Source organism: Ammodytes marinus (genome assembly GCF_949987685.1).
Source record: "Ammodytes marinus genome assembly, chromosome: 5".
NCBI lineage: Eukaryota > Metazoa > Chordata > Actinopteri > Uranoscopiformes > Ammodytidae > Ammodytes > Ammodytes marinus.
This window is the reverse complement of record NC_137234.1, coordinates 26,096,887-26,168,010: the sequence shown is the minus strand read 5'-3', so window position 1 is coordinate 26,168,010 and position 71,124 is coordinate 26,096,887. Positions and strand designations below refer to the sequence as shown.

General features: G+C 41.4%; 5 protein-coding genes across 5 annotated transcripts in view; 1 reads left to right on the top strand and 4 right to left on the bottom strand.

Annotated features, from left to right (window-relative positions):
- Positions 1–6,201, top strand: part of ano10b (anoctamin 10b) — an 11,971-nt gene extending 5,770 nt beyond the window's left edge. The window contains exons 8-16 of the mRNA XM_080028133.1: positions 705–1,043; positions 1,510–1,692; positions 1,789–1,844; positions 1,943–2,017; positions 2,913–3,077; positions 3,506–3,697; positions 3,821–3,958; positions 4,159–4,275; positions 4,372–6,201. Of these exons, the coding sequence (XP_079884259.1) occupies positions 705–1,043; positions 1,510–1,692; positions 1,789–1,844; positions 1,943–2,017; positions 2,913–3,077; positions 3,506–3,697; positions 3,821–3,958; positions 4,159–4,275; positions 4,372–4,395 (1,289 nt within the window). The 3' untranslated portion in view covers positions 4,396–6,201. The remainder of the gene's footprint in view (positions 1–704; positions 1,044–1,509; positions 1,693–1,788; positions 1,845–1,942; positions 2,018–2,912; positions 3,078–3,505; positions 3,698–3,820; positions 3,959–4,158; positions 4,276–4,371) is intronic.
- Positions 6,202–7,164: 963 nt separating this feature from the next.
- snrkb (SNF related kinase b) lies at positions 7,165–20,901 on the bottom strand. The gene is made up of 5 exons (XM_080028258.1): positions 20,612–20,901; positions 19,054–19,472; positions 18,286–18,680; positions 11,712–11,853; positions 7,165–9,996 (listed from the first exon to the last, which is right to left on the bottom strand). Exons 2-5 carry the CDS (start codon positions 19,281–19,283, stop codon positions 8,946–8,948), a joined length of 1,818 nt encoding a protein of 605 aa, XP_079884384.1. The 5' UTR covers positions 19,284–19,472; positions 20,612–20,901; the 3' UTR covers positions 7,165–8,945.
- A 1,948-nt stretch (positions 20,902–22,849) lies between these two features.
- LOC307250249 (putative E3 ubiquitin-protein ligase HERC3) lies at positions 22,850–35,318 on the bottom strand. Its single transcript, XM_080027278.1, has 23 exons — positions 35,046–35,318; positions 34,229–34,349; positions 33,832–33,908; positions 33,283–33,504; positions 33,093–33,184; positions 32,244–32,374; positions 30,089–30,213; positions 28,871–28,947; positions 28,642–28,745; positions 28,475–28,534; positions 28,284–28,389; positions 27,953–28,148; positions 27,377–27,519; positions 26,714–26,830; positions 26,478–26,576; positions 25,199–25,366; positions 24,953–25,093; positions 24,603–24,766; positions 24,395–24,458; positions 24,218–24,288; positions 23,926–24,109; positions 23,705–23,807; positions 22,850–23,507 (listed from the first exon to the last, which is right to left on the bottom strand). The coding sequence occupies exons 1-23, from the start codon at positions 35,248–35,250 to the stop codon at positions 23,290–23,292; spliced, it is 2,988 nt and encodes a 995-aa protein (XP_079883404.1). The 5' UTR covers positions 35,251–35,318; the 3' UTR covers positions 22,850–23,289.
- A 6,291-nt stretch (positions 35,319–41,609) lies between these two features.
- Positions 41,610–50,958, bottom strand: LOC307250589 (putative E3 ubiquitin-protein ligase HERC3). The gene is made up of 22 exons (XM_080027705.1): positions 50,700–50,958; positions 50,440–50,560; positions 50,144–50,220; positions 49,597–49,818; positions 49,406–49,497; positions 48,854–48,984; positions 48,252–48,376; positions 47,717–47,793; positions 47,482–47,585; positions 47,257–47,316; positions 47,061–47,166; positions 46,414–46,583; positions 45,554–45,771; positions 45,301–45,425; positions 45,026–45,124; positions 44,487–44,621; positions 44,138–44,301; positions 43,955–44,012; positions 43,771–43,841; positions 43,475–43,658; positions 42,590–42,692; positions 41,610–42,064 (listed from the first exon to the last, which is right to left on the bottom strand). Exons 1-22 carry the CDS (start codon positions 50,902–50,904, stop codon positions 41,850–41,852), a joined length of 2,862 nt encoding a protein of 953 aa, XP_079883831.1. The 5' UTR covers positions 50,905–50,958; the 3' UTR covers positions 41,610–41,849.
- Positions 50,959–52,526: 1,568 nt separating this feature from the next.
- Positions 52,527–64,699, bottom strand: LOC307250588 (C-signal-like; the record flags this gene model as incomplete). The annotated part of the gene is made up of 7 exons (XM_080027704.1): positions 52,527–52,640; positions 53,471–53,581; positions 55,099–55,217; positions 56,580–56,637; positions 57,354–57,550; positions 62,206–62,260; positions 64,565–64,699. 7 exons carry the CDS (start codon positions 64,697–64,699, stop codon positions 52,527–52,529), a joined length of 789 nt encoding a protein of 262 aa, XP_079883830.1.
- Positions 64,700–71,124: the final 6,425 nt, after the last annotated feature.

Below are 71,124 nucleotides of genomic sequence, written 5' to 3'. Positions count from 1 at the left end.
CTTTATTTCTTTATGTATAGTATATATCAACTACAGTGTGTGGCATATGTGACATATAAATCACGCATAAATATCTCTTTACCATGAGAAAGTAGTGTCTGCACAAGAAGAGCGCCATCATCCAAAACCTGCTAGCATCTTAAATAATAAGTATTTTAAAGGCTGCACAACGCAGTTTCACATGTCAAAAGGTGAGGCAGCTGTTTGAATGACTACGTTCTTTGATTACAGTGAATTCCATTCAATATGAGATAAGAAAAGTTGATAAGCATAGCAATTACCTTTAACATTATCAGCATGTGAACTTGCCTATTGCTATGCTGTCAGTGCATTTACAAAATTGTTGGCTACTAAGATGATAGAATTAACTGACAGCCTTTAGCAAATTAGCATGTTATTAGCATGCTATTTATTTGAACAATTGTGGAATGGCACCAACAAGCTGACATGCTAAATGTTGGATGCAAATAGTTTTGCATGTTAACTGTGAGCAGGTAAAGTGTCAAAATGCTAACATCATTCGTCTCAGAGTGCAGCAGTTTCCGCTGGCTTCCACTTATTGAGGATGGGAGAGAGGCTCTGCCCCACTTTGTAATTTAGACTGATGCATTGTAGGTCCTTTGTCCAGTCAGTGCAATGACTGCAGCTATAAGTAGGAAAACAAGCTACCTGGACATGACGTTCCTCTTGCCCGTCCATCACAGGTGAGGTTCAGAAGGAGATGGATGAGTCTGTCTCTGGCTCAGGGCCCACAGGGGTAGAGGAGGACTCTGGCCTGGCTGTCAGCGGTCACATGGTCCAGGCTCTGTTCATCATGATCTGGTCCACGGTCTTTATGGAGATGTGGAAGCGTCGGAGCTCCTCCCTGTCCTACCGCTGGGGCACGCTGCACCTGGCCGAGCGCTTTGCAGAGCCCCGCCCCGCTTTCCACGGCGAGCTGGGGGTGAACCCTGTGACCGGCCGCATGGAGCCGCTCTTCCCCGAATGGCAACGGGACCTGCGCATGGCACTGGTGTCTATCCCCGTGGTGGGGCTGTTTCTAGGTAGGACTCACACAACATTTCAAGTGAATGAATGCATCAGTGCACGTCACCGATCTGAAAGGTCCCATGATATCCATTGGTTGCTTCATTCAGCACCTCAAGTAGTACAAGAGGTAGCCTCCACTATCTGTGACACTGGTCAGCTGAGCAATACAACTTAAAGGAGATTATGCAACTTTTTCAACATTAATATGGGTTTGACTAGACACTCTATCTTTCTGAAAACCTGTGTTCAAACACCCATTTAGATGTTTCCCCCCCATATGATGTCACAAGGGGAGAAACCACCATTAGCTCTAAAACAGACATGTTCAGAGATTCAACAATGGCACAGTTGAAAATTAGGACCCTTTTTTGACACTAACACCATGTAGAAACCCAAATTACATTTTTGAACCCAGAAAATTAGCATAATATGTGACCCGTAAAGCCCACTGACAATGCCCTGTCCCGTCCCCCGCTGCAGGGCTGGTGGTGCTGGGTATGCTTGGTTTCTACTGGGGCGAGGCCCAGGCCAAGCAGCTACACGCAGAGTGGGACACTATGCTGTCTCAGACTCTGCTCTACATGCCCTCGGTGCTTCACATCACCTACACAAACATGCTGGCCACCGTTTACAGGAAGGTGGCAACGTCTTTGACTGAATATGGTGAGTCCAAAAACATAGTCTTATCAGATAATCAGTTTATTCCATGTTCATAATCCTGATAAATAGCACAACAATGTACCTCACTGTTCCCCTCAGAGAACCACAGAGAAGAGTCTGCCTACGAGAACCATCTGACAACCAAAGTCCTGGTGGTTGGTATACCTCCTCCTCTGCTCTCCAACCATTGGCTCTTAAATCCTCTCAATCCCAGCAGGCTCTTTCACCGGCCTCTTTTCTCTCTTCCCCTCAGTTCACCTTCTTCAACTGCTTTGCAGTGCTCTTCCACATCGCCTTCTTCAAGCAGGACGTGCCTTTGCTTCGTAAGGTAAGGTTCAGGTTCAGGTTACTTTATTTGTACCCGTAGGTAAACTTGTGTTGCAGTTTAAAAGTGAGCTTCCGTTACACCGTTTAAGACATCACATACACACCAACACAAATGGGACAGTTACATACTGTAAGTAAAACAATTAAAGTGCCCCAGTGCTCATCCAAATTTGGACACTTAAAACTGACCAACGTAATTCAGATATAGTAAAAAACCAGATAAATTGATCTAAAAATCAACAACTAAATAAATAACACATACAAAATTAATGTTGTGCAAATGTGGCAGTTTCTACAGCTTGTTCATCAGCGTGATTGCAGCTGGAACAAAGCTGTCTGCTATGTCTCCATGAGAGAATTTGAGTGAGATAGAATGGCATACTTTATTATTTCAGAGGCCAAGCTATCCTGCTCTGTATGCCTAATGTCGGTCAACATTCAAAATATGCTTGATCCTGCAATTCCCATAATGCATTTTTTCACTTTCTGTTAAAAAATCGAAAGGTTCTTAAACATAGGCTGAGATATCCCCCTCCTGAGACAACAACCCTGGTTTTATGTCATTACTGTAAAGTCTACAGTGTTTTTGATTGAATTGTTTATCCAATCAGAAGAAACAGCACTGAACATTTAGATCACTAAACAACTCTGACATGTGGGCACAATTTAGAAGTGAAGTTACACGTCAGTTAACAGATATTCAAGAGTCAAATTGTCAGAATGTACCCTCTCAGAATGAAGAGGCTTCCGGAGAGACACTAACTTTAACACATTTTCTGTGTGTGTGTGTGTGTGTGTGTGTGTGTGTGTGTGTGTGTGTGTGTGTGTGTGTGTGTGTGTGTGTGTGTGTGTGTGTGTGTGTGTGTGTGTGTGTGTGTGTGTGTGTGTGTGTAAAGCGCCTGGCGTCTTTGCTGATAGTGTCCCAGCTGGTGAACCAGGTGACAGAGGTGGTGGTGCCTTTCCTGGTGGACCGCTTCATCAGCGCCCCCCACAGGCAGGAGAGTGAAGACCACCCAGAGGAGGACAAGTTCAGGAACCAGAGCAGCCTGCCTACCTTCCCTGTGAGTGTGCAGCATGCAGACAGACAGAGGAGCATTATCAAGACAGACCCTGCGTTCTGAATCGCATACTCTTTATTTTTTCTATTCTACATACTACATCTGACGATTAAAAGAATCTAGTTAGGATGCAGTAGGCATACTATTGGGACATACTTTTACTTATTTATTTCATCATAACATTGCGCCTTGATCTTGCCTCTTGCTTTTATATCCATAGGATGCTGTTTTCAACACAAAAAATCTTGGCCGGATGTAGTAGACATCCTGGTCTTTCTAACCATCCTAAATCTCCGCCACAAGAATCGGGACATACTAAATATTTTTTCTACCATACTATAAATAGTAGAAAGTATGCGATTCGGGAACGCAGGGAGAGATACACTCTGGCAGTGAATGATGCGGCTTCCTGTTTTTTTTTTGTCACACAGGGCTTGTTTGGGGAGTACATCGAGCTCCTGGTGCAGTTTGGGTATTTGAGTCTTTTCTCCTGCGTGTACCCTCTGACCGCTGTGCTGCTGCTCATCAACAACCTGACGGAGATCCGCTCGGACGCCTACAAGATCTGCAGGCTGTTCCGCAAACCCTTCACCCCCCCTGTGGCCAACATGGGCGTGTGGCGGGTCAGCACCAAGCAATAGAATGCACATTAACAAAATGGGACACAGTCAGTCAGTATGTCAGGTTAAGCTGGTTATGTATGTATACCCACCACAGTCATTCATGTTGTGGTTTTTTCGTTTCAGTTTGCCTTTGAGGTCCTGAGCTTCATCTCTGTGGTGTCCAACTGCTGGCTGCTGCTGCTGTCGCCACGGCTACAGGAGCTGGTTCAGGAGGGATGGATGAGCAACACAAACGTTCTGCTGTTGGCTGTTCTGATGGAGGTAAGAGAGCAAGGACATCAGTGACAGTCATATTCAAAGTCATTCCTTCTGTGTGTGTGTGTTTGTGTCCCCCTGACACCCTTCCCCTGTGTGTGTGTGTGTGTGTGTGTGTGTGTGTGTGTGTGTGTGTGTGTGTGTGTGTGTGTGTGTGTGTGTGTGCGTGTGCGTGTGTGTGTGTGTGCGTGCGTGTGTGTTTGCAGCATGTGCTGATCGGGGTGAAGGTGGTTTTGTCGTTGTTGATCCCCGATGAACCGGACTGGATCCGAAAGAAGAGGCAGCATATCGAGTACACTTCCTTGCAGGCCTTAAGGCAACAGGTTAACCATCCATCCCCTATGTGCTTTTTCTTTACATGGCATTGTGGTGTTCTCTCCTTCGTCTGTCTGACAACTTTTCTGTCTGTTTTTCCCCAGAGTCTGTCTTCTGAAGAGTCCTGAATGCGTTTCAAGGCGTCAAGCTGTTGCTTCATGCTGCCCCATGCTCAGTGATGTGTGGACCCAGACAGGAGAAAGAAGCTTTGGAATCTCCAACACTGCCACTGATACCCACCCCCAAAGAAGTGCTTATGCTGCTTTCACTTAATAACACGCTGCTTCTGCAGTATGCGCCCTTTAAAATGCAAACTCATATCCTATGAACACTGCAAGTGCAATTGAAACAGCAGCTAAGAACAGTTAAAGTATTGTTCCCCCCCCCCCCCCATTGTTAGACAGTAAAGGGAATGTATTGGTTATGCGTACAGGTGCTCTTGAAAAAAGGATTATGGTTAAGTATGTTTGCACAAGGTTTCTTCGGATTCATTTAGAGAACACTGAGGAACTTGTCAAATCCCTATGGCTACATGTTGTACAGTCAATATTCACAGTAGTTGGGCAGCGACAGGACAGAGGAGGTGATGTCAGTGGCTGAGCAACAGACTTGACAAGGTGAAGGAGTATAGTGTTTCAGGAGGGTTTTTTTTGTGCACAGTGCTTTCACCTAGTGTTAATCTACAGCTGGTGTTCATATTGTAATGATAATCACAAGATAAAAAGTAACACATTCAAATGAAAGTCAGGCTGCCATGCCTACAGTGCAGACAGTCAGAGGCTTTGAGCGCCCTTCAGCTCATTGTTTTGGTTTGCTGGCCTATTACTCTGAACGTTCTCACAAAGCTTTATTTAGCTGTTTAGCAAAAACATCCCCACTGTGCGCTCCCTGCTCGGCAGTAAACAGCAGAAAGACAAAGGAAACCTCTAGCTATCATTTCGCAAAGAGCCATAAAATGATCTCAGGTTGTGGATTTCATTTCAGGAGATGGTTAAACAGTGTATCCTGGTGACTTCAGTTCTCAGTCAATTGGCCCCCTGAAACAGTGAAATACTATTGATTTTATGAATTCATTTTCTGGATTCAAATTGGCTTCTGGTTGAGCCTTAAGTGAATTATGGTTGCACCTTGTTAACTTCCGTTGAAGATAACATCCGGTCCTTAGAATAATCCCAGTATGGCTTTTAGGGGCAATAGGACATTTGTAACACAAGATGAATGCAGTGAACTGGTATGCCGAGATTGGATTTGCAGTGAAAGTGACAGGGAGTTACCAAAGAACTGCAACGTACTTTGAGATGAAAAATTATTTATTTTTTATGTGTGGATTTCAGTCTTTACCCACTTAGCAATGGCTGTTTGAGCTCACTATATGCCGACCCTACCAATTCACCTTAATAGTCATACAGCTACGTTACAATCATGCTATGAGTGTTTATACTATTCACTCTTCACAGCTGGCAGATTTGACTTAATATAATGAATGTGCAGATTAATCCGCAGGGGAAAGTCCACCATTTCTATTGCTCTTCAAAGGTGTACTGTTCACTGTATAATAGTTGTTTTTGGAAGTTAGGATTCTTTCCAGCCACCAGGGCGCACTATACACTTTCCAATTCATTTCACATGAGCCCTAGTGGCTGCAGAAGGACCTGATTCAGTAAAGAAGCAGATAAATGGTGAGACTTCCTCAAGCGGCTGCAGCTGTACATGTGCATTACTGACACTTATCATAAACCTGCGTGTGTGTGTGTGTGTGTGTGTGTGTGTGTGTGTGTGTGTGTGTGTGTGTGTGTGTGTGTGTGTGTGTGTGTGTGTGTGTGTGTGTGTGTGTGTGTGTGTGTGTGCTCCATTCTGAAGTGATGATTGTGATGAGATAAACAGTGTGGCAACCTTTGCTGCTTGTCCTACATTAAAATGATGGAAGGAAACAGGTTTTTTGTCATGTCTATTCTTGATGAAAGTAAAAAGCAACAGTTCTGCATCTAAATATTTTCACTCCAGAACTGTATACTTACAAAATGTTCAGGTACTTCACTTAAGTTATTTGTATGCAACGTTTCTTAAGTAAAGCGTTTTTTTTTCACTCCACTTTATTCATTTGACAGCTTTGGTTTATTTTTACTAGAACTGGTCAATTAATCAATTAGCTGTTCAACAAAAAAATGAATCAGAAATGTTCCATTGTATGATGCCTGTGATGAAGGTATGGAAACCATCCAGAGAACTGCATGGAGTAAAACATATTGACTCCACTTTGACCAGCTACAATGCAAAATGCTGCTTATGTTAATAAATGTGCCCTTGTAATCCGGTTAGTATAAAATAATACATTATAGTGCGTGATACTTTGATAATAGTATGTGATAATAAAATGTGTATCGCTGCATAATAAACATAAATTGTAGTATATTTAGCAGTCATTAATGCTGTACTTTTAATTAAATGTGTGTTCTACATTGAGGTATTGCTTCTACTAAGGTGAAAAATAGGAATGCTTCTTCCACCACTGGCTACTTTGCTACTCTCTCTCCCACACTGCATAGGTGTGGGAGAGAGAAACGACACCTGGGTTGTCATAGCCTGAGGTAGTGTAGGCTCAGAAGCACGACCAGACAAAACTACTGCACCAGCGGGCTGCAGGGCAAAAGTTAAATGTGGGCCTTGATTACTGTACAACCCCCATTCACCCTACTCTCCGTGCTTTGTGAATATCTAGCATAGTTCTTCATTGGTGCAAATGTTCAAACATTTGTAATTTATTGACATAGCAGGCACTCCATGGTCGATTCTTATTAGTGCACGTGTGGGGAGGAAACGACAGTGAACAGTATCCAATAGTGAACAGTACATTATTAATGAAATAAGCAAACTGCACATTAATCCTGTTGATTTAATCCATTTTTAATAAATAAATACAGAAAAATAAGTTCCTGGCTCCATAGAGACGCTGTCCTAGTTACAATGCAGGTCAGTAGACACAGAGACACACCAAGGGGAGACAGGCTGCAATCACACAGGAACAAATAATGGGATTTTATACCCCTCGTCTGCACAGGTTTTATGCTTCTGTGGCTGATGGAATAAGAGCGATAATCAGATTTCACGTGCCATCCGTTCTTTATATAAGAAGGGGGCGTCCCATCACAGGTCTCAAGTCAGTTAAAAAAATCCAATTTGTTGTACCCATGAAGCTGCAGTGACTGTCGGGGAATAAGCTCTGTTTACTGAACTACTAGAGGAGGATAGCTTATAGAAGGACTTTGGCCATATTTAACTTTACACAATGTTACACGTCTTGTCCCAACTGCGAAAGAGGAAAAATACAGTGTGTGTGAGAAAATAGAGAAACACGTAAGAGAGGCATTATATGTTCAAATAATACCATACGAAAGGAGCTCCTCAGCTACACAATAACACACAACAAATCTATCCATCTAGTCCCTGCTTGTAGAAAGCTACCAGCTACAGTAGTCATATACTGTGTGCAATTCATCATTCAGTGGGCTACCGCAAGCGACTTACAGTTACACAAGAACAATGTCCTGTCAGATACAAGACACATGGAGGTATATTGTGATAAATAACAGTAAAGACATGCACAAAGTCACATATCTCTTCAGAGAATTCATATCTTTGTCACGTTTATAAAAAAATAAAAATAAAAAAATAAAAATACAGGAACTTGCTTTGGATGCGTCTGCACATCCAAAATAAAACAGTTATCGTCAAATATTATTAAACTGTTCAATATGATTAAAAAGAACACGTTTAAAATACGATGGAAGGCCTGCATCCCAACCAATGATCCTATCGATAGTATTATATAGTATGTTAGGAACGAAAAGTCATCATATTGTGACTTTAGGATTAAGAGAAGCAGAAATCATAGCATCATCTCCGTCTTAGGCGTATATTACACAGCATTGTATAGCATTTATCATAACAGTCTCAGTCTTTCTTCAATACATCTTATAGCAAGAGCTTTTCAAGCAGTGAGAGCAGCAGGTTGTGCAAAGGGAAGAGGAAAACAAGTGCTACCCTCTAGCAGAAAGCTGGTTTGTCCTAATTCATATATTATAAAATGTAAATCATGGATCTACTCAGTGCGAGACCATTCTGACTTTGACAGCTTTGTACAGTCAGAGCCAAAATGTCACATTGTCCATGTACAGTATGAAACCCATTTCATCCTTGTAGGCACCTTTTTAAAAACAAACAGAATAGACTATAGCTTATTCAATCAAAACTGTTGAAGTCCTTATGTGTATCTCTTTCTTCAGGCTCCCTCCTTCGTGTAGGTCCACTATTGTTTTCTAAGCTACGGATTGAGAAAATGGTCTAGGCATTGGAAATCTATGGCTGCTCCTGCGCACAGCAGCGAATGCATGAGGTTCTACTAAGTCGGGACTACTGTGCTGTACACGCCACGTCTAGCTGAACACAAAAGTCTAAATACACGAGCACAATGCCACGACCGAGTGTCTGTAGGTGTGAATCTATACACGTCTCATCCTGTACACTTGGGGAGTTTGCCTGCTGAAGGCCCCTTTGCTGTCATGCCCCAAGGTCTCTTGCAGCAGAAAGGGTTCAGCAGGGTTCTCAGCAGCTTTTGGACCACCTCACATAGTTAGTGCTCTGTGGCCCGCGTGTCACCCAACCCAGTTCTGCTCTGGCTTCACAGCACATGGCAGCAGTTGTACTGGGCCAGCGGCAGGATCTTGGGCTTGTTGTGCGCCGGCATGTTGAAGGCCAGGGCTTTCTCACACAGCGGGAACTGGAAGAGTCTCTCGCGCAGCTTAATGCTATGCCGTTTGCCCTGCTGCTGCTGCTCCGCCTTCGGGGGGACAGACTCGTCCGGCCGGGGCCCCGGTGCATTGTGGGCCTGAGATCTGTCCGTGGAGAGCTCTTCTCTTCCGCCCTCCTCTGTTTTCTCTTCCTCCTCTTTGGACTCTCTCTGCTCCTTCTCGCTCTGGTTCAGTGTGATGGAGGGTAGTTTGTTGGTGTTGTTGTTAGGCTCCGTCTCCTCCAGCTCTCCCTCCTCCGGGCTGGTGCAGTGTGGCTGGCCCTGGCAGCAGGAGAGACCAGGCAGAGACAACAGTGGGACTTCAGGTGTCTGACTGAGAGGCTTGTCTCCATGACTGACCGGCTGGTCCGATATCACACACCCGCCGTCTCCTTTCCCTGAGTCCATCTCCATCTCCTCCTCCTCCTCCTCCTCCTCCTCCATGATCTCAACTAGCTTTTTGAATTCTTTGAGCTCTTTTTGTTCCTCTTGATGGTTTGCTCCATCGGGCATCTCCTCAGCTTCTTTCTCCGGTTCTTCTTCTAACAAAGGAGTCAAAGCTTCACCCTGTTTACCCGAGCTGCCCTCCATCTCCTCCTCCTCCTCCTCCTCCTCCTCCTCACAGATCTGCTGTAGTGCAGGCAGGTTCTTGGTGACCGGAGGCTCTGGTTGGACAGTGGTTGGACGGAGTGTTAAGCTGAGGCTGGGCTGCCATGGTCCGGGAAAAGGCTGCTGGGCGGGCTGGGGCCGGGCGGCGAGCAGGTCCCCACACTCGGGTATCCCTAAGCGGGGAGAGCTGGGAGAGAGGGCCCCCGAGAGCCAGTGTGGAGGGGCCTCCGGGCTGAGCAGAGCGTTATCCAGCCCCTGAAGCCACTGGTGAGCCTGGATCTCCTCCAGCGAAGCACGGAGAGACGGATCCTTCTGGAGCATCCTGGAGATCAGGCTGACGGGGGGAGAAAGAAAGAGAGGTTTATTGTTTCAGGAAAAAGGACATTAGCTGCTGTGTGTTTGCAACTGAATTGACACAGAGAATAATTTTTTCTTCAAGATCTAATCCATTACATACTTAAAAGGTGCAGTGTGTTATAATGTGTGTTTTGGCGTCACCTAGTGGCGAAACTGCGAAAGTTATAGATTGTAACGCTCTGTTTCTACCACCCTCCTGTTCGGAGAAATTAAAGAAGCAAGGACAAGAAGCTAGTGACTAAAGATGGCGGCATCATCCACCACTGCCTCAAGACTTTCCACAACATCAAGTGATGAGGTGAAAATGTATTTAGTTACTTAATTCTATAGTACTTCATCTTGATCTTCCAACAGGTACATTTCCCCGGGACAAGGTGCAACATGGCGCCGCACGGCTCCTATGTAGATATAAAAAGCTCATTCAAAGATTACAATTTATTTTCTTTTTTTCCAAGCGATGATAGTCCAATTAAAAAAACATACTCATGAATACCATTTTCCTTTTTCTACCAAGTCTATTCTGAAAAAGGCCGATTCCCTTTACACACGGCACTTTTTAAAATTGCCATTATGAGTTTGTATTGTCCAGAAGGTTGTTCTGTTCTATTCTATGCTCCTCTTTTTTTAAATCAAATACACCATCATATGACAGATCCTGGGTCAGATGTGATCGGGATCTGTTTGCGGCTGCAGATGATCTAACAGACCACTTGGTTGAGGGGATTTACCCAATGCCGCCTGCCTGTCTGATTATCAGTGTACAAAGGAGTTCATTCAGGGAGCATTTAAAAAAAAAAAAATTACACATGATGCAACCTGTACCATCATCTAATGAAACTCCACTTAAATGCACTAAACACTATCCTATGCAATCGAATACAAAAGCTTCTTAGAAACTAACAGTCATGCTCAAAACAGGCAACTGAACATTTTTAAAGATTTAAAAGAAAAAAAGAGGGTAAGACTCCTAACGTACTGCAGATAGGCTGTGCCTGCATATGGGTTTTAGTAACAAATGTAAGAGGGGGCCGGTTCCTTTTGAATTTCTATTTTTGCATTTGATAAACCCCTGCCAACTGCCAACAACTTCGTCTTCTATGTATTCCTCTAAGTCAACAGTGAGCTTTTGAAATGATTGTGAAGACTGAAGACTGTGTATGGCATTTATATACAGTATGTCATGATTCAGCTAGATTGAGCTGAGGACAGTGTGTGTGTGTGTTATGCTCGGAGGTGCCAGGAGTGAAGGTGCAGTGAGAAGACACATGAGTGCATGTGAGTTGTATTTGTTTCCCCGGGGGTTGTGTCTGTGTGCCTCTACGCTCTAGAGGGTTTGGAGTACACAGATGTTTCTGTATTCAACAAAGTATTCACTGTTTTTAACAAGGACTGTATATTTGCACCAAGGATGACAAAAGCCTGACCCAACTAGGGCACTACATTTATTCAATGAATCGCAAACTAATGAGATGAATTCACGGTCAGCAGCTTCACCCCAGACAGTGTGATTCGTCACATCTATTCAACATCTAGAAACAAATCTCTGGGAGAGAGAATATGCCTTGAACTGAAGAACCAATTTAAAAGATAATAAAATCCTTGTATTAAACGGGAAAGCTGTGATCGGAGCGGCTCCTTTTTCATCTCACGAGGGGAGGCTATGTATAGGGTTGCTTTCAGCGGCAAACTCACTCTCTGCAGTCGTCCGAAACATGTTCGGGGACGCGGTAGCGACAGTCCAGAATCATGACCAGGGTCTCGCTGTCGTTGGTTTCCTGGAAGGGAGGGACTCCACACACCAACATGTACAGGATCACCCCCAGGGACCAGATATCTGTGACACACACACACAGAGAGAGAGAAAAGCACACAAATTAGTCTTGAATAGCAAATCATCTCAGGCCTTAAAATAGCCCCAAATCCCTCTGCTTTCAGAATAATGTGAGCCTCTTAGTCAATGAAGGCTGCTCGGAAGTATTTCTCCTTTAAAAAAAAAATCGGACTTGAAAATACCCAGCAGTTATTTCCGTCCTATTTTTTTATTCAATTTCCTCTGGCATCGTTCACATCCTGAGCAGAGATGTCAAGATGTCTCAGTGAGCAACAGAGTCCTATATAAGGTTGCATTATAGCGCTTTTCCACTACATGGTGCGGGCTCTTCTCAACTCTCACTTTTCTGAAGGTGGGTTTTCCATTACAAGATAGCACCCATGATACAGTAGTACCGCATCTGTGTAGCTGGTCGTCATAACGATTTTAGCGGCTTACGGTAGTGTCGATGTGTTGGTTGCTACTCAGTCTTTATCAAGGCCATTATTTGCACATTTTTCTTTTTGGATGAAGTAACTTCATCGAGTAGGTACCAGAAAAGCAGTTAGCAGGGACCAGGGATTTTTCTCATAATGGAACACATAAAAAGGCGAGTAGAGTAAAGCTGGTACTATGTAAATGCGCCATTTATTCTTTAATGAAGTGAAAAGGCACAGGAGGAGAGTAATGAGTAATGATGGGATGAATCTAATGTGTCTACAGACACGACTATGCTTGGTCTTGACCCCTGACTTAAACACACACACACACAATGCTGACAGCGCGTCCTTTTCCCTTCTCCTCCCTTCCCTTTCCTTCCCCTCGCCCGCCCCCCACCCCCTCTCCCTCTCATCCTCATGCAGATGCAGTGAGAGGAGGTCCATGCCACGCAAACTAAGAACACGCTGAACCAGAAGAGAACACAGTGGCCGGTTCAAGGACACACACACACACACACACACACACACACACACACACACAATAACACACACAATAACACACACAATAACACACACACACACAGAGGAAAGGGAGCAGAGGGCTGTAGGCCATAACAAACAGAGGGCTTGTTGTGGTGCTGGGCTATTCTGAGAACAATCTTGGCTTTCCTTGGTTTTTTGTCTGTCCCTCTCCTTCTGTTTCTTCCAAACACTGAACATGTGGAGAACACTGCAACACGTTGTGTGTTAACTGTGATGTAACACTAGAAATAGAAACCAAATCACTTATCTGATGAATGCTGCCTCTGCAAAATCACTTATCTGTTTTTATGAGTCAGAATAACTTCTTTTTGAACCCTGGTTATTTCTTTTGTCCGTTTTTTGGTTTTTCAATCAGATTCTATGCACAATTGGGCAAACCAGTCCCATCAGCAGCCACTGTCCCACATTATACTCATGATGGTCTGAAACAAGGGCCCCTCAGTCCTCGCCATACAAACTACACTCACGGGCACGCTCACGGGCACGCTCACGGGCACGCTCACGGGCGCGCTCAGTCCACTCCAGAGCCTGAAAGAGTTATGCAACAGGGAGGAGAAGCCACTGAGTGCTGGGAATGTACTTTTCCCTTCTCCCTGAGGAATATCACACAGTCTCATCATGCATTAGTGGCCTGCTGTGCTGCTGACTGCACTAACATGAACTACACACACGCACACACACACACACACACAGATTTGGTAAGCAGTTTAACCATAAAAAGTTGAGATACAAAAGCTTGTGTACAGTTTTTTTCAGCTGTCCAGCCAAGAGGAGCAGAGTTAATGGTCCATGTTCAATGGTTCCCTCCCCCCCCCCCCTTTTTGAAGTGCTCATATTAAGACCACGTTAAGTCATCAAGGGTCAACAATGCCGGGCCCCATCCAAACTCTCAGACAAAAATATGCAGCCATTTTTTTTGCCCACATTAGGAGTTCAAAAACCAGAATAGCCTAACATCCGTTCCATGGCAGTAACTTGTGAAATGCTGCTTTCAGGTCATCGGCCATTGAGGAATACATTCTCTGACATGAACTGGACCAATTATGAAGCCCTTTTTTGACACTTACTATTACAATTAATCTGATTATGATCCATCTATCTATGATTATAATTTATGATATATCTCCTATATCTTTTATATAGTGCTCCTGATCAAGCTGGGAGGCAGATGATTATACATTTATATTAGGCATTTGCCTTTGTTTTTTTATGACTGTGTAGTGACATTAGAGCGGCTCAGAGCTGGCTAACATTGCTTTGTATAGTCTTGTTAGACACTCCCTGCCTCTAAATACTTTTTCAAAGTCAAAGAACCAAGATTGTAAAGCTGGCGTATTAAAAAAAACAAAAAACAAAAAAAAAAACTTAGTGTTGATGACTGAGATGGTGATCTCTTGACTCACAAAAAAAGACATTGCATAATTTGTTTACACAGGCTGAATAGTACTCTCACGTAAACTGATCTTCTGATGCAAAATATGTGGACTAGCCACTTCATAAACTTGAAAAAAAACTAGTGTTATGCCATGGAAGCAGCGATGTGGTTTAACCTTTAAGTTTGTCATTCACACCCACACACACACACTAATTCACATGCTTGTTCCCACAGGACACAAGCCATGTGATGTGGTGTTTGGATTGTGTTGCTAAGGGTTACGTGTTATTCCCATCATGTGTGGTGCTGGTGGTGTGCTGGCTATATGGAAAAAAAGCCTTGTTGTTGATATAAACAGTCCAGCGGCCTTCACGCTGACATGAAAACACTGACAAGGAGTTTTTTGTCTGAAAACAAAACAAAAAAAACTCTGCGGTTATCCAACTATTCCTTGATCTAAAATGGGATGTCTATAGCTTCCCTTGTGCTGCTCCCTGCCAGCCCTGCACCCTGGAGGGAGTGGAGAATTTAGAGGTGTGTGTTTATGACTTGGCCGTCTGCCAGAGAGGAGGCGTCTGAAGACATTATTCTAAATGAAACTATCTTTGCTGCAGTTCAATAAATCACACTTTGAGGACACTACATTCAGAGAGCTCAAACCCACTTGCACTTTGAAGAATAGCATTAACAACCAAACATTAGGAATGGGAAATCTTTTTGGAATCCTACGATTCAATTCGATTACGATTCCTGGGGGTCACCATTCGATTAGAAAATTGATTCTCCATTCCAAACGATTCTCAACTCAAAATCTATTTCTGGATTCAGTTTTAAAGGATGATTTCAGGATAATACTCTGGTCCATTGTGCGCTAAAAGGCATTGTGCCAAATTATGGCATGAAAGCAAATTAAAGTCCATGTCCATGATCTATCTTCATTGTATGTCTATTTTAATGTGAATGCTTGTGTTTAAGGCAAGTCAACATCACCAGCGGCAACAAAATATATATAAAAAAAAAAATCTTTATAAATCGATTTTTGCAACTTATGAATCGATTGAAAATCTCAGAAGATAGGAACCGCGTTTACACGACAGGATTATTTTCATCACCCCTACCAAACATGCTAATTACCGCATTACCAGCAGCTTTTTCTCCCATCATTTCTAACTGCACTGTATAATGATACAGTGCCTGCCTGGACCAATTGTTCAAGTAAATTAATAGAATTCAGGGTTAATCTTTCTATTTGAACCACATGTCATAGTGACGTACTGTGACGTGTATGAAATGGGTTTCATACTCTACATGGCCACTGTGCCATTTTTGCTCTGGCTGTAAAATGCTCTTAAAGTCAGAGTGAGCTTGCATCTAGTGCATCCATGATTTATAATTTATTAAAAACAAAACCATCTTCAGCTACACTGGTTTCCTCTTCCCTTGGCCGACCTGTTTTAAGTATTGTTCATAACAGTGAGTAGCTGACGCCCAGGAAGGCTTACAATATTTGACAGTTGCATAAGTTCCTTCCACACAGAAAACGTGCCACCGATTTACATCTCCCTCCTTATCTGACATTTTCTGTAGCCTTTAATCTGGGTCTTTAACAAGTCAGGTTGACCTTCTTCTAACCACAAATGAAACAGGACAACACAAACCTTTGACATCAAGAGATTTCACAGACTTAAAAGCATTTTATAATTTTTCTCGTCTGTGAACCTACTTCACATGTATGTCCAGGCAGAGATTATGTAAGCGTGTTTATCTTTGTCAAAGACAAGAGGCCCTGTGGACCTTCCTGTCTCTCCTCCACATCATATGACTGTCATCAACACACGCACACCATGTCCTCAAACAGAGCACACATATACTGTGAAGACTGCCACAGAGTGAATTAAACAGCACTCTCTGTGTTTATAGAGAATAATCAAAGAGACAAAGACAGCAGCATGTGTGTGTGTAGGGACAGGTTTATGAGTCACCTTACTAAGCTGAGATCACTAAGGGACATCCCTTCCCCAGTGCAGCTCAGGATTATTATATCACACACACACACACACACACACACACACACTTACAGTTAAGTGTTGTGGCTAATGGAAATGTACACACAGTTCTATCTAAAGTGATGACGACATCATGGTGGTATCCACAGGTTGAGTGGTGCCACCGTAGAATATGGAACACCGTGTGGAGCACTGTAGTTAAAAGTGAAACGGAAGGGAAGCCTGGAGGATGTACTGTAATAATAAGCGCACGCCCTTCATGCACAGTATACACGCTTTGAGAAACAGGAACTAACATGAAGAAGCGGAACTAATGCAACTCATTAGTCAACCGTTAAGGTTTCTGCATCACCACTCCTTTTTTATACCTGGGTGTATAAAATGCCTGTGGTTAAATCAAGAAAAACAATGCCACCGCCGACTTTTACAAGCAGACACAACCTCGCAAGGTCGGGAGAGAGGGAGGGAGAGACAGAGAGAGAGAGAGAGAGAGAGAGAGAGAGAGAGAGAGAGAGAGAGAGAGAGAGACAGAGACAGAGACAGAGACAGAGACAGAGACAGAGACAGAGACAGACAGAGAGAGAGAGAACTGGAGAGTGTCAGTCTCTCAAGTCTTTCCAAAGTCTTTTAACAAATAGCGTTGACGTCCTTCCAACAGAAAAACAAGTTCCCTTAATGCGATCGGGACACATTTGTATTCAGCGCAGATGCATTTGTAGTCAGTCACAAGATTAAATAGGAGCCAAACCCCCTGCCAAAATCCAGCCTAGTCCAGTTTAGCAGATAAGACCACCACCAACCTCCCTGAAGCGGACATGCTGTGTGGTGCCCCCCCCCCCGCCACCCCCCCCCCCCCCCCCGGGAAACATGGGACCAAAGCCCTCTGTTTACCTTCTGTTCCTATAGTGTCAAATCCCACTATCTATTAGCCAGCCTCATGTCTAACGCCACACAAATCCCAGCAGTACACACCTACCTTTTGATATAGATAAACGGGGATGCATATAGGATGTAGTCTCTGTGCCATCTGTGTCTGTCTGTCTTTCTTTCTTTATACAGTTCTGGCACAAAATGAAGAGACCACTCCAAATGTTCAGTGTCTCTTGGTTTTACTCTTTAGAGGCATATGTTTGAGTGAAATGAACATTTAGATTTTATAATATAAACCACTGACAACATTTCTACCAAATTCACAATAGAAATATCGTCATTTAGAGCATTTTTAATAAGTAATGTAGAGGTAAAGATTTAAGAAAAATCCAGACTGGCCTCCTACAATTTTTTCCAGGGCTGTGTATTTCTCACACACACACACACACACGCACGCACGCACACACACTCATAAATGCTTGCTTTGCAGTGTGAAAGCCCAGTGGTTGAGCTGTAGTGTTTGGTTCCACTGCAGAAATGTGCCCAATTGGCACATGACTGCTGGCTGGATTGCTTAGACTGACCCAGATACACACATTAATCCTACAGACATACACAGATGCACGCACACACAAACCCGCACAAATATATTCACACACACTCACAGGTTGAAAAAAATACAGGCACACAAACACAGTATGTGAGGGGATATCAAGGCGTGTGGACTATTCGTCTTGTGAGCAGTTTGTTGCAGCTGTGCTAAACATGATCAGACACTTCATGTTGGCTGTAACTCATGTCTGTGCTTTGAATGTATGTGAGTGCGTTAAGTCAGCATCAGCAGCACACATAATGGATGGAACTAAAAGCCTGTACATAATTGCTTATGTACGCCGGCTTTTTCCAACGGTTTAGGCTTCTGACCTTAAGCACAGAGATTGCTGCTAGTGTTGTTGTGATCCCTCATCGTTGGTTGCATATGTTAAGTGTGGAAGTACAGAAAAAGCCAAAACATAAGATTGTTTGAAAACAAATATAAAAAGACATCATCTTTACAAACACTGGCCAAATGTATTAGACTTTAGGGGGCAAACGTGCTCGGGCACGGTACAGATGGCCTAGTGGTGTGAGTGCGCCCTTACAGTCCAATCTCAACACTTTCAGATTTAGAAAAACAAAACAAACAAACAAAAAAGCGAAAGAAAAACAGTTTCATTCTCACCCACAGCCGGAGCATGGTACTCTTCTCCCAGCAGAATCTCTGGAGCGGAGTAGGCCAGAGACCCACAGCTCGTGGCCAACATGGTCCCCGGCTGGAACAAGTTGCTGAAGCCAAAGTCCGTCAGCTTGACCGCCCCCTGCTGCGGGAAGAAGACCACGTTCTCGGGCTTGAGGTCGCGGTGCACCACGTGGAGCTGGTGGCAGTAGGACACGGCGCGCACTATCTGGGTGAAGTGACGCTTGGCGGTGGCCTCGGCCACGCCCCCCTCGTGGCGCAGGATGTAGTCGTAGAGGTCCCCCCCCTCGGCCAGCTCCATCACCAGGTAGAGGGTGGTGGGCGTGTCGATGACCTCGTACAGGCGCACCACGTTGGGATGCTGCACCAGCCGCATGCACCTGGAGAGAAGCAGTGAAGACGGTGGAATCAAATTCTAATGGAGGTAATCAGAGGAAGAAACTAAGAATATGAGATTCATTTTAAATAAGGATGATTAGAGCGATGCAGCTCCTTTGGGGCACCTTCTAATTAAGACAGCAGTTTTTTTCAGTCTTTGTTAAATTTTTTTGGTCTTAGATACAATTACAATTGATCACACAATAGCCTGAAATCAGCATGCCTGCTTGAAAATCCCATTAAACCTGACCCTAAAAAAGTGAATACAAAGTGCTTTCACTTCAGTTTTTTTTAAACCAGTGTTTATTAACCCTTTGATAACCTTAATCTACTTCCTTTCAACCTCTCTTTCTTACGAGACAATCATTATGTTACCTCACTTCCTGTAGAAGGTGGCTGGTTGCCATGACATCAAGTTTTGTCTTGTCAATCATCTTGATAGCGACCAGTTGTCCGGTGTTGACGTGACGGGCCAGTTTGACCACGGCAAAGTGGCCCCTCCCCAGCGTACGACCCAGGTGGTAGAGTCCGCTGAGGTCAGAGCGACTTGGGCTGCTCCTGGGCTCAAGGTGTCCCTCCTGGGTGTCTCCATGGAGGGAGTCCATGTTTGGAACAGAAGAGTGGGTGATTTGGGAGAGAGGAAGATAGAGGAGAGGTAGATAGCTTCAGGAAGACAGAGAGATAAAGGAATAAAAAAGGAAAAAAAAGAGAGAGAAAATAGTTGTGCCAAGGTGTCAGGGGAAGAGGGAGGAAGGGGTGCAGGGCAGCCAAGTTCCTCACTGGCTGGAAGTGGCCTGGCAGGACAAAGGAAAAGACAACACAATGAGACAACATGAGGGAGCTGATGATTTTGGCCTTTGGCCCAATGGGAAAGGGGGCTTAGATGAGGTCACTCACTCACTGCTAATGCACTACAATACATTGATATTCACATCTTTTGACAGAGGCAGAGATGAGCAAGTTTAAATCAAGTAGAAGACAAGATTAAAGTGGAGAAGATTATAGTAGGCCTACAATCTGAGCAGTAGAGGCTATTGGGTAAAATATTATTTTTTAGTCTGAGATGGAGAAGGGCTGTGTGTGGCTCTATCTCAAATAACACCCATCCAGCACAAATGGCATGCAAAATCAATACTGTAACAGGAAACCATAATAGGCTTATATGTAGCCAGTGTGTGTGTGTGTGTGTGTGTGTGTGTGTGTGTGTGTGTGTGTGTGTGTGTGTGTGTGTGTGTGTGTGTGTGTGTGTGTGTGTGTGCTATTAGTTTGGTTGAGAGGGTCAGAAGGTGGCATAAGACCTGGTGATGTCATCAGATCTTCCTTAGGGTAACAAGTTTAGCTGCCATCCTCCTCCTCCTCATTATTACATGGCCATTGTCAATGCAACTAGCATATCACTGTGTCAATTTATTTTCTTAATCCCAATAGCCTCCTATTCTATCCTGTCCTATCGCTGTCAACACCTCATCACCCACAGCATCATTACTTATTTATCACCATAGCAGCGCCAGCATCACTACTACCCTACAGCACCATTAAAAACAACAGCAGACTTCTTCCTCGACATGTTTAAAGCCCCTGAGTGGACAGACTGAAGCAGGCCTCGCCGTGGTAATAAAAGCTGATCCCCTTTGGTTGTGCCTTACAATCCGATCAAATAAAACCGCCAAGCCTACTCTTGCTCACGGGCTGCTACACTTGTGTTTAGGCCAGCTGTACTGTAGTCATACTTGGCCTCCACAACTGCAGTCCCGAGTTGGCATATATCGGCTACGCATTGAGTCAGTCCTCCTCCCGGCTGCTGCTACTGCTGCTCAATGTATCCAAAACAACCGCTACCGAGCAGCCTCCCCCCAGCACAGGAATATAACGCCAGCAGCTTCTGGCGCACAGAGGTAGCAGTGCAAATACAGTGACTCCGGTGCAAACTTACCATTGTTGTTCAAATATCCCGTGTAGCTGCAAGCTGCTCAGCTCAAGGTGCTCTCGTAAGCCTCGCACTTGGTGTCAGCGATGAAGTCAGACGTAGAAAATGACAACGCCGCCTGCTCGCTTGCTTTCATAACACTCCATGTTCGCGGTCCATGTGTGCACATACTTTTCTCATGAATGCCTGCCCGCCTGCTTTCCTGCCTCAATTCATTCCAGAGTGTAGTCGTCTCGAGCTGTGTGGGAACGGGCACCCGCTCCGCAGAAAGAGACACACACACGCAAACACACAAAAAGTGGTGGGACCAAGTGGGACAGAACGTCTCGTGCACGTATGCTCGTGTCCAGCGTCCTTCTGACGTCAATACATTCCAACTCGCTCCCGCGGCGCAGCAGCAGCGGCCGCGAGCGTCTGCACACAGCGGGGAGAGAGGAAAATGACTGCTGAGGGAGTCCAACAAATTATGTAACTGATTTTTTTTCTTCTATGTTTATAAATCTAAATAGCAGGAAGGCACAATGAGTTATACCGTAACATAGCCTACATAATAACTTGCATTTCTTAGATGTTTCTGTTGCAGGCTAATTACTTTATTCATTTTGCTGGAATGCACAGGAAACTCCAGGGGCCAAGACGGAAATGGGGACCATAACAAAAAAAACGAAGTTATTTCTACGTTTACCCCTATGCTCTTACAGATAGAAAATGACCTAAAGAAAATTCACATCACACTCCTGTACAATTGCAATAGGTAGGGAGTGGGTCAAAGACTAGGGCCTATCTGTGATCTTTAAACCTATACACGTTGTATTGTGTGTGTGTGTGTGTGTGTGTGTGTGTGTGTGTGTGTGTGTGTGTGTGTGTGTGTGTGTGTGTGTGTGTGTGTGTTGTGTGTAGGCCTGCCTAGGCCTATATAGGCTTACCTGTTTCTAGATCCATTTATTGTAGCCTATGTGACAAGCATCAGCTCTGGTTGACATTTGTATTCTGTATCCTGTTGTTAGCCTATTAAATGTTTCAGATTCCAAGCGACTTTATAGCACACTGAAAAGTCTGCACTAGTCTGCTTGATGATCTAATTCCAGCTGTTCTTTGTTTCATCCGACCAACAAACCTGCAGAATAACGGGGCCATCTAGTGGTCCTTAGACTAGATTTTTTTATTTCAACATTACACTTTTCAGACCTAGTCCTATTTACGGAAACTTAGGTCGACTATGTCTAGTTTTGCAGTATAGTAGTTCAAATTGAGTTCACAAGTTTCAATTCAACTTGAGATATTGTCACATTAAAGGTGTAGTAAGCGGTTTATTTATGTTAATATAAGTGTTAAATCGCTCTTTATTCATACAGTGCTCACTTAAATAAAGTGCCCATTTCATAAAGCCGATCTCTCAGTCAGCTGCTCTGCATGTAATCGGCAAATAAACTTTTCGGGGGATCCCGAAATTAATATCCAATCACAAAAGAGAACGCTAAAAACCGAAACCCGTCTCACTGCCGATGCACGCCAGAGCGACAGATGGGTGAATGTTTATGCGCCTACAATGGCGGAGCAGGTAAAAATCCTTCCCAATGTCTGTTTTGATGGTTTTTATCATGTTTTATCACACTTACGGATCTGAGATGATGCTAGATAACTCGCTGCTTGAAGACCGCAGTGCATTAATGTGAGGACGTAGGGACGAGCGAGGGGACTGCTGACTGCAGTAACTGACAGGAAGTTAGCTAAAAGAACCATTCCGCTTACAGCACCTTTAAACCAACAAAGAGTTGCATTTGTTAAGGTATCCCTTTGGTGCAACCTGGTGGTGGGACATAGAATGACACACTGTGGAACAGAAATAGACTGCATAGAAGGCCTATGCTGACTTTAATCAATTGCTTTACTACCAATAGTCCCAAGTATCGTAAACATGTACTGCGGAGTAAACCTGTTAATTTGTAATAACTGGACACACTTCCAAATTATATTCATTATATTCATTATGTATCCTACTCAACTATGTTACCTTTATCAAGCATCAAATCTATGATGTTTGGTTTCAGTAGGCTCCAAATCCACCTCAAATGGTTTCCTAGGAAATCAGAGCCACTGACTGACTGCATGTGTGGAGTCAAGTCAAAGTGTATTCATATAGCACATTTAAAACCACCTCAGTTGAGCATTTAAGCAACATAGAAAATAAAAACAAAATAAAAAAAAACCCAGACATGAGTGAATATAATTAAATTAAGGACACATATTATCTAAATTACATAGAGGCCACTACATACAGATATTTGCTTAAACGTCCACATTCAAAAATAAGTTAGAGATAACATATAATCTGCACAATATATTATACAATTAATCAGAACCACATACTAAACTCAAAACCCTATTTTCCTTCATTCTCTTAACCAGAATGCTTAAAAACACAACAAAAATCTTCTGGGGGGGAGGGTTCCCCCAGACCCCCCTACAGGGGTTTAGTTTTCTGACCCGATGGTCCCATCTCTTGTTGTGCCGGCAAACTGTAGTCCAGTTAACGAGGAGGAATGGCTGGCCCTTTTTTAAAGTCATGCTCATTCAGTCTGTGGGTTTTGTTTTAAATCCTGAGGTAACCCTACAGCAGTGAAGGTGAAAGGAAAATAAAAAATCAGGTTCCCAGCACAGACAGTAAATTTTCCTGTCCAGCATCACTCCTGGAATCCCCCGTCTGGTATCACAGCCTCTGCCAGCCTCTCTTGCATGATCTCCTTGGTTGAGTATAAGGGCAGGTACAGAATGGAGTGACAGGTCAGAGACTCAGGTTTGTGCTGATCATGGAGACCAGGCTCGGCTTGGTGAACTTGTACCCTCATCCTGATGTGGTCCATGCCAAGAATAGGAACCCTCCTCTCGCCAGTCAGGAACACTGAGGAAAGAAGATAATGTTCAAGAAAATGAAACAGGGCAGTGTAGACAGTGAATCCAAACACTAGCTGTTAATGGCAGTTACTCCAATTACGACACCACTGCACTTATTGTACTGTACCTGGACTAAGATATACCTGGTAAGGTATTTACATATTGCTTGAGGAAAGCTGCTAACATTGGGTACAGTGTACTCACAAATGAAATCTTTTTTCTGGTCTTCAGTCAGTTCATCAAACACCTCCCAAAACATCTGTATGTTAGGGTCGTCACCACGGTATCCCCATTCATAAACCGTGTTCTGAAAGCAAAGACAGCTTCAGTGTTTGACAGAGTACAAATCAGACACTCAAAGATGTGTTAAATCGGGTTGCTGTAGAAGAGAAAAACAAGAGGAGCTTGTGTTTTGAACTGTATACCCGTCTCAGCTTTGCCCAGTTGAAGACTTCTCGGCCCACCAGCACTCCCCTCAGCTCCTCTGGACTAAACTGTTTGACCAGATCCCGGTCACACACCAGGAAGAAGCCTCTTCTGAACTCCTTAAACACTCTCTGTACTGATGTGTTGAAGACATGGTTCACATAGGCATCCACAAACTCCTTCCTGTTCAACAGATAAAGGTTTCAATCCAACCAACATTTCCTCTGGGACAGAGCTGATATGCAGGTCTCTCTCACACAGCTAAAGATGTCAATATTCTGGCAGTCTTACTTATTTTGACTAGTCACTGGTTTCCCAGGGTTTTGAGGATCAAGGTCAACCTCTGTCCCTTTCCAGTTGATCTGTTCCATCAATAATGAAGAAGAGGAAGTTAGTAATGTCACTGCAAGACCTTTGGAACACAAAGAAAATAGATCAATGAAACTAAAGCCAGTCTTAAACACCAACCGCGAAAGACATGTCCAGGTCTTCAAGGTCATCATCGTTATAGTCCAAGACGTCCTGCAGAATCCTTAAAAAACAGAGTTAAAAAAAAAAAAACGTGAAGCTAAATGTTCACTGTACAGTACTAACAAACTATTGCAACTTTTTCAATCATCACATATGTAGATGCAGAGCCCCAGATTTGTATTACTTAATATAGATGGATGCTTACTTTCCATCACCGTCTAATTCCCTCATATCCTCCAGTGTTGGCTCTACATCGAGCAGCTTCTTGAACAGAGCCAGAGGGAATGGTAGGTAAATGGTGTTTTGGTTGTACAAGGCCAATCCACACATTACCCCCAACAGGAAGAACCTCTTGTCCATCTCTGTGGCCTGAATTGATCAAAGGAGAATGAATGAATATCTACAGGGATTCTTTGAATATATGTTGATGATTTTCCATGGTTTGTAAACTAAAACTGGTAGTTTTTTTAATCATAATGCAGGAAATCCATTACAGAATTCTGCATATATGGTTCCAAACATACTGTATGTATGAGCATATAAGGTCGGTCTTACATCAGAGGGGAACCACGCCAGCGTTTGGGATTCATTAAACATGAACATCCCAAATGTAGGTGACATCATTTCACTGAAGGAGTGGTGAAAAAAGTCTCTTTTGTAGACATTTGTGACCTTTGGGTCCTCATCAAAATAGACCTGAAAAAAAAGTGATATGTTTTCCTGTTTGAAAGACATTTAGTTTGAAGTAACAACATTTTTTTTTTCTATTTAACCATCACACCAATGAATGTATGTATTTACCAAAAGTGCTTTCTTGAAGTCAGTGTGATGAGCAGCAGACAGTTGTGTGAAGGTGCCTTCCAAAAGTGACGCTCGAGTCAGCCTCAGTTCAAAACTTAAAGGATTTGGCTCAGGAAACCAACCATAAAGCGGGTTGAAGATCATCCTTGGAGTTGCCGCCCGTTCTTTCTATAATACAATTCAAAACGTAATTTTTTAAAAAATGTATACATATTACACATTATTATGTTATTTGATCCATGTTAATATAAAATACTGATCAGTGCAGCTAAACATTTTACATTTTCACATCCACTGCCCGGCCCCCCCAAAAAAATTACACACTCAAATATCTTGTTGGATAATTTTTAGCTTTGATTACGGCACATAAGTGTGATTTTGCTTTAAACTGTACAGTGATGCGTTGTGACAGTGACACTCTTTCTTCAGTCGGAGCTGCAGCGTAATTTGAAAACAAACTCAGAGTAGGTCTAACCACCTAACCAGCAGGTTAGACCCACGGCGTATGTTGCCGCAGTAACTGACTCTCGGTTGCGCTGAACCTGCTTCCTGAAACGGAAAACCCAGAGTTTCCACTAACTCAGAGCGGACAAACTCTGAGTTGCCTCAAAACCTGCTTCTTGAAATACCCCCCTGACCAACTGAATCAACCCCAGATCCTACAGTACACTGCCACACAGGCTTGTACAGTAGGCACCAGGCATGATGGGAGCATCACTTCATCCACCTCTCTTCTTACCCTGATGCACCCATCACTCTGGAACAGGGTCAATCTGGTCTCATCAGACCACACAACCCTTTTTCATTGCTCCAGAGTCCAATCTGTGTGTGCTCCCTGGCAATTTGAAGCATTTATTCCTGATAAGCCCCACTGATTAGTTTTTTTCTTTAGGCTACACATTTGCATAGTCTATATCTCTTATGTTATCTTCGCATTGTGACGGTGGAAATGCTCTGACTTTGACTATTAAACATAGCCTGGAGTTCTACTGACGATATTTGAAATTTTGATTTCACCAAATAATTTTTATTATTTTAAGTGATCTCCCATCATGATCATTAAAGATTTTCGAACCACATTTCTTCGTCCGGGGAGTGATTATACGCTATCAGGTTGAAGATTTTACAAAATGTTTTGACCTGATAGGAAGCCAGATTCTCACATTATATCACACTGAACATCCATCTCATAAAAGTTGATTTACCGGAGATAAGAGGCAATATTGTCCGTCTGTATGGTTTAGTTCAAATGAAGAAAAAAGGTTAGAGATTTGGTTACCTGATCGCGTTCAGCATTGATGTCAAACGCCATTTTCTTTGATTTCAGATCCATCTCAAATGGGAAGTCATGTAGGATAAGTGGCTGATAATGCATATCCTGAAAGAAGCATAGCATAGTTCTTTACAGAATCTTTTTTAAAGCAAGGAACACTATGTGAAAAGCGACAGAAACAAAGAGAGAGAGAGAGAAGAGATGACTTCAAATCATTTTTTTTGGGCGAAAGGTTTTTGTACCTGTGTTTTCGGCATTAAACTCCAAAGCTGCAGATCCTTTTCAAGGTATTCTTTGCTAAACCCCAAACCAAAAACTGTTTCTGGGATTCTCTGACGTCCTGCAATCCTGTTGTTGGCCTTTAGAGGGAGTATATTAAGGCAGCGTTAATGAGGTGAACAGTTGGCTGGAAGTAGAAAGTATTCTTTGTAGAAAGGGTGAGTGTCCCTGCGTTCCGAATCACATACTTTCTACTATTTAGTATGGTAGAAAAAAGATTTAGGATGTCCCAATTCTTGTGGCCAGATTTAGGATGGTTAGAAAGACCCGGATGTCTACTACATCCAGCCAAGATTTTTAGTGCTGAAAACAGCATCCTATTTGGGCGATTCTGACCCATAATCCAGTGCGCACCTGAAGTGACGTCACATCAACGGAACCTCCATATGAAAACAAACGGGGATATGACGGATATAAAAGCAAGAGGCAAGATCAAGGCGCAATGTTATGATGAAATAAATAAAAGTATGTCCCAATAGTATGCTTACTGCATCCTAACCAGATTATTTTTATCGTCGGATGTAGTATGTAGAATAGAAGAAAAAAAGAGTATGCGATTCGGAACGCAGGGTTGGATTACATTTTGTCGGGCATGACATTCACAGGAAAAGACAACTGGTACTTACATTGTACATGTACTGGAGGACCTTGCAAATCACTCTAGATTTACAGGGAACAGGGTCAGAGGACAGGATGACTGTGAGGGCCTGCTTCCACACCTTGACATGTCTAACCATGGTGGAGGGGGACAGCGAGGACCACCAGTCCCCTGAACAAAACATCATAGACATTTGTAGAAACATTGATGTCAGTGAGCGTTTCCCACCCAAGCAGATGTCCCAGATATGGAGTGGGTGACCAGAATAATCTAAAAAAGGTTGAAGGGCCCATGCTCTACAACATTCAGACGGTTCAAATACTTTATCTCTCGATAATGTGGCTCGTGGAGTTCTCTAGCACTCTATATTTGGAGAAAATCCATTATGAAAAATATCATGATACCTTTTTGACTTTTTGCTTTTTTTGCTTAACATTTACCTTTAGTTTAAACAATGTCTTTGGAAGCCTGTTAAGTAGAGTAGTTAGTTGTTTATTTTATTTTGTCTTTTGTGTGTGTGTTTACTTTTACAGTTGTGTGTTGTTGTTCTTTAAAAACAAAAATAAAGTATTAAAACAATTCTTTATCTCTCCCAGTAGCCTACCTAAGACTTGGAGGCTTTCAGCAGACAGCCCCTGTGTGGCAACAGCAACCATGTCAGCCAGCTCTGTGCCCTGTGACAGTTTGTGTGTCTGGATCACATGCAGTAGCTCATTGAGAAGCAGGTAGATCCTCAACCCCTCCACTCCCACTGGACTCTCACCTAGAGAGGGAAGCAACCGTAGAACCGCAGCCTCCACCTGTTAAGGATTATGTAATGTTTTAATATGAGAGTGTTAATAAATGGTTTTGGGGGGTAAACTATCCCACCGTTTTTCTGTTGTAAATAGTGAACAGATATCGAACATACAATATTCACATTTTTAGTTTCTTACCTCCGTCATAACCTTATCATTCTTCGCCAGTTTCTGAAAAGCAGTTTGTGCAAGTGACAAGTCCAAGCCCGAGTACTTTGGTGAAGTCTGGAAATGTTTATCTTTCCTGTGGAGACAATAAATAAAGAACATTGTGAATGTAACGTCATTCAAATGAAGAAGTTTAGATAATACACAGATGGTGTTTTTACCTTCGGTCGAGGAAGCACCGATTGACAGAGGATGCAGAGGAAAACAAACTCTGGATTTCCCTGGGAAGATTTCACATGGTTAGTCAATAACACCGAGGAAACAGGGATTGATGAGAGCAATTATACAGTACAGTAGATTGAGAAAAATGCTTGTACATCATACTTACTGCTTTATTGTTTTCCATGATTTTGAATCATACTTAGAGGTCCATTTGTCAATCATCTCATCCATACAGTTGACCATGTCAGTGTTTGACTCTGCATGAACGTCCTTTGAAAGAAGAAAGAGTTTGTGTTGGGGATAGAGAAATGACTCACGTATATGAATAGTTGTAGTAAAGGTAATTATGACACCTCCTTAACTTAAGGTCTGTGATTGTGTTGGTTATATGGTACCTGAACAGACGTGCACGTTGCAAATGAACAGTTTCCTCCTGCGTAGATGGACCTGACTATGGGACCAGTAGTGGAGTCTGGAATAATAATAGAATAAAATGGTCATGACTTATATAGCGCTTTTTAAGCCAATTTGCTCAGACCCAAAGCGCTTTACATTTCTTACCACACACACACACACACACACACACACACACACACACACACACACACACACACACACACGGCAGTAGCTGCCATGCAAGGCGCCTTCTGAACCATCGGGAGCAATGTGGGGTTCAGTGTCTAGACCAGGGACACTTCGACATGTGGCGGGTAGGCGGGGATCGAACCCCCGACCCTGCACTCCAGAGGCGACCTCCCTACCCACTTTGCCACTGCCGCCGCAAATAAAAGTGATCTCTATCCATAGATATCACTTATAAGTATCACTGTAGAAGGGACTTCAGTAAATAAGTCGCTTCATGGTAAAAACTGGCATAGAACTTTGCCTCTGGAACTCAGGACTAGTAACTCTTATCCACAGAAAACGTACATTAACAACCATTCCCAGGGTGCATTTTGGCAAGGAATATCTTATTAAAAATGGAGGACGCTAATATGAGGTGGCACTAATGATTACGCTGTTGGAAAAAATTACTACTGAAAAATGAAAACACTTTCTATTTCCTGGTTCAATTTTGATAGAATTCAGCAACTGTTCTCCTAACATTTAATTAAAATGCATTGACAAAGAATTTTGAATTGCCTTCTTCAGTCGTGCAAAGCAAAGCACATTGTTACTTCTTAGCTGGCTTCACATCTCAAGTAACTTCTGATTCCCTTTTAGTAAAAAGTATTGTTATTATTCATTTATTTTTAAGATAATTTTTTGACATTTTTCGCTTTTATTAGACAGATTTGTAGAGACAGAGTTGAAATGGGGCAAAGAGGGGAAGACATGCAGAGAACTGATCAAGGGGTCGGATCTAAACCATGGTCTGCTGCGATGAGGACTGAACCTCTAGGGAGACACTATAACCACTGCACCACAACCACCCCGCTTGATTATCAATATGAATATAATATGTTTTTTATTTTGTCTGTCATGTGTCTGTTATATTTTTCTAATTTCTTATAATAACAATGTTTTATTCAAAATACATTGTTCTTAAAACTAAATTTGACATTATTTGACTGGACATATCGTTCAACTGAATGACTTAGAAATGCAGTTACCACGTGGCAGTTGAACAGATAGTGGCACAGACGGCTGGCTCTCCTCTCCGCGTCCCAGCTGTCCTTGCTCTCCACAGCCAAAGGAGTAAACCCTCTTGGAGTCCGTCAACACCAACGTGTGATGACTGATTGAGAAACACAATTAAGCACAGACAGAATTTCCACATCAAGATGTTATAACAGAACTTCCTCCCAGCCTCTATTTCACTAGAACATAGAAGATGCCATAACACAACTGTCATGTAATCTCCTGTTCTCAAATGTTGACAATGAAAGGAACCTCATTTCATAGGGTTAAGATTAGCCTGACATTCTAAAAGGTTTCTCAAAAAAAAAAACTAATGCCTCGTTTCCACCGAGTAGAGCGGGTCGGATCGGAGCGGTTCGGTCCGGGTAGTTTGGCTTTTCATTTGCCAAAAGTTGGGTAGGGTACGGTTTAAGCGCACCTAACCGCTCTGAGCCGCTCCCGATCTCAGTACTCCTCCGTAGGGGTACTGGCCGCCTGAAAGGGTGCCGAAAATGCATGAGAAGGCGGAGCTACACACTGCCGTCATTTGATTGGTCGGCAGAATCATTTCCGCCATGTGTAGTCACCTCGGCAAGAGTCTTGTGTTTTGGCGAAAATGTGAGCACAGCACTGTTTATTGTGTGGTGTTTTTCCTCGTCAATAAATTAATCAGTTGGTTACACTGTGTCCCACTGCATAGCTGCCGCAGCCAGCACTGTTCGCTCACTGTCTCTATGAGTTGCACCGAGCCGTCTCTGTGTGTTTACGCCATAGCCTAGATAGTAGTAAATACACGCTCACAACAACACGGGGGAATAAATAAAAAAGCGGCTGGTTTGACCGAGCAAAAACGAGAGACCGCTGGCTTGACCACAGTTGGTCGAAAGAATCATTTCCGCCTTGTGTAGTCACCTCGGCTAGAGTGAAGAGAGTCAGTGTGTTTTGGCGAAAATGTGAGCGCGGCACTGTTTATAGTGTGGTGTTTTTCCTCGTCATTAAATGAATCAGTTGGCTACACTGTGTCACTGCTACGATGTCACGAAGCTGCCGCAGCCAGCGCCGTTCGCTCACTGTCTCTATCAGTTGCACCGAGCCGTCTCTGTGCTCTCAACAACACGGGGGAATAAATAAAGAAGCGGCTGGTTTGACCATGCAAAAACAAGAGACCGCTGGCTTGACCACAGTTGTTCCACAGCCCGATAGTTTGACCCACATTCTGGCGGCGGCTATCGCAGTCCAGCCTAAACCCCGCCCCACCAGTAAAGGTAGGGTCATAAACCCCGCCCTACAAGTAAAGGCCAGGACACACCAGCCCGAAAATCGCCGTCGTTGAGTCGATAGGGGGTCGGGAGACGAATCTGTTTGGTGTGTGCCGTGACGTCGGCCGACGTAGAGGTCGTCGGGCTTGTTTTGAGCCGATTGAACATGTTCAATCGGCAGCCGACCGTCTTTCATTTGGAGCAATTTGATTGGTGGAGGGCTAGCGAATCAGTGAAGCCCGGAAGTGAGGCGGGTAGCACAAATAGCTAACAACAGCTAGCCATCGTTTTAATGTGTTTGTTCGTTTCGTTTTGAGAGTACTCACATGCATCAACCCTTGGTGACTGCTCGACACCATGCTCGACACTCTCTGCTAAAAATTGTGCTCTTATGGTCCATAAATATAAATACGTATTTCTATCTATGTTTATGCTCTAGAGAGCTGTCCCATCATTTCCGGCTTTCGTATTTTTTCGGGCCACAATACAGATTAGCGCCGCCTGCTGTTATGGAGACATTACGTCCCGCGCAAGCAACAGAGCGTACGGAAAGTCAGCAGTCAGTTTGGTGTGTTCTCTGGCCGCGACGGGAAGCCTGGAGCTTCCTGAAACGGCCGACTCCATTTTTTGCGTAGTCGGAACAAGTAGAAACAAGTCGGACTGGTGTGTCCTGGCCTTAAGGGTAGGGTCGGCGGTGGAAACAACACCGAGATTCTTAAAAGTGAGCTGTCCCGCTCTGAGCCGCTCCGATCCGACCCGCTCTACTCGGTGGAAACGAGGCATAAGAGGTCTATCAAACTTTGCATATTCAAAATATTTAACAGTCACAACCAGAGTGGGTGTAAGTCCACTGGCAATGAGCTGTTCACAGTCTAAAATCACACTGTACCTTCCACATGCAATCTTAGTGACCCTTGCCCCCCAGAGCTCTGCAACAAGCCGAGGTTGTAGTTCATTGCTGAATGAGTTGTGTCCAAGCTGTCCATACTGACCAGAGCCAAACGTGAACACTGCTCCATCCTAAAGAAGCAACCACAAAACCAGGGTTTAAAGTCCCACTTATTGTTTATTAATAATTGTTTACATATCTGTGAAATCTAAGAACTTAGTCAATAATGAATGAATCATCTTATTCTCACAGATATATATTTTTTCAATATTAATGACTGATTTGTGATTGGCTCATGATAATAAATCCAAAACCCTGCCTGTTGAATTTGAAGGTCAGAATCCCTAAATACATATTTTCTTCCATCAGTAATGTTAGACACAGCAGATACATCCTATGCCTGTGGAGTGAGCGAAGATGCAAAGTTACTGTGACGGGTAAAATTCTGTTATTGGTTGTTTTATTACCTTTTACTGTTTTACTCTCAGAATGTTTCTGACGTCTTTCTGTGTGACACACTGTCTAACAGGCTGTTGTAACAGATAAGGGAAAACAGCTGACGAATGGCAGAACCACTTGTTTGTGACGACGTGTTGTTTTCATTTCGTTGGAAGAATATGTAGGTGAAAACATAGAGCACTTTACACATTTTCAACCAATCATCGTTCAGTAAACAGACTGTTAACAAATCTTCCAGCGACCCCACCTTGGGAGTGATCCTTATCTTTGCTTCCAGAGAGAGCCCGCTCGCGTATATAAGTAAGAAGAACGTTTTGCTTTTATATCCTCAATAAATAAAATGAGGTAGGTTACATCACAAGTGTGTTAAAACACTTTTCTTAGCCTGACCTTTGTCAAAATGGCGGTGTGGTCCTTTCCAGAGGAGATGCAAACAGTTTTCTTCATGTTGAGGTGATGAACAGAGGTCGGTGTGTGTCTGTCTGTGAACAAAAAAAAAGAAAATCCAGGTTTACATCTTACAGAACCCATATATATTTGAATAAATAAAAGCTAGAATGAATCATTTGTTTTTTTGTACCTGTGGTGTCTCCCAGGCCGAGCTGTCCACAGGCGTTCCCTCCCCAGGCGAACACAGCTCCAGAGACAGAGAGGGTGAAGCTCTGCTCTCCCCCTGCAGAGATGTGGACCACAGGGAGCCCTGACAGAGAGCCAAGGTGTTGGGGTGAATCTGCCCCGAGCTTCCTCTTCCCCAGACCCAGCTGGCCTCTGGAGCCTTGGCCCCACGTATACACCTGACCGTCTGTGGAGAAAGCACCACGCTTTTCTCAAACACTTTCCTGAAACTCTCAGGCGAAAAAATATATATACTGTAAATATTATATGCACAGATTGTATTATAATGATATAACTATTTTGTGCTTTGCCTTCATCTCAGACACCATTGGACTATGAGTCAACCTTTATCTCCTTCCCACCCAGTCTGTTTCCCCACAACAATGAATAAAAGTCTGTACAAGATGTACGCTAGTTATGGAAAAGTCAAAGTGCTTATTGGTAAGGTTCTAAGTTCTATGCAGTGAGAGCTGAATCTTTCTTTGGGCTTGTGCATTAAAACGGTCTACTGTACCTTTGGTCAGGACGACTGAGTGCTGGCTCCCACAAGCCACCTGAGACACTGGAATGTTACACAAAGCATCCACAGGCCTGAGAGAAGAAGAAATAGAAAACGGCACCATTAGCCTACGCAAACTTAGTATTTTTAAGAATGTGCTACCATGAATTCAAGCAGGCCTACAGATTGTACAGAAGACAAATAAATACATACATATGATATTAAACAAAAAACAGAAAACAGCCCAAATTGACTTAGTATTTATCAGAATTCGCTAGCATGTATTCAAATCCTAATAGGCGTTCAAAATAAATGAACACAAACAGTATGTTATTATATTGTAGTGAAACACATCTCTATTTGCACTCAGTTGCAACAAGCACCCTTACTGCTGTGTTGAACTTGACCGTACCTTGGAATGAAAGGAGTGTGAGTTGTGTCCACACTGAGGACTTGGCCAGTCTCAGACAATAGCGTGACCGTATCGTCGCCACAGCACACAGCCTGGATCTTCTCTTTGTATTTCACATACTCTACAAGGCAGCAACACAGCAGCAGGTCACGTGTAAGTGGATAATGAGTTGCAACAATGCAAAAAAAAAAAGATGCGTTAGGAGGACGTCCTTTTACAAGATACTTGTAGAAGGGAGTCAATTTAAATGTATTGTATACCCCAATTATTTTGATTTGATTTCTTTAACAAACAAACAAACAAACAAACAAACCAACAACAGACAGAAAAGAAAGAAAAAAAGGCAAGTGTATATGTTGTTCATTGTTTGATTTACAAGCCATCTTCTTAAAAACATGCCGAAAAAATAGTATATATCCTGCTTTATTCAATGAAAAAAGGCTGCATTCAAAGTCCGCTCTGCAAATATCCTGGACAACAACATGATGTAAAAATGAAACAAAGATTCCAACTTCTGATGCATTCAACATCTGGATCTTAAGTAAACTTTTGATAATAACAGTAAATAATAGCCTACGGTAAAATAAAGTTAGAATTCATCAAACATCTCCTAAGAAATACACACACACACACACACACACACACACACACACACACACACACACACACACACACACACACACACACACACACACACACACACACACACACACACACATTATAACATACTGTGTATACCACATATAACAGTCAAAGACACACACAAGTCAATTTCAGCAGTATCATAATAAAAATAAAAATAGAAACCGATTCTCACTCTGTTTTCCTTTAACCCCTTTCTCGACTTTGCGAATGATGAATGCATCTCCGCTGCTTTTGACGAAGGCGAGTGCACTGGGACCTGCAGCCAGCTCCGCGATGTGGAAACTGAGGTTCAAACGGTGAACCCCGTCCCCCGCTGAGACACCCGAGCAGTCTCTCGCCCGGAAGCCCTGCTGACAGTCCTCTCCCCATGAAAACATGTTGAACAGTGGCTCTGGAAGTCACCGGCAGCTCGTTTATACATGACAGCTCTTTCAGGCAGAAACCAAACTTGATTCCAGCGCAAACTTTGGAAAACGAAACTTATAGTTCTACTAAAGAAACCTTGTACTGAACTCAAATAACACGCCCAGTGAGTCACAGCCAGGCAAGATGCGCTTCATGACGGATGAGACGAAAGGGAAAACGAAAATGAAACTGGATTTGAAAAAAAAAAAAAAAAAAAAAAGTGATTCTGACAGGAAGCATTCTCCTGAATCGCTGACTCCACTTCTTTAACCATTAACTTGTGGGCACCGTATACAGTAGGCTATGTCTGTTGGAGCCAGTATGCTACTTCTTTGTTTGTTTGTATTTGGTGATATGTAGTTTTGTGTGTGACCACTGGGTGGAGCTTTGGGCTCAACTGAAAGCATATAGGTAATCACCGGGCACGGCCAGGTGTGTGTATTTTGGGTAAAGCAAAACGTTTTGTACCGTGTCAGCGTGTCACTATAGCCTATTTGTTTGATCTGTACCAATTGATGGTATTAATGAGCTATACCTTACATGAATGGAAATGGAATAGTTTCTACGGTGAGAATGCACTTGTTGAAATAAATGGGTCACAGCACTCAAACGAGAAGGAGGTATCAGACATTTATTATTGGCACCACAGAGCACGCGTACGACTGAGTTCTCCCACACCGCACCAAACAAGGCTAATGTAGAGCCGGTTATTAGGCTTTACAATGTCTATAACCTTTGTCAAAAATCGCGGTGTGGTCCTTTCCCACTGAAATTGTGAATAGTTTTCTTCATGTTTAGGTGATGAACCGAGGTCGGTGTGTGACTGTCTGTAGAATAGGAAAAAACAGGAATACACTGTAGCCTACAGAAACCATATAGGCCTATATTTTAATAAATAGTTAAGCTAGAATGATCCCAGCCCAAGCTGTCCACAGGCATTCCCTCCACAGGCGAACTACAGCTCCAGAGACAGAGAGGGTGAAGCTCTGCTCTCCCCCTGCAGAGGTGTGGAGCACAGGGAGCCCTGACACAGAGCCAGTGGCCGACTCGGGGGTGGGGGGGGGGGGGGGGGGCTGATGCCTCCATAGTTGAAAAAGCGAGCTAAAGTGCCCTCAAGAGCAGCAAAAACGAGAGGATTAAATAATTAACTCATTAGGGGCGCCCTTAGCTCAGTTGGTAGGGCGTCCCCCGCATGGGCCTTGGCCAGCAGCGGACCCGGATTCGATTCCAGCCCGCGGTCGTTCTCTGCATGTCATGTCACTCCCCTCTCTGCCCCATTTCAACTCTGTCTCTACACTATCAATAAAGCATAAAAATGCCAAAAAATTAATATTGGGTGCCCTCTAGGGTGCCCCTTCATACAATAAATTGTGATGATGTGCCCTCTAGAACAAGAAAATTCGATAACGTCTAGTGCCCTTCTGCCCGTCAGGTACCTCCATGGTTGAAAAAGTGTTGCTAAAGTGCCCTCTATGGTGGTGAAAACGAGAGAAAGTGCCTCATTGGCTGCCCTTTACACGTGAAAAATAAATAATTGTGTGCCCTCCAAGGTACTCCATCATACAATAAATGATGATGATGTGCCCTCTGGAGCAAGAGTATGACAAACTGAAAAAACATGTTGTGGTTATGAGGTGCAGACGTTCCTCTCTTTGGTAGCGATTCTAGTGGGGGGGGGGGGGGCTGGGGCCACGGCCCCCCCCTGAAATCTTACTGGCCACCCCAATGCCCCCCCCCCCCCCCCCCCCCAGTTCAAATGTTTTTTTTTTTATTTTTTTTGTTTTTTTTTGGAATATCTATTTTTTTCCTGATATGTAGCCTAGTTCAGAGATGATATGTATTTATTTTTTTCTTTCTTTTTTTTTTGATAGGTAGTTGCCAAGTTCATCACACAAATACTCCAATCCACTGATATGAGATCAGTTTGCAATTTTCAAGTACTAAATTAATGGTAGGACTGTGGCCACTAGAACTGGTCTCTGGTCAGCAAAGGTCTTGAAAACAGCATAAGTGTGCTTGTGACACGCGTGCCACCCATGCACGTATGGGCACGTGCCCCAGCAGATTTTTGAAATCTGAATAAAAAAATTAAAGTTTGTAGTTAACAAGTGTAACATGTTCTTAGTAAGGGCAGAATTTCATAAATAAAGGTTTATTTTTTCAGCAAGATATTTGGTCAAACGCTAGTGGTCATCCGTCCCTCTGTCCAGTTGTTAGGCATCTGGCTGCTTGCAAGTTATGTTGTCTTGCTAATTTTACTATTCATCTGAACTGAAATAAATGTTGACTTTTTCCTTTATTCTCTTCGCCAGAATGCACCAGAATGCTTAGATTACATGTTAAAAACACAAAAAAATCCCCAGAAGATTGGTCAGGGGTTTAGTTTACTGACAAACATTACAATGGATACTAACATGATGTGGGCATTTGGGATTATAAATCATTTTTGCATTGGTTGTAGCCTACAGCATATCACATGCTATTCATTCAGGTGTGTGATGGCCACCCCACTCTACTCTGTGGCCCACCTTGGCCACCCCAGTCAAAATTTCCTGGAATCGCCACTGCGTGGCGTCACTATGATGAACAGCTAGCCTACCTGTTTCTAGATCCATTTATTGTAGGCTATGTGACAAGCATCAGCTCCCACTGACACTAGTATTCTGTATCCTGTTGTTAGCCAATTAGATGTTTTAGATTCCAAGCGACTTTATAGCGCAATGAAAAGTCTGCACTAGTCTGCTTGATGATCTCATTCCAGCTGTTCTTTGTTTCATCCGACCAACCAACCTGCAGAATAATGGGGCCATCTAGTGGTCCTTAGACTAGATTTTTTTATTTCAAAATTACACTTTTCAGACCTAGGCTGTGTTCGGAAAGCCATAGCCTACTAACGTCCTACTCATACTCATTTTGACTTCAATTTGAGTATGTGACGGTTGGGTATGCGAGTTTGGGTATGCGAGAAATTCCCAGATGAGTACTAACTTCCTGGAAGATTTTGGGTATGAATCGATTGTATACTTTTCCTACTCAACCGCCCCACAATGCATTGGGTCAATTCTACCCGCCCAGGAAAATTAAATATTTTCAAGCAAGTTGCTAGGCAACGACATTGTTTGGGGTCCGCGATCTGACAACTGTACATGCAGTCATTCATAAACTCTTAAAATAGATAAGAGATGGAGATAAATACCTAACAACATTAGAGTTACTAAGTGAAATGAGTGATGTGAGTCTGATAGTGGAGAGAGATCAGAACAGATCGCTGTTCCACACACCGCGGCTCGTCCAGCTCAACTGACAGACAGCTGAGTGCTGTCTGATGAGCCGGACAGAGAGCGTCGGAGGGATCCTCCGCCTCAAAACATAATTATAAAACAAGAGGTCTAAAACACAGATGATGAACACAGGACTGTAAAAATCTAGTTCAATATCTAACCTGTAGAGGGCGTCTAAACTTCCTGAATCTTACAAGAAGAAGAAGAAATTCTTTATTGCTTGAGTAGGCTATAGATTTCAGTGTGGCGCAGCAACGTGATTTGAGAAGCCTATCCCTCCAGGTAAGGGAAGGGAAGCGGGAGCCTTGTTTGAGACTGTTATTTGTCGTCATAATGACTGGTAACGGGGCTGAACCATCATAGAAAAAAAATTCAATGCAATGAAGAAAAGCTAAAAGGGAGAGATAGGCGGGCGGGAGGGCATTGCCAAGCAACGTATAGGCTACACAATTTCACGAAGCAGTGTTTACTCCTAAATGAATGAGCGGTAGCCTACTAAAACAAAGTTTACTTTGCCTCACCAGCATCATCAGATGACCATTATTCATCTGAAATAGTCATTATTTACAACACATTACCTTATCGTGATCCATAACTGCCGTCTCTCGTTCATTTGCTTTGTGTGAGGACACGTAATCTTTCAGCTCCGTGAGAGGTGACACTGCATCATCTCATTGCAATCAGGTGTGTGTGTGTAGCACAGGTGCCGAAAAGAGTCCGGTGCCCTCACACTTTCGACACACGGACATGCACTATATTGCTTCCTGATCATTTGAATCTCGCACGCCCGGCACGAGCTAGAAAACAGCTTCACGACAGCTGGCGTCGTAAAAATACTACCGCTTTTGTCCAAAGGGGCCGCCAACGTGCCATGTTACTCGTAGTGGCTTTAAATCACGGCTCAAAACCCATCTGTACACCCTGGTTTTTCCTCCCCATTAACTATCTTACCTCTGCACTACTATCTCTAGCCCCTTTTACACAGAGATTGCGGCATATTGACGGAACAACATCACTTCAATATGCCGGCTTTGCTTGCTTCTGTGTTATTTACACAGAACCAAGCAACGCCGGCCTGCTGGCGCATCAGTAGTCCCTTTTACACAGCGCTCCGGAATGAAAGAGGTGCTTGTAAACAGCGTCAGGTGTGACGTAAACATTTAGCGCCGCGCCGGTCAGCTGCTTTACAACAACAACAATGGCCGGTGAATTGAGAGCAGAAGTGCTGGAGCTTGCAGTAAGAGGGCCGTATTTTACTGTCCCCACGATGTGCCAGTTGATCTCGCTACGCGCTGAGTCCAACATCACTGGGACAGTTAACCAAACTGACTAAATCAATCCGACCGCTTCACCTCTGTGTGTGTGTGTGTGTGTGTGTGTGACAGGTTGGTTGTGAGCGAGTCTCTTTGTGAGGGCAGCGATCTGCCAATCAGACATACACATACACACAGTGTGTGAAGTCACGTTACTGTAGACAGAAATAAAGTGTGGATATACGCTTAGACTTAGGATAATAATAGCGGCGGCGGAATGTGTTAGCAAAACAGTAGCTCTGTGGCTAACAGCTGAGCCGGAGCCTTCAGTCAGCTGAAGCAGACAGTCTAGCGGGGCGAGCAGACTATTCCCCGTTACTAGGTCGACCTTCAAGCTGAACAAGAGCCCTCCGCTGCGCGTCGGGCTCCTGCTTCAGCTTGTCGGTCTTTATTTCTAGCAAGTGACCCGTTCGCTATACTTTATCCCTTACTTAGCCTAGCCTAGCTTTCCATTGTACAACTTCTCCTGGGCAGAAATAGACTCATACACCCTGCAAAATGAAGCGCGGGGGTTTGGATTGAACAACGGACCTTATGATCAGCTAGATTATACACCGTTCCTTTTATTTGGTGATTTTTACGGGACATCAGGCCGCCGTGGTTAATGTTAAACACACGTCCTTCAACTGCTAACATGGTCGCATGTTTAGAACGTAGACTATGGAACGTCAAACGCCCCCCTGTTCCGCAACAACAAGCTGGAGCATTTAAACAGAGAGGCGGAACTGATCGTGTCGGGAATCTTACTACCCCCCGAGGTAGTAAAATTCCCGGAACGATCACTCGCACCTTTCTTCCCTCGTTCCGCAACTGTCGCATTTACACAGCTGGGGGGAGGGCCGAAAGGCCGGCATATTCCCGGCTTTCACTGGCTGTGTAAAAGGGGCTTTTGTTTATATGTGGATGTCTGGGCTTTATGTCTTTTATTTTGGTTATTGTTATTTTAACTTCAATTGTTTACCTACTGAATGCACTATGTTCGGCACTTTGGACAGTGCAAACTGTTATAAATGTGCCTTTATAAATAAATTGTACTTACTTACTTACTTACTTACTTACTTACTTACTTACTTACTTACTTACTTACTTACTTACTTACTTACTTACTTACTTACTTACTTACAACTCACCCCAGGCCCTCTGGCACAAATCACCCCAACCCCAGAATTTTGGATAATAATGCAGTAGTTTAGGGCTGACATTGTGCTAACTATATAGACACAAAGTGTAGCATACTAAAGCACTAAAACATGTGTCAAATGTTTTCAAACGTGTCTATAATTGTTCAGACACAATAATAAAAAACCTTGATCATGGAAATTTTACTTTGAAAGGCAAACAACAGTTTTTTTTTAGCTTAAATGTGCTTGTATCTTATTCCATGTTTCTCCCTTCTTTACAGGATGAGTTAAATTGATGGCTCTTTTTAAATATGTGGTCACATTTCCAATTTCTTCTATGGTTTTCTAGAAACAAGGGGTGGCACAACTTCCCCACGGCACAACTCAGGCCACTCTCCCCTACTCATTATATATCCTACTCAACTATGTTACCTGTATCAAGCATCAAATCTATGATGTTTGGTTTCAGTAGGCTCCATTAAATCCACCTCAAATGGTTTCCTAGGAAATCAGAGCCACTGACTGACTGCATTTCGAGTCAAGTCAAAGTTTATTCATATAGCACATTTAAAACCACCTCAGTTGAGCATTTAAGCAACATAGAAAATAAAAACACAGTAAAAAAGACCATGGACATGGTATGAGGTACAAAGAAAACAATGCCCCCGACATGAGTGAATATAATTAAATTTAGGACACAATATTCTCTAAATTACACCTAATTTACATAGAGGCCACTACATACAGATATTTGCTTAAACATCCACATTCAAAAATAATTTAGTAATAACATATACTTTGCTCAAATATATATACAATACAATTAATCAGAAGCACTGACTGTAAACTCAAAACCCTAAATGAATCCCCCGTCTGGTATCACAGCCTCTGCCAGCCTCTCTTGCATGATCTCCTTGGTTGAGTATAAGGGCAGGTACAGAATGGAGTGGCAGGTCAGAGACTCAGGTTTGTGCTGATCATGGAGACCAGGCTCGGCTTGGTGAACTTGTACCCTCATCCTGATGTGGTCCATGCCAAGAATAGGAACCCTCCTCTTGCCAGTCAGGAACACTGAGGAGGGAAGATAATGTAAAGACCTTCAAGTTAAATGGATAATGTATAGCGAACAGGGTCACTCTCAAGACATAAAGGCCGACAAGGTAAACAGGAGCCTGATGGCTACTAACTAAATAAATCCATTAATTGAAGCTAAATGTTGTTTGGAGCTTGGACTAGACGTAAGTTTGTTGAGTCTAGTGTGAACATGGCATTAGATTTACCTACCTAATGGACACTTCTGAAGCACCAAATTAACAATTGAAAAACAGTTCAATATTTGTGTGGCAGAATTAAAAAAACAGAATCAGGGGATTTTAAGAAAACCAATTCGAACAATAGGTGTTAATGGTGGTTACTCCAATTATGACCTCATCAGACTAATTGTATCTGAACTAAGATATTGTTCGTAAAGTATCTATTTACAACTGTTTGCATATGTTTTATTTAATAAACAAATCATTATAAAATGTAGAAATACATATTACTTGTGTTTGATAACAACAATGGAAAGCTACAAAGACTACGTATAGTACTCACAAATGAAGTCCTTCTTCTGCTCTTCAGTCAGTTCATCAAACACCTCCCAAAACATCTGTATGGTGGGGTGGTTAACACGGTATCCCCATTCATAAACTGTGTTCTGAAAGCAAAGACAGTTACAATGATTGACAGAGTAAAATCAGACACTTGAAGATGTGTTAACCCATGTGCTCCTGGGGACGTTTGTGTATAACTTTGGCTGTGCTGAAGTAAACCAAATACATTAACATATCCTAGACTCTAATTATCCCATTAAGAAAAATCCACTTTGCATCTTTTATATGAGAAATCGTTCAATTATAGTTTAAAAGAAAAAGAAAAAGGCTTATAGCATCACAAAAACTGGCATTTAAAGGGTTTATCACATAAAAAACAAACAAAATGAATGAATATTTGTAGAAAAGTAGAAAAAAATATTACTGTAGCCTATAATGTTTTTATGGTAGTTTTTAGGAAGGGGACGTTTTTGTCCTTAGGTTAATAAATGTGCTGTATAAACAAAGAACACACAAGGGTTAAACAGGTTGTAGTAGCAGAGAAAACTAGCCTGGCCCTACCAGACCATCGTACTTCATTTCATTTGTACAGAGGGTCTGGCGCATGACATCGTCACGACCAAACGATATGCGATTGGTTGGCAGATCCAGAGTGGCACTGGGCAGATCCAATAGTTTTAAACTTCAACAGACACCCGACTTCAAGAGAGTTAGCGTTTGTCAATTGAGCGATTCCAGACCTTCTGTACAAATTAAATGAAGTACAATGGTCTGGTAGGACCAGGCTAGACTGACTACTGAAGGGAAATTAAAATTGAGCGGAAGTATGTAGGCGGGCGGTGCCAAGCTAAGAGGAAACAAGAGGAGCTTGTGTTTTGAACTGTACCCGTCTCAGCTCTGGCCAGTCAAAGGCTTCTTGGCCCACCAGCACTCCCCTCAGCTCCTCTGGACTAAACTGTTTGACCAGATCCCGGTCACACACCAGGAAGAAGCCTCTTCTGAACTCCTTAAACACTCTCTGTACTGATGTGTTGAAGACATGGTTCACATAGGCATCCACAAACTCCTTCCTGTTCAACAGATAAAGGTTTCAATCCAACCAACATTTCCTCTGGGACAGAGCTGATCTGTCTGCAGATCTCACAAACACAACTTAATATTTTAATATTTTGGCAGTCTTACTTATTTTGACTAGTCACTGGTTTCCCAGGGTTTTGAGGATCAAGGTCAACCTCTGTCCCTCTCCAGTTGATCTGTTCGATCAATTATGAATAGAGGAAGTTAGTAATGTCACTGCAAGACCTTTGGAACACAAATAAAATAGATAAATGAGACTAATGCAAGTCTTCCAGAGTAAAAAACCAACCGCAAAAGACAGGTCTTTAAGGGCATCGTCTTTACAGTCCAAGACGTCCTGCAGTATCCTTAAAAAACAGTTAAACCAAGAAAATTGATTGTAGAAAGCTGAATGATTCAGTTATTGACAACTTTTCAAGCACCACAATGCAAAGCCCCAGATTTGTATTACTTAATATATATGGATACTTACTTTCCAACACCGTCTAATTCCCTCATATCCTCCAGTGTTGGCTCTACATCGAGCAGCTTCTTGAACAGAGCCAGAGGGAATGGTAGGTAAATGGTATTTTGGTTGTACAAGGCCAATCCACACATTACCCCCAACAGGAAGAACCTCTTGTCCTTTTTTGTTACCTGAATTGAAAAGGAGAAATAATGAAAATCTATTGAAATTCTTTGAATATGATAATCCATGGTTTGTAAACTGCTAAACTGAAACTGTTAACATATATCATCATAAGCAGGAAATCCATGAACTAATCCTGTGTATATATGGTTACACAGTAGATGGTTCAAAACATGAGGATATAAGGTCTTACATTGGAGGGGAACCACGTTAGGGATTCATTAAACATGAACATCCCAAATTTAGAAGACATTATTTCACGAAAGGAGTGGTGAAAAAAGTCTCTTTTGTAGACATCTGTGACCTTTGGGTCCTCATCAAAATAGACCTGAGAGAGAAAAAAAGATATATGTTGTTTTATTTGATAGATATTTAAGTTAAAGTAACAACATGTTTATCTGCATGTCAAAACTAAACATTTACCCGAAGTGCTTTCTTGAAGTCGCTGGGATGAGTACCAGCCAGTTGTGTGAAGGTTCCCTTCAAAAGTGACGCTCGCTTCAGTTTCAGTTCCAACCAAAGTGGATTTGACTCAGGAACCCATCCCTAACACCATCCTTGGAGTTGTCATTTGTAAATGTTGTCAGTTCAACATTTTTCAAAATATTATATTCTATCTTTTTTCATCTCTATTATATTTTTATGATCAAAGGATTTTTTCTTTTATTATTAAAGGTGGGGTCAGCTGGAGAGTAAAGGCACTAGTATATGGTTTAGTTTAGATTAGGTTACCTTAGTGTGTGCAGCATTGATATCAAACGCCATTTTCTTTGATTTCAGATCCATCTCAAATGGGAAGTCACGTAGGATGAGTGGCTGATAATGCATACCCTGAAAAAAAGAGCACATCAGTACTTTACTATTTTGACAAAATGAATCCTTGATGAAGATTTGATTTTTTTAAACAATTAATATCATGTGAAAAGTGACATGAACAATGAGTGATAGAAGGAGGGAAACACCTGATGGCTTTCTTCAGATGGCTTCAAAGTACTGAATTTTGTTACCTTGGTTTTTGACATTGAACGCCAAAGCTGCAGATCCTTTGCAAGATATTCTCCACTAAACCCCAAACAAAACGTTTGTTCTGGAATTCTCTCAGGTCCTGCAATCCTGTTGTTGGCCTTTAGAGGGAGTACATTCAGGCAATGTTAATAAGGTAAATGGTGGGCAGTAAATAGAAAGTATTCTTTGCACCAAAAGGGTGAGTAGGATTACATTGTGTGTGGCATGCAATTCACAGGAAAATACAACTGATACTTCCGTTGTACATGTACTGGAGGACTAGCAGCATGTTTTTCACTTTAGATTTCCAATGAACAGGCTGAGATGGAAGCAGGATGACTGTGAGGGCCTGCTTCCATACCTTGACATGTTTAACCATGGTGGAGGGGGGCAGCGAGGACCACCAGTCCCCTGAAGAAAACAGCATAGACATTTTCGGAAAATTGATGTCAGTTATTGTGTGTACATGCAGACTCATAATCGGGTAAATAAACAAATAAGACTTCAACAGGACTTGTAAAATGCATGTAAACACCTTTATCCAATCTCTTTCGCACACAAATCGGCACATTAACGGACAAGCGAAGTCGGATAAGAACACCTAGATAACTCGTTCATAGTCGGCATTCTACCTGCATGTATACAGGATCGCATATCTCATATCGGAGTTCTCGTTCTGCGCTTGCTCAAGAATCCCTGTGGAGGATTTCACAAGGAAGTGGAAGGAGACAACGTAATAAATAGTAGTGTTGTTGCCGGAAAGGAACCGGACGTGGCTCTATAACCACTTGTTGAAAGGGCTACAGCGCCACGTAGCGTAGCAGAATCAGCTATGCTCAAGCCTTAAATCGAATCTTAAGGCCATGTATACTCAGACAAGTGACGCGGTCCGTTCGAGTGGCAAGTTCGGTATATGTCTTAATCCAAGTTGTCCCATGGAAACCCACTGAGTGAGCGTTTCCCATCTGGGCAGATGTCCCAGATATTGAGTGGGTCACCAGAATAATTATTGATAATTATTACTTTACTAATCTAAAATGAAGCCTTTAAAACATTCAGATGTTTCAAATAGTTTATATCTCACAGTACCTAAGACCTGGAGGCTTTCAGCAGACAGCCTCTGTGTGGCAACAGCAACCATGTCAGCCAGCTCTGTGCCCTGTGACAGTTTATGTGTCTGGATCACATGCAGTAGCTCATTGAGAAGCAGGTAGATCCTCAACCCCTCCACTCCCACTGGATTCTCATCTAGAGAGGGAAGCAACTGCAACACAGCAGCCTCCACCTGTTAAGGATATTTAATGTAATGTATTAATGGAGTAGAATATTAAAGGTGGAGTCAGTAATTCTGAAGAACGCTTTGTTGTCAAAATCACTTTTTGTCAAACTTTGTGAATATCTCCTCAAGATCCACTACTTGTCCGTACTGTGTGTGGGCTGAAAAGAAATATTGTGTTCCAGTAATACACAAACTGGTATGGAAACAAAGGGTATGTACACAAAGGGGCCTACCGTAGCTAGCAACATACAGGTTTACAGAACATAGGCTGTGTAATAACACTGGATTATTCTTCAGTTCAAAGACAGTATGTACAGGTTGGAAGCATATCACGAGGAGTTATTCACCGATTAAGACAAAAAGTAATTTGGACAACACCTTTAATAAAAGTTTTTTTGGGGGTACACTTTCCCGTTTTTTTGTCGTTTGTTTTTATTGCTAATAAGTGGACAGATAACACAAAGTCACATTTTGGTGTCATACCTCCGTCATAACCGTATCATTCTTCACCAGTTTCTCAAAAGCAGTTTGTGCAAGTGACAAGTCCAAGCCGGAGTACGTTGGTGAAGTCTGGAAATGTTTATCTTTTCTGTGAAGACAAAGCATACATACAGTACATGTGAATGTAATGTCATTCACATGAAGAAGTGAAGATCATACACAGATGTGGTGTTTTTACCTTCGGTCGAGGAAAAACTGATTGACAGAGGATGCAGAGGAAAACAAACTCTGGATTTCCCTGTGAAGATTTCACATGGTTAGTCAATAACACAGAGAATATATGGATAGATCATGAAAACCATTATATATATTGGTCGCCCCTCAATTGATCTCTCGAGGATAATAAATAAAAGTTAAATGAAAATGAAATATTGAGATATAACTGCTACTGCGTTATACTTACTGTATTATCATTTTCCATGATTTTGTATTACATTGAGAGGTCCATTTGTCAATCATCTCACTAATACATTCGAATCTATTAGCATTTGACGCCACACAAACGTCCTGTGAAAGAAGAAAGGGTTCCAGTTTGGGTTAGAAAAATGATGTCTCATGTATAAATAATCAGAGTAGAGGTAATTAATACACTTCCTACAGTTAAGGTCTGACTGCATTGTATGCATTTGTGTTGGTACCTGAATAGACGCGCACGTTGCAAACGAACAGTTTCCTCCTGCGTAGATGTTTCGAATTATGGGACCAGTAGTGGTGCCTGGAATAATAATAGAGATAAAGTTATCTTTGTCCTTGAAAATGGTCGAATGTACAGCATGGTAAATATGGAATTGTTGACTCTGGAACTCAGGACTTTTTCCCATTCAGTTAGTTATAAGAGTGTCTACATTTCCAGGCTGCATTTTGGCAAGGAATATCCAATCTAAAATGTCAGCCGCTATATACAGTCGGGAGGATATGATTACCCTGTTGAGAAAACTGAAACGTATCAGGCTGGTCTCAGCTGAAAAATCTAAACATATTTCCATTTCTGGTTCAATTTTTATAGAATTCAGCAACTGTTCATGTTACATTTGATAAACAAATCATTTGTAATCCCCTTCTGCTATCACCCAGGTACAATATAAAGAAGACTTTTCTTCCTTTACTGGCATTTGTACGTTGTTACTTCTAATATGGTACAGTTTTTTTGTTGTCAATTAGAAATGCAGTTACCCTGTGGCAGTTGGACAGGTAGTGGCACTGATGGGTGTCTCTCCTCTCTGTGTCCCAGCTGTCCTTGCTCTCCACAGCCAAAGGAGTAAACCCTTTTGGAGTCCGTCAACACTAGCGTGTGATGTCTGATTGAGAAAAACAATTAAGCAGAAACGGAAATTCCACATCTAGATGTTATTACAGAACTTCCTCCAAGCCTCTATTTCACTAGACTAAAGCCAGTGGAATAATCTTTCTGTTATTGATGGATTAACAGGTGACAATGTTTAAGACACAGTAATGCAAGGACCTGAGAATATGAGGCAGTAGCTGACCGTTCAGAAGTTGAACTACAAACAGGAAGAGGCTGAGGCCATTGCACACCTTACTAAATTAGAAAAGTTTATATTTATAGCCTGATATTCTAAAAGTTTCTCATCTATGTTAGACTCGACTTTCGTTAATGCTTTCTGTGACATTTGGAAGTGCTCAAATAAAAACTCAGAAGTCTCTAAAATATATTTGAAAATATATCAAAATCCAGCAAGCAAAAACAGTCGCAACAGGAGAGGGTGTAATTGCACTGGCAATTAATTAAATTAAAGTTAAGAACTGTACTGTACCGTCCACATGCAATCTTAGTGACCCTTGCCCCCCAGAGCTCTGCAACAAGCCGAGGTTGTAGTTCATTGCTGAATGAGTTGTGTCCAAGCTGTCCATACTGACCAGAGCCAAACGTGAACACTGCTCCATCCTAAGGAAGCAACCACAAAACCAGGGTTTAAAGTCCCACTTATTGTTTATTAATAATTATTGACATATCTGTAGAATCTAAGAACCTAAGAAATCATTAAGAAAATGTATTCTCAGTTTTAATGACCAGAAAATGTTTTTTTTTAAAATCAATGACTGATGTCTGATTGGCTGATGATAATGAATCCAAAACAGTGCCTGTTGAATTTGTCGGTCAGAATCCCTGAACTCATCTCTTCTTCCTTCAGTGAGTAAATTTAGACCCCGCAGAAACTGAGTGAGCGCAGAAGTAAAGTTAGCAACTGAGAGTAAGGTATGCAACTATGGTTCTATGAATTCTGGAGGACCTCGGGGCTACTTGCAAGTCAGAGCCGACACAACATAAGGGTAGGCCAGATGTTCGACAGTTTTCTTAGCCTGACCTTTGTCAAAATGGCGGTGTGGTCCTTTCCACAGGAAATGTGAACAGTTTTCTTCATGTTCAGGTGATGAACAGAGGTCGGTGTATGTCTGTCTGTAGAAATTAAATTAAAAAATCCAGGTTTACATCTTACAGAATTGATATATAGCCTATTTAAATAAATGCAAGCTAGAATGATTTTTTTTTTTGTACCAGTGGTGTCTCCCAGGCCGAGCTGTCCACAGGCGTTCCCTCCCCAGGCGAACACAGCTCCAGAGACAGAGAGGGTGAAGCTCTGCTCTCCCCCTGCAGAGATGTGGACCACAGGGAGCCCTGACAGAGAGCCAAGGTGTTGGGGTGAATCGGCCCCGAGCTTCCTCTTCCCCAGACCCAGCTGGCCTCTGGAGCCTTGGCCCCACGTATACACCTGACCGTCTGTGGAGAAAAACAAGTGGAAAAAAAGCGATTTCAGGAGGCGCTCATGGTGTGTAGTGGTTAGAGTGGTTAGGTTTTTGACAACAAGCATTCTCCAGAATGGCTGACTCCACCTAGAGGTGTACAAAATGTAGTTGTTGAAACGTCAACGCACTGATTGTTCAAGTTATATGCCGTGAATAAGTGACTGAGGGATGGCTACAGGTTGTCAATTGATTGATTTCAGTTTATTGCCTATAATACTGTATAACTATTTTATAGCATTTTCTGTGTTTGTGTCTAACAAATCTTGTTTTCAGCTTGTATATTCATAGCAATACACTACCTTTGGTCAGGACGACTGAGTGCTGGCTCCCACAAGCCACCTGAGACACTGGAATGTTACACAAAGCATCTACAGGCCTGAGAGAAGAAGAAATAGAAAATGGCACCATTAGCCATACGCAAACTTAGTATTTTTAAGAATGTGCTACCATGAATTCAAGTAGGCCTACAGATTATACAGAAGACAAATAAATATATAAATAAATACATACATATCATATTATAATATTGTCCCAAAACACCTGAGTTCTCAGTATCAAAACTGTTGTTTCACATACACGTTGAACTTGACCTTACCTTGGGATGAAAGGAGTGTGAGTTGTGTCAACACAGAGGACTTTGCCTGACTTTGACAGCAGCGTGACCGTATCATCGCCACAGCACACAGCCTGGATCTTCTCTTTGTGTTTCACATACCCTACACAGCAGCAGGTAATAGTGGATCAATGCAGCAACAAAAACAGAGGTTATCCTTTTTACCTATTTACCTTTTTTGTATGAAGGGCGTTAAGTTCATGGGTTATATTAAAGAAATTAAATACAAAAACTATTCTCACTCTGTTTTCCTTTAACACCTTTCTCGTCGTGGCGAATAATGAACGCATCTCCGCTGCTTTTGATTATGGCGAGCGCACTTCGACCTGCAGCCAGCTCCGCGATGTGGAAGCGGAGGTTCAAACAGTGAACCCCGTCCTCCGCTGAGACACCCGAGCAGTCTCTCGCCCGGAAGCCCTGCTGACAGTCCTCTCCCCATGAAAACATGTTGAACAGTGGCTCTGGAAGTCACCGGCAGCTCGTTTATACATGACAGCTCTTTCAGGCAGAAACCAAACTTGATTCCAGAGCAAACTTTTGGAAAACGAAACTTAGGTCTACTAAAGAAACCTTGTACTGAACTCAAATAACACGCCCAGTGAGTCACAGCCAGATAAGATGGGCTTCATGACGGATGAAAGGGAAAACGAAAGTGAAACTGGATTTGAAGAATAAAAAAGTGGTTCAATCAGACAAGAAGAGTTCTCCAGAATCGCTGACTCCACTTCTTTAACCATTAACTTGTGAGCACCTTCCTATCTGTCTCACCTTTATCATAATTGCGGTGTGGTCCTACACACTGAAAATGTGAACGGTTTTTCTTCATGTTTAGGTGAAATGAAAAAACAGGAATGCAATGTACAGAAACCATTTCGGCCTATATTTTAATAAATAGTTAAGCTAGAATGAGCCCAGCCCGAGCTGTCCACAGGCATTCCCTCCCCAGGCGAACACAGCTCCAGAGACAGAGAGGGTGAAGCACTGCTCTCCCCCTGCAGAGATGTGGACCACAGGGAGCCCTGACACAGAGCCAGTGGCCGACTCAGGGGTGGGGTGGGGGGATCCATGGATGAAAAAGCGCGCTAAAGTGCCCTCAACAGTGGTGAAACCGAGAGGATTAAATTATTAAATTATGTATTATAAAATGATTGTGTGACCTTCTTGTGCTCGTCTGGTGCCCTGTGATGAAAACGAGAGAAAGTGCCCCATTGGCTGCCCTTTACACGTGACAAAAAAATTATTGAGTGCCCTCTAAGGTGCTCCATCATACAATAAATATATGTCCACATCTCTGTAGTATAAATAATGTTTTATTGGTTTTATGAAATATTCATATTTTAAGATCCTGGATTTTTTTTCTCAATGAGCTGTAAGCCATAATCATCTGAATTAAAACAAACAAAATAACTGATATATTTCACTTTGTCTAATGAATCTAAAATATATGACAGTTTCACAATTTGAATGGACTTTTCCATGATATTCAAATGTTTTGAGATGCACCTGTACCCTGATTTTATAACTAGAAAACCAACACACACTGATTTAAATAACTACTTTATTATTATGCTTTCATAATATTAAATCATACAATTTCCAAACGTGACGTCATAGTCTTTTTTCAAATGCCTTTTTTACCCCAGCCAAGTGTCCAATAAGAGAAGTAAGAGACTATCCCTGAGTTCCAATACCCATACTTCCATACTATTTAGTATGCCAGAAAAAGATTTAGGATGTCCCAATTCATGCACGTCAATTGTAGCATGCTGAAAATACACAGATGCCCCACTAACTCCAATTGCATTTTGGAGTATTCCTCATTATGCTTGACATTTTTCGACATAAGAAAGAAAAACAAATCCTTATCTGATTTTTTTCTCTCTCCTGTGGACCTAAAACTCTTCTGCACTTTAGTAGTGTAGTAAAAATAAAAAGTATGTGAATTGAAACGCAGGGAACGTATTGCCTTTAGTTTAAAAGCTCTTGAATGAACTCCCAGTTGTCAGACAGAGGTGAATGGTGCCATGAAGGCGTCACCCCTGGTGTGACTGTCACGTCATGTTGCCATGCTACCAGGGGATTCTGTTGCCCTGCCAGTCTAAAAGCCTCCCACAGTCCTTTTGGCTTAGTGATGACATCACAGCGAGCATTCCCAGTACGCTGTCATGAGTGCTCAAAGGAGCCTGGGGAGACAAAACATACACACACACACACACACACACACACACACACACACACACACAAGAAAAAGGACAGTCAATAGAAATAAAGAGCGAGAACTAGATATCATATTACATTTCTCCATGCTTCCCCAGTCAGGTAATGTAACATTACTTTATTTGACCAGGGACAATGTACAAAAGAAACATTAACCTTGTTTAGAGCAAGGAGAGATGCATTGTAGGCTACCAGATTCTAGCAAATTGCTATTTTCCACCTGTAGTCCCTGGACAGATAAGTAGAATAATAAAATACTACAAAAATATAAAATACTACAAAAATGTAATGTGAGGCATATTGTAAATACAGGAGCATCAGAATGTCTGGAACTAACTAGCAGGCATGAACAGGATGTGATTATTGACAAAAATGTGTGTAATGATACTAAATTATTAATAAATGAAGGGGGCCCATTCCATATCAAGTCAAAAAGTTAAAGTCTTTTATTGTCAGTTCTGATATAGGCAAGACATCAGAATCAAAATGTTTATCTCTGGCCCGCAGTGCAGTTAGAACGATAAAAAAAATAATTAAGAATTAAGAGTTGATTAAGATAAACATAAACAATATTTGCATAAGATAAATTCTAAATACTAAGTAGCGCAAATACATTTTCTGTGCAATATAAAACAGTATATATAAAATAGAATAGAAAGATAGAATAAAGTAGATAAGTTAAGAGGAAATATGCAATGTGATGAAAAATATTTACAATGTGCAATATGCAATCAACTGGATGCACATGGGCCCACAGAAGGTCTATAGTCCCTAAAAATCCCCTTCAGCCGCTTACCTCTTCCCCTCCCATGTCCGTCTGCACCCAGCCCGGGTGGATGGCTGCCACCAGGATGTTGTGTACCTTCAAGTCTTCAGCTTGACAGCGAGTCAGCATGTTCAACGCTGCCTGGTCAACAACAACATAGAAAGGGTAGAAGCTTAGTTGTTCAGGAAATTGGCACTTTAAAAATGACGACATGACTCTTTTGATGTACTTTACATGACGGCAAGGCTTTCTAAAATTGAAGTAGAAGTTAGCCTCATAGCATAATTGCCTAAATCATACTCTACTTTTACTCTACATCTACTCTATTCTGCATCTACTCTACTCTACATCTACTTTACCCTACTCTATAACACTTAAAATATGACTTAGGCAATTATGCTATTAGGCTAACGAAAAGTAGATGTATGTTTGATTTGATTTGATTCAATTTATTTCAGACATATCAAAAAAAGAAAAATTAAAAGCATAGTAGAGTAGATACTGTATATGATTTCGGCAATAATGCTATGAGGCTAACGATATGTTCTGTGGCATCTCCAACTATTTTCTCTACTAAATATTGTGGAAAAGTTCGTATTTTTAGTGTGAGAGTATTCTGGGTTTGGAAGAAAATAAACTCAGGACAGCTGCCAAACTGTGATGCAGGATGAGTGGGACCCAGATGAGCAAGTGCCTCCCTCCTCCAGCCCTTATTAAGGAGCTCACACACCAAGCCACTGCCTTTGTAGGCTATTTCTCCTCCTGTTTGCTACAAGTTAATACAAGAAAGATACATAGCTGAAGACCACAAACTAGTAGTACTACTAATACTTATTATTGGGGCCCTAATTAAGGGCCCCATTGTGCAGAGGTTTCACACCCTAACGTCTTTAATCCTGGACAAGTGCATTTCTATTTACTTTATTTACTATTTTAAAATATGTGAAAAATATTTAAAACATTTTCAATCGTTTATCTCAAGTTCTGATTTTGTGCCAAATTAAAGAAGTTACTTTTTTTCTTTCTCTTGGCAAATCTTTGCCAAAAACACAATTTTGGATGCTCACAATAGATAGTGTGTGTATCACAGCCTAGTGTGTATTCATTACATGTCAGCAAGCCACACTGTTGGGTGACATTGGGTTCCTTCATCACCAAGAACACACACACTTGAGTTTATTTATTTTTCAATCCCTCCTACACACCGTCCTCCTGCCCCAAATAGTCAGTAGAGCAGCACATCCATCACTGAAAATGTGTGAAAAAAAAATATTTTTCCAATTGTTTGAGTGTTATCAAATAGCTTTTTTAGAGAAATATCCCTTTGAAAAAAGAGCCCTTTGAAAATATTACACTATATAGTTAGTAAAAATAGAAAGAAAGAAAATGTAGAATAATGGCAGGCTCATCCTTTAACATATTGAGGACAACCAGATTAAATACGTTTAGTTTTGTTACTCAGGAATTTCTGTATGTATGTATGTACATTATATGTATATATGTATGTATTCTGTTCCAGTATGTAAGAAAAATAGAAAATCAAGAGTTTAGCTCTGCTGTTTTCTCTATTTCCCTGGAAGAAATTTCTCTGGAAGAATATTATTTCTCTATTCTCCCCAAATATGATCAACTTCCCATTGTGTGCCAGTCATTGGTACCTTGCTTGACCTATACGAGTACATCTGAGCCATGGGGAAGGTTTCTGGACATTTCTCTATGGATGAGAGGAGTGTCGAGATGTTGATTATGGCTGACCTCCTGCAGGACATTTCCTCACCTGAGAGAGAGAGACAGAGACAGAGAGAGAGAGAGAGAGAGAGAGAGAGAGAGAGAGAGAGAGAGAGAGAGACAGAGAGAGAGAGAGAGAGAGAGAGAGAAAGAGAAAGAGAAAGAGAGAAAGAGATAGAGAGAGACTCCCATTATGACCAAGCCCCAACCACACCGAGTTCTACCAGCATCCAATGCGGATGTGACAAACATTGCAGTACCGTCCGGTGGCCACTAGGGGCAGGTTTCAAAACAGAGCAATTTCTCGTTGACTCCCATGTTAAATATGCCGTTTTCATAGCATTATTAAACCTTTCTAGGCTGTATGTTTAGTTCATATCTCCATGACAACACTGAGGGGGGTGAATTTTTTTTTATATACTATCTATGATTATGACATACAAATAATAATAATAATAATAATGATAACAACAACAACAACAACAACAACAACAACAACAACAACAACAACAACAACGAAAAAATAATTAAGGTATTACTTAATGGTCATTTGCGTTTGAGATACATATTAGCTTATTTTTGCATATAGTTGTGTGTACATCCTTTGGATTCCAGCTGGTTCCACTATTTTGTTTATTCCCCTGTCGTTTAATCAGAAGTACAGTACGGAGGGGACTAAGTTATAAAAGTATAATTCTCCAATATATTTAATGCCTCAACATTATCTACTGTAGATGACTGTCAGAAGCTGCTCATACGACAGGACTTTGCTCTGTCTGTATACCGTAGCCTAAATGTATAGTGCATTGGTGGTGTGTAGTGAAAAAAACAAGTATACCTTCCAAACATTTCATATTCTAAACAATGCATTGGAAAATGTAATTTACAAGTTTACCTGGCCAGTTCATCTAAATATTAGAAAAATAATCAAGTCGCATATTTCCAACGGTTACCTCTTTTTGTTTCATACTCATAAATAGAGAGATGAATTCTAAACTGTTACCACCAGTGTAATGAGTTTCTTACCCGAGACCAGCACACAACACAACAGAGTTTACCCATCACGAAACAATCCCTGCATTCCAAATCACATACTCTTTCTTTTTACTACACTACATACTAAAGTACTGAAGAGTTTGAGGGCCACAGGAGAGAGAGAAAAAAATTCAGATAAGGAAGATTTATTTTCATTATGTTGAAAAATGTCAAGAATAAAGACAAACACTTCAAAATCCTATTGGAGTTAGTGGGGCATCTAGGTATTTTCAGAATTGGGACATCCTATATCTTTTTCTGGCATACTAAATAGTATGGAAGTGTGGGTATTGGAACACAGGGACAGTGTTATCTCTCTGAATGGTTGTGCCTGTATATAACAATTGTAGTACAAGATGAAAGAAAATATATTTACCCTTGTCTTTATCAGGCGAGTGACTCTCTGCTGCTCTCTGGAGGAGTGGGAGAAACATCTGCAGAGAAAGAGTTTACTGTTAGGTAATAAATGATACTCCTAAAACTGTTAAGGAAATATACAATATAAATAAGTAAATAAATATAGCAACAGGAGCCCGACGTTGGTTATGAGTAGGCTAATATTGCCATATTAGTATGCTTATAACACTGATGTTGTGTATGACATAGGCCTAAAGTAACAAGCTGAAATAATTTAATGGCACCTCTACAACATTCTTTTTTCCCTTCAATATAGCGGTCTGTGGTCTGTCTCTAGCTTGCTCATTACGACCCGTTTGTAAGCCGGCTATTACTATTTCTCCAGCAGTTTAAATATTGTTAGTATGTTCTCCCTTTGTTCTTTAGATAATAAGTGAGACTCACGTTCTGTGAAATGTTTGTATTTCTAAGTGTAACGGTGTGGGAGGAGATAGAGCTAGAACATGTGGCGAAAGAAATAATAATAATTATAATAATAATAAGAAGAAGAAGAAGAAGAAGAAGAAGAAGAAGAAGAAGAAGAAGAAGAAGAAGAAGAAGAAGAAGAAGAAGAAGAAGAAGAAGAAGAAGTATGGTGGATAACAATAAGTACAGGGCAGGCCCTCAATACTTGATGAAAGTTTTCAAAACGATTGCGTCTGAATGCATATGTTTTTTGAAAACGTTCATGAAAAACCTTCCCCCTTTTTCAGCGAGACTGTTGACGTGTAAACATGGCCTGAGAAACACCAACCTTTGCGAGGAGAAATGGTCCGACCACATTGGTTTCGTATACGTCCATCATGTGCTGCTTGTTGGTGGCTGACATTGGTGCGGGTTGGGCTGGTATGTTGATAGCAGCATTGTTAACGAGGAGGTTCAACCCACCAGAACCCACCTGCTCACTCACAGCCTTCACAGCAGCACAGATGCTTTTCTCATCTGATGTGTCTGCAGATATGAACACTTCATTCAACCACAGGCAGAGGCACTTTATTGTCATATTATCAATATATATATATCAATGGTCAGCGCATATGGGATATAATGCAAGCTGCTTGTGTTCTTGGATATGTGTTTTTTAATTTCAAATCAGATTTTTTTTAAAGCTTATTGAGACACCGAACTTGATATCATATATTGATTTTTACTAGACCAGGTTTACAGAGGATTAATAAATATAGTTGCGCAACATATTTTAGCATAATCTTGACTAAAACAACCATATTTCATGCAAATACACTTGGCAAGTTGCACATAGCACACTGCTTACTGCAGGGCTACCGAGGCCACACCCCCTACATGCACTGTGCATTCCTCCATCACATGGGGGGGCATTTAACTTAATTTATTGAATGGGTGGGGTCAAACAGATAAGTAATATTTTAATCAACATTCATATTTATGTGGTTCAGTGAAATTATTGATTGTTCATAAAATAATCAAAACTTGATAAAGTTCTACTTTGTTCTAAATATGTTCAAATACAATGTTTTTTAATTGTATTATCTTTATATATATATATATATATATATATTAGTGGTGGGCCGATAACGGCGTTAACGGCTGCGTTAACGCCAGACTCTTATCGGGCGATAAAAAAAATATCGCCGTTAATCTCTTAATTCCACCTCCTGTTCGGCTCAGGGGAGATGCTGTTCGCCGTCGGGGTGAACCCCCTTCCGCACGTGAAGGCTCGCTTCACGTGCGGGAAAGCTATAGTGTGAGCGGCCACAGCTTGTATTTTGGTCATATCTAACACTGGACTGCAGGCCTATATAAAAGTGTTGTACCTTTGCTTTCTTTGGGTTAAAAAAAACTCCATCAACTCAGTATCCGTCTAGTCCAAAAAAACTCTGTCAGCTGCTGCTGCAGACGGTGTGCAGACGTGCTCGGAGAATCGGCATCGGCGCATCAACAGTCATTCAATGCAGCGGCAGTAATCATACAACCGAACGGTGTAGAAAGTCCCGTCAGTTAAAAATAGTGATCCAGATTTTAAATCCATGTTAAAATCGGAAGGATATAAAGCTAGTTAGCTTAAAAAAAGTAGCAAACATGTCAACTGTGATGTGTTCAGGCCGGCTCAGTAATATGATTGATGTGTTCAAATGCAACACAAAAAAAAAGAAATTTGAGATTTTGGCGAAACTTGTTTTCCCAGCAAGATAAAATAGATAGTAAAGATGGAATGGAATTATGACCTGTTTAATGTCCTATCTAGAGCTATGATCATATCAGCAATTAAAGCAATAATACAAGTTCTATTTCAACAAAATAATAGAAAATTATCAATTTTGATATCAATAAAGACTTGGATCGTTAAGGAGTCTTGAAAATGGTAAATGGTAAATGGTCTTGTATAGCGCTATATCTCCGTTTATCACAGACTCAAAGCGCTTTACATTGTTTTTTGTACACATTCACCCAGTCACACACACATTCATACACCGATAGCAGCAGCTACCGCGCAGGGTAGGCTTAGCACTACGGTGCTAAGCTAACTAAGCTAACTATCGGGAGCAATTCGGGGTTCAGTGTCTTGCCCAGGGACACTTCGACATGTGGCGGGGAGACTGGGGATCGAACCTCCGACCCTGCACACCAGAGGTGAATTCCCTACCCACTTCGCCACTGCCGCCCCTATGGTATCAATATCAATACAAATTAACTCTCCTGTCATCTGAGAGAAATTAAGATGATTTAATTTTTTTAACCGTTAGTATTTACCGGTTAAAAATATTATCGGTTGACTGGTTTACCATGGACATCCCTTATACTGTATAAATGTATATCATACATTGTATGTTTTTTTTTGTGTTATCCCAGTTAAGTTTATTATTAATTTTTTATCATTTAATATTACTTTTAATAGTTCCGGGACGTTGGAGCAATAACCTGGTGTTTTGACACTTCAGTGTGCACTGTGAATTTGAAGTAATGTTCAGTTTTTGAATAAAGATGCAGCATTTACAAATGTTTATTTTTTTTATCCGATTCATCGATTAATCGAAAAAATAATCGACCGATTAATCGATTATTGAAATAATCGTTAGTTGCAGCCCTAAACAATTCATCGTTACCTCTTATGGCCTACAGTTCAAAGTTCATGTTTAACTGAATAAACAGTTTGTAAACACAAGTACATCTTGTTGAACATTATTTATTTTCATCACCAATTATCATAGTAGAACAGCTTCCTCAAGCAGTTTGTGATGCATGTTGGAAACAGGAGATGAGCCCCTGGTCTGATGCGCCACCTGGCTTGAGAAACACGTTCTCAAAGACTTACTTTGAGTCATTATTTAGGGAGCACACACATATTATGAATGAATTCAAATGAGCCATTTTAATCTAGATTAATCTAGATTAATTTCAAAATTAATCTAGATTAATCTAGATTAAAAAAATTAATCTATGCCCACCTCTAATATATATATATATATATTTATATATATATATATATATTAGAGGTGGGCATAGATTAATTTAAGGGAGCACACACATATTATGAATGAATTCAAATGAGCCATTTTAATCTAGATTAATCTAGATTAATTTCAAAATTAATCTAGATTAATCTAGATTAAAAAAATTAATCTATGCCCACCTCTAATATATATATATATATATTTATATATATATATATATATTAGAGGTGGGCATAGATTAATTTTTTTAATCTAGATTAATCTAGATTAATTTTGAAATTAATCTAGATTAATCTAGATTAAAATGGCTCATTTGAATTCATTCATAATATGTGTGTGCTCCCTAAATAATGACTCAAAGTAAGTCTTTGAGAACGTGTTTCTCAAGCCAGGTGGCGCATCAGACCAGGGGCTCATCTCCTGTTTCCAACATGCATCACAAACTGCTTGAGGAAGCTGTTCTACTATGATAATTGGTGATGAAAATAAATAATGTTCAACAAGATGTACTTGTGTTTACAAACTGTTTATTCAGTTAAACATGAACTTTGAACTGTAGGCCATAAGAGGTAACGATGAATTGTTTAGGGCTGCAACTAACGATTATTTCAATAATCGATTAATCGGTCGATTATTTTTTCGATTAATCGATGAATCGGATAAAAAAAATAAACATTTGTAAATGCTGCATCTTTATTCAAAAACTGAACATTACTTCAAATTCACAGTGCACACTGAAGTGTCAAAACACCAGGTTATTGCTCCAACGTCCCGGAACTATTAAAAGTAATATTAAATGATAAAAAATTAATAATAAACTTAACTGGGATAACACAAAAAAAAACATACAATGTATGATATACATTTATACAGTATAAGGGATGTCCATGGTAAACCAGTCAACCGATAATATTTTTAACCGGTAAATACTAACGGTTAAAAAAATTAAATCATCTTAATTTCTCTCAGATGACAGGAGAGTTAATTTGTATTGATATTGATACCATAGGGGCGGCAGTGGCGAAGTGGGTAGGGAATTCACCTCTGGTGTGCAGGGTCGGAGGTTCGATCCCCAGTCTCCCCGCCACATGTCGAAGTGTCCCTGGGCAAGACACTGAACCCCGAATTGCTCCCGATAGTTAGCTTAGTTAGCTTAGCACCGTAGTGCTAAGCCTACCCTGCGCGGTAGCTGCTGCTATCGGTGTATGAATGTGTGTGTGACTGGGTGAATGTGTACAAAAAACAATGTAAAGCGCTTTGAGTCTGTGATAAACGGAGATATAGCGCTATACAAGACCATTTACCATTTACCATTTTCAAGACTCCTTAACGATCCAAGTCTTTATTGATATCAAAATTGATAATTTTCTATTATTTTGTTGAAATAGAACTTGTATTATTGCTTTAATTGCTGATATGATCATAGCTCTAGATAGGACATTAAACAGGTCATAATTCCATTCCATCTTTACTATCTATTTTATCTTGCTGGGAAAACAAGTTTCGCCAAAATCTCAAATTTCTTTTTTTTTGTGTTGCATTTGAACACATCAATCATATTACTGAGCCGGCCTGAACACATCACAGTTGACATGTTTGCTACTTTTTTTAAGCTAACTAGCTTTATATCCTTCCGATTTTAACATGGATTTAAAATCTGGATCACTATTTTTAACTGACGGGACTTTCTACACCGTTCGGTTGTATGATTACTGCCGCTGCATTGAATGACTGTTGATGCGCCGATGCCGATTCTCCGAGCACGTCTGCACACCGTCTGCAGCAGCAGCTGACAGAGTTTTTTTGGACTAGACGGATACTGAGTTGATGGAGTTTTTTTTAACCCAAAGAAAGCAAAGGTACAACACTTTTATATAGGCCTGCAGTCCAGTGTTAGATATGACCAAAATACAAGCTGTGGCCGCTCACACTATAGCTTTCCCGCACGTGAAGCGAGCCTTCACGTGCGGAAGGGGGTTCACCCCGACGGCGAACAGCATCTCCCCTGAGCCGAACAGGAGGTGGAATTAAGAGATTAACGGCGATATTTTTTTTATCGCCCGATAAGAGTCTGGCGTTAACGCAGCCGTTAACGCCGTTATCGGCCCACCACTAATATATATATATATTTATATATATATATATATTAGAGTGATGAGGGTGTGTTGTGTTTACCTAGTTTGATTATAGTGATCTGTCCAGGATATTGAGTGCTGAGGTCTCTCAGGTCCTGAAGAGAACAGTGAGTAGGAGGGAGCCATGGAGAGTCAATGGGAGAGAGATAAGGGAAGAATGCAAAAGATTCAGATTTGGCCCTTAAACAGTGTACTGACCCATACACCATGCTTTTAGTTTGTTAAATAAAAAGTTACAGAATTGTTTACCAATCTAACTGTGCTCAAAGAAACCTTCTAGTTAATCATTGATGGATTTCTCTGTATATTGGGTGTGTATAAACACTAGTCATGTCCAAGAACAACCCAGTGTGGTTTATGTACTGCATGTTTATTTACAATGAGTGTGCAATAGCATATTGATCCCATGGAAAATGCTATCAATACAGTGCAACGTGTATTTCATTTCTTTTTTCATATTGATATTATCAGCCATTTTCAGAAAGTGCCTCAAAACAATGTTTCTGTAACATCAATGTATTTGTTATAACCCAAACCATGGTCTGTACTTTAAACCTAACTAAACTTAAGACATGGGCTGTGTGACATTAAAATGTAGGGGAGAACGGGGTAAGTAGGCACACTTTTTACTCTAGTGAGAATTGCTCATCACCAAAACATCTGTCAATAGCCATTCCTACATTAAATTGAAGCTTAAGGTGTTGGCTAGAAATGTGTGTCTCTCTTTTTTTCCAACTTATTGTAATGAAGAAGTAATTTACCATCAAAGACACTCTGACACATTGTGACAACCAACCCCATCAAGGGGTCGGTTGTCACACACTATGGGGTTGTTTGTCACAATGTTATCTTAATGGGAAAAATATTAAAAAGAAGGCAAGGAGGCAGAACCAAATTTGAATGTTTAATTGCATTGTCAAGTTGACAAATAGGCCTACATAACGTTCTGTAGCCTTGGCAGCTGGTCTAGTTTGGGATGCACTGGGTTCTTTTGATTTTGTTGCCCTTTTTTCTTTTGCTTGCTAGCTGCCTTTTCCTGCTCTATTCTTTCCTTCTCTGGGGTGTCAGTGAGGATACAGCTTGACAATTTATTTCGTTATTGGGTTCCTTTTCTGGCTGCAGCCTTGAGATAACATGTGACAACCAACCCCCCAAAAAATTTGACGACCAACCCCAACTTGAATTTCTTGCTAGCATCAAGGCCAACAACCATCTGACAACTAATTAGCTTGCTAACCACAATCTAAACTATAGTTTACCCTTCACACTTTCTGAGGGTAACAAGTGTTTTGTAATAAACCCATTGTGTAAAAGCCTAGAAGAAAAATACTGAGAAGCAAAATATTTAGAATTTGACATGAAAAACACAAAACATCCTCTCACCTGAAATGCAGCTGTCTTCCTCCAAGGAAGTCTATGTATGTGACCTCTGATCCCAATTCTGGACCTTTTTTATATCAACATTTCAGAGCTAGCGCGCTCTGGTGGCGAGATATAACGAATGTGACATCCAACCCATGTGACAAATTACCCCGTTCTCCCCTACTTCTTATATTTCAACAGTAACCGTTGATGGTCTCTTAACAGTTTTGAGTAACAGTTTTTGAAAGGACCTGGTTTTGGCATAGAAAGAAAATGCCTTATGTTTGTCTGAAGTCTGGGATAGAAATTTATGTTTACAAGGTGTACGATAGAATACATCAAAAGCACCATTCCACATTTGTAGTTAACCATCCGAGCCAAACCCGATAACCTTTTGCACACAACTCTGTAGGTGTGCTGAAACTGTCAACTCAATCCGTCAACTACATGATAAGGCTTTTATTTGTTCAAAAAACTGTTCTCGGAATTTAAAACAGTTCAAACACCCTGTTTTGGGCTACTCATAGAGCTGGTGAGGGCTATAACAATGATGCATACATCTTTTTGAGTCACTCTTTTTCAACAAAATTCCCTCAGACATAGAAAAAGACAGATTATGGTCATCTGATTGGGCATATTAAAGTGTTTTCATTATATATGAATCCATACCAAGAAAAGGAATTCTGAAATCAACTCCCACGCACCAACTATCCCTGCGTTCCAATCCCCATACTTCCATACTATTTAGTATGCCAGAAAAAAGATTTAGGATGTCCCGATACATGCACATCAATTGTAGTATGCTGAAAATACATAAATGCCCCCACTAACACCAATAGCATTTTGGAGTATTCGTCTTTACTCTTGACATTTCTCGACATAATGAGAAAAAATCTTCCTTATCTGATTTGTTTCCCCCTCCTGAGTCCCTAAAACTCTTCTGTACTTTAGTATGTAGTGTAGTAAAAAGAAAAAGTATGTTATTTGGAACGCAGGGTATGTCTTTTAATTTTTAAATGTGTTAAGGGTGTACCCACCTTAGCCGTGGCTGCCTCTGGCTCTCTGCAGCAGGCATAGATGTGAGCCTCCTCTCCTGTGGTCTCTGCCAGCTGTTTAACCAGCTCCAAACCAATGCCTCTGTTGGTCCCAGTCACTAGCATGTTGCCTTCCATGTCAGGCCGATCAACTGTCATAGCCCAGCAGCAGTCCCTACTAACTGAACTGTTTGTGTGAGAGATAGAGAGTTGTTGTGCTGTAATGCTAGTCCTGTGTGCGTCATGCCCTTGTCCTTGACATAGGTGTGTACAATCCAAAGTCTATCAACGTATTTGTATAATATGTTCCTTTGCCACAGGTCTATAACACAACATGCTGTTAGATGTGTGAGCAACCTTAACCTGTTTTTAATTAATCATTGTTCCTCGGTGAACCTGCACTAGCCCTTTATAGAGTTCCTGTTTAACTTGTGGTGACATTCTTGTTTCCTGGACTCTGTACTGAGCGCTGTCTGTCTGTCTGTCTGTCAGTCAATAAAGATTTGCCCTATGTTCCAATCCCCATACTATTTAGTATACCAGAAAAAGATCTAGGATGTCCCGATACATGCAAGTTAACTGTAGTATGCTGAAAATACATAAATGCCCCACTAACTTCAACAGTATTTTGGAGTATTCGTCTTTATTCTTGATATTTCTCAACATCATGATGAAGAAATCTTCCGTATATGATTATTTTTTCTCTCCTGTGGCCCTAAAACTCTTCTGTACTTTAGTATGTAGTGTAGTAAAAAGAAAGAGTATGTGATTTGGAACGCAGAGTTAGTTTTGGGATGTTTTAAAGTATGCACTTTACAATTAGTTCTCTTAAGGGTGGAGTGTAATATTTTCCCAGAGAGAATGAGTAAATCTGTGATGCTGCCGAGAAACAGTTGTGGTAAGTGTGTGGTCAAACGCAACTGCGAAACTATGAAGTTACCACACAGCCAGTGACTAAAGATGTATCTGTCTCTTCCTGTCTTAACCAAGGACAACTAAACACAAATATTGTGCCCAAACCTCAAAACAGCCAGCTGAGGAAAACCCAATCATTTTCTCAATCCAAAATGCTTGGTTGGGGGAAAATTAGTTTTGATGTAGATCGGCACTGGAGTTGCATCTGAATTGACTATTATTTGAGCAGTAAAATAGGCCGAAAATATTTCCCTATTAACAGAAGATCGGGGGGGAAGGAATTTTAAAAAAAATACTTCATTCAAATATTTGCATCCAGTTATTAAGAATGATCTATAATGATAAAGTCAGAGACCCACCCAGAAATGTTGTCAAGACCTGCATGTTAGAAAAATGCAATGCGGCAGAGAGAATTGTGAGATTTGAACAGCTAAAGCACAAAGTGTAGCCCTTTATTGCACTCTTTATTGCGATTGGCAACATCTCCAATGTGACTGCTGTAGCCCAATTAAGAATAGTTTTTTTGAAAAGTGGCTGTAACCCTGTGTGATGACTTGATTTTATATACTATCTATGGTGTTGACCCTTTCTCTACTGTATGTTCCTGTGGTTTCCCTTCCTGCCAGGTGGTGGTGGTGTTCACTAATATCTGTGTCTCCACCAGGCTTACCCTGCATTCAAATACCCATACTTCTCTACTATTTAGTATGCCAGAAAAAGATTTAGGATGTCCCAATGCATGCACATAAATAGCAGTATGCTGGAAATACATAAATGCCCCAGTAACTCCAATAGTATTTTGGAGTATTCGTCTTTATTCTTGACATTTCTCGACACAATGAAAAAAAAATCCTTATTTGATTTTTTTCTCTCCTGTGGCCCTAAAACTCTTTTGTACTTTAGTATGTAGTGTAGTAATAAGAAAAAGTTCTTTATATGTCCAAGTTTCGACCCCAGTTTCGGCTCGTCTGGAAAGTAGACGAGAGTAGCCGAGTGCAGTCGGGGGAGTGACGAAAAAGCCTGACTGCAGCCGGACAGCTCCAAGTTGGCTCGACTTGCATGTGCTGTAGGAAGTAGCGTCATTGTTGCGGATGCAGTTCGTTTTCTAGTTTTATTTTGAAGGCATATAGAAACATATTCGTGGAAGAGCTACACATGCTACAACCGATTAGAAGTAGAACACAACACAAAGACGAGTAAACACTTTAAAAGCGAGGGGCATTTTCAAAACAAGAAACAAGATATATCCCCATTCCCCACACATCTTTATCTTTCTTGTTACTTTACTCAGAGCCGGCCCAAGCCTTCAGGGGGCCCTAAGCGAAATATGATTAGGGGGCCCCTCTCCAATGTTAGCGCTGCTGAAACTATAGATCTTTGTTAAATATCATTTACACACCCAGTGTTTTCCGCTAGTGCCTCCACTGTGCGGCTGTGCGAAAATATTAGACAGCCGAGATTCAGACACTCTTAGGGGAGTCCGGGGGTGTGCCCCCCCGGGAGATTTTTTTAACCTTTTTAAAGTGAAATGCATGAATCTAGTGCACTTTGAGAGGAAAATTAAGAGGCTAAATCTGAGAAATCTTGTGTGAACAAATAATTTGGAGACACTGGGTCAGATGAATTAGAAGCTATTGAAGAAGGACACATGGATTTTCCATAAAAATATTAATATAAAATAAAATATTATGGGTTGGGCTTGGAGCTCTTTTTCTTTTACGGGACATATTTCTCTGTAATATAGTGAATGCATTTAAATGCAGTGTGAGGAACGAAGCAGAATAACTCTGTTATCCAGCTACTGTATCTTTTTTTCCACAGACAAGGCTGACATAGGCTATAGACCAGGGGAGGATCTAGAAAATGTTACATGGGGTGGCGAAGGGGGGGCAAGAGGTCTTGGCAGGGGGGCATTGGAGGACGGTAGCGGGAATCCCCATATATATTATATTGATCATCATTTCTGATAAAATAAGACATTTGTAGCCTATATCTTAAGCCTACATATCTTACCCTATACAACACATTGCTACAACAGAAAACAGGCAATCATTGAAACATGTTATTTTGAGTGACATGACATATCATTCTAGTCTAGTGGAATTTATATGGAAGGAGAATAACAATACAGTAGTTTAGGCTGGGACTGCAGTCAGACCCTCTGCCTACCTTTAATCTTCCTGCTGATCACTACCTGCCTCTGTCCCTCTGTCTGAATATAAAACCTCCTCTTCATCCCTCACATTTATTTCTTCTTTTCCTCCACTTATTTATTCATGTCTTTAACATGTGATAGCCTAATGTAACCTGGTTTAATTTGTGCAGCTCGTTTGCTGTGATATGTGAGAGTTTTTAGTAGGCTATGTTTGGCTATTCAAACAAACATGATCGATCTCCTATAGCACTGTCAGTGTCACTGTAGTAACTCAATGCCTCAGAAACGGCAACTCTCTCTCTCTCTCTCTCTCGCTCGCTCTCTCTCTCTCTCGAAACGGCGATCCACTGTTAAATTGTATGGATCCGAACATGCAAGTTTTTTTTAAATATTTTTATCAAGCTCTTGCCTGTACTACAATAGGCCTACAAATTAATAAAAGGGCAATATGCTCCTACAAGTCACAAGCGAGTGATTTCCCTTTTGGCCAACGATGAATGGATGTGCTCTTATCGATGAATTAGCTACTTTTACATTGCATTACATTCATTACAAATTTAACTTTAAGTTAAATTGGTGTGTTTAAAATTCACAAGGGTAAACTGACTTCACCTTAAGATGCTCGGAGCAGGTCAGTTACTCTTCGCAGGGCTGCATGGCACAGCAGCGCGCTGAGTCGCTGTGTGTGACAAACTGTGTGATCGCTGATATGCGCATATGATGCAGGGCCGTGGCTAAGTATTTGAGGGGCAGGGCATAAGATTAGATTTAAAATAATTTACTTTTGTTCAATGTATTGTTTGTTTCAATTATTTGAGTGGCTTGTTGACATAGTGGCGGTTTGTTCTTACAAGTACATTTTTGAGAATGCAAAAGTTAGGGGGGCAGCTGGGGGGGCAAGGCTCTTCAGTGGGGGGGCCGCTGCCCCCCCTTGCCCCCCTGTAGAACCGCCCCTGCTATAGACTATACACAGTGCATGGGCAACTGAGGGCAGCCCCATTTCCAATTGTTTTTAAATAAACTCAATACACACTGTGCATGGATGTGAACGTGACATGATCAGATAATTTCGGATTTCCTCCGAGATGAACTAATTACATTTTTAGGCTATTAATTATCTAGACCAAAACATTTTATTCCTTTTTTTGTATGATAACTCACATTTGCATAGTATGATGTTAATATCAAACACACAAACTAAAAAAAAAAAAAAAAAATTTTTTTTTTTTTTTAGGGGGCCCCCCAGGCAGTCGGGGGCCCTAAGCGGCCGCTTAGTTCGCTTATGCCTCGGGCCGGCTCTGACTTTACTAGAAAATCTACTTTTAAGTGATAAAAAATAATTTACAAATCCAAATAAAGGAGGTTTAGCCTATGATTTAATCTTAATGGTATAAAGATATCACTTCACCAAGATCTTATGTGACTCAAGTTTGTGTTTTAAACTTTCAAATAAATCTATACAGGAGAGTTAAACATCCAAATTATTTCTATGTCAAGGGTTCAGATCAGTGGAGGTTTAACTCTGATTAAGTATATTTCTGCTTAAATGCATACTGTGGCGGCCTAATGATTAAACATAAATTAAAATCAAAAAGAATGGATCGTAATTCAATTTTGAGCGGCGATGTCAGACTTTTGAGTAACCACGGGTTTAAAGATCTCCTATTATACTACTTTTCTGGTCTTAATTTCTTGTTAAAAACTGCTATAGAGCAACCTGATACGAATCACATCACAAAAAACTATGTAGATTTTCGGGACACTCTTCCTCTTACCCTAGCGAGCACAGCGGTCTCTCTCTACACACTGCTTTGAGCTTCTCCGCCCCTCCCCCCCCTGCTGCAAACCCCACTCCGTTGTGATTGGTGCACATGAACTTTGTACAACATTTTGTCAAAATCAATGAATATCTCCTCACAATATGCTACCTGTCCGAACTGTCTGAGCGCTGAAAAAAATCTGATGTTGATACACAGCCTACATGCTGTGTTTTCGCACATCATTCTTTTTAGTTTTCGTTTTATGTTTCTGTGTACCTTGTGTTAATGTGTATGTTTTACTGTACTGCTGTGTGTCGGCCATGACCCTCTTGAAAAATACCTTTCAGTCAGAAGAAATGGATTAAGGCAGTTATATTTGTTTGATTGCAATGAGCCTCATGAGAGACTCTGCGTCTGTTCCACTCTGCGTCTGTTCCACATAGCGAGTCTCAGAGCTATACATCTGAACATATTTAGTGGGCTTTTTCAAAAAGCTCCAGCTCTTCCATACGTGCAGTAATCACAATTAAACAGTACTTGCTGGGTTGCCAAGGTGGTTGTCCGCAGGTTTGGGGTCTGCCTTTATTTAATATATTGTGTATTTTCTGATAACGAAGGTTTTTGTTTTTTTTGCCCCAGAGAGCCTGCAATTCATATCAAATCAAAGATGTCACTGACCAATGGGTCTGCCATATTCAGTGTCAAAAACTTCTTGTCTGTTTTTGCTACACTTTGCCTGCTGTGGAAATGGACCAATTAAAAGAAGCTTTAGTGTCAATAAGGTTCATTAGTGAGTAAACTAATTGGTCGTGATGTTTTGAGGTGCAGCTGGGTCGTATGTGCCTTTTTTCTCTCTCTCTCTCTCACGGTCGCGTAGGCTATGTCATCTGACTCGCGTGTCCGCGCGTGACATATCTTGCACATTATTTTAGTCTATTAGTTTTACCTTTCTTCTCGACCAAAGGCTGCCTTTCTGCCGTCTTCTGGAAGTTTTTCAACACGCACCGTCTCCATCCTACTCTGCACTGTTAAACTGAAAGCTAAACTATCAGGTGAGGGAGGGGCCGATCGCACGGCTGGATGAAAGGTTTGCTGCATTTAAAAGCCTTCACGTCTTCACGTGCGGTACAATGATAGTTTAACTAGTATTATTTTGTTTTAATGATAAAGGGAAGCAATGTTTGTTGTTATCATGTAGTCGCAATGTGTTAACTCCTCCTGTCGATCATTCACTGTGTTCGTTTCCGGTATTGTGCCGTAAAAATAAAAGCCCCCCGCGATATTTCTTTTATTTTCTCTCCTTTCCCTATCTATTTTTTTACTCAGTAACGCAGGTGATATAAAATGTAGCGAAGTAGGCTACAATACTTCAAAATAAACATACTCAAAGTAAAAGTAAAAGTAGGCTATAGGTTTTAAAAATCACTTAGAAAATTACAAGTAGGCCTACACGAAAAAACTACTCAATTACAGGAACGTGAGTAAATGTATTTCGCTACTTTACACTAGCCTGGTGCTACCAGACCATCGTACTTCATTTCATTTGACTACTGAAGGGAAAATAAAATTTGGCCGGAAGTAGGCGGGCGGGCGGAGCCAGGCTAACTTTACACCCCTGTCACATGACAATTGCATAGAAAACCGACGTGATAATGTTAAGTCTAGCAGTAATCATACATGCTCACAGTTTTAATAAGCACTGCATAACATTTTGAATTGCACATAGACTTTAA

Coding starts and splice junctions, on each gene's coding strand:
- snrkb (XM_080028258.1), bottom strand. CDS start 19,283: ATGGACTCCCTCCATGGAGACACCCAGGAGGGACACCTTGAGCCCAGG. Junction 11,854..18,285: donor GTACCATGCTCCGGCTGTGG/GTGAGAATGAAA, acceptor TGTGTGTCACAG/ATATCTGGTCCCTGGGGGTG. Junction 9,997..11,711: donor GTTTCGGACGACTGCAGAGA/GTGAGTTTGCCG, acceptor TCCCCCCGTCAG/CCTGATCTCCAGGATGCTCC.
- LOC307250589 (XM_080027705.1), bottom strand. CDS start 50,904: ATGTTTTCATGGGGAGAGGACTGTCAGCAGGGCTTCCGGGCGAGAGAC. Junction 47,794..48,251: donor ACCTGTCCAACTGCCACAGG/GTAACTGCATTT, acceptor TTATTATTCCAG/GCACCACTACTGGTCCCATA. Junction 47,167..47,256: donor CAGTTTTTCCTCGACCGAAG/GTAAAAACACCA, acceptor TTGTCTTCACAG/AAAAGATAAACATTTCCAGA.
- LOC307250249 (XM_080027278.1), bottom strand. CDS start 35,250: ATGTTTTCATGGGGAGAGGACTGTCAGCAGGGCTTCCGGGCGAGAGAC. Junction 23,808..23,925: donor ACTGGGCAAAGCTGAGACGG/GTATACAGTTCA, acceptor CTTTGCTTTCAG/AACACGGTTTATGAATGGGG. Junction 23,508..23,704: donor CCAGAAAAAAGATTTCATTT/GTGAGTACACTG, acceptor TTCTTTCCTCAG/TGTTCCTGACTGGCGAGAGG.